A 72,089-nucleotide genomic window follows, 5' to 3' on the forward strand; every position below is an offset into this window, starting at 1 on the left:
CACTTCTTCTCAGAATGCAGACAATATCAAGACAATGTTCTAGTTTGTTTCTCTTCTAGACCAAGTCTGGAGGAAAAACAATCTGTCTTCTAAATCCTGAACAGAAAGAAAAGGCTTGAAGCAGCCTCATGTACTTGTTCATGATCTGAACATTATGTATATGCATGTACATACACCATATCAGTGGTATGTTCATAGTATTCTGCAGATGTGTGCATATAATTAACATCTGCATCCTTTCTAAGATATTCTGAGGCACAGTTTCATCTCAGAATATCTTACCTGCCTATAGTTGCAATTGTCTGTACACTGTGTTTCTTCTCTTACTTTTTCAAACCTGTTAATATCTTCCCAACAATCAGGGGAATTTTAAAGACATATTTTGCTAATTCAAAGGCAGCAGTATTTGCATGTATGAGAAGATGAGACGCTATAGTGATGATTTCTGAGTTAGCTACTGGGGTCTGGAAAAGACTAAATTGCTCAAGATTATTTCCTTGAAGAAAATTATTTTCTACAGATAGTGGGGCAATCTAAGTGTCTCCCTTTTGCATTTGCTCACTGCTCATCCCTTTAATCTCAGCCTGGGGTTCATGGGTGGCATTGCTTGCATGGCCTTTCATTGTGAGAGAAGGGCTTCAGCTAATGCTGGTGCTCACCAGACATCTTAGTCTGCTAGGAACGTAGTTTGGATCACCTCTTTGTGAGGTGAAATTAACAGCCCTTTTCAATGGGCAGTGGAACATTCTTGTGACAATATCAGTGTGCTCTTTCAAAGCTGGCTGCTGTGTCCTTCCCTTTTAGTCTCACTCTGCTCTGAATGCTTCAAGAGCTGCAGCAATTCTGTTTCTTGTTCAAGTAGAAATTCCTTCTATCTTTGCCTTGTTCTTAATGATTCATTTGTGATCAAAGCTTCCTGAGCAACAGAAAAAGGAAACTGAGTTCTGCCTATGGATAAGCAGCTCTGTCACTCCTGCACTGCAGTACATGTTAGAGGGTATTACTGTTGAGTCTTCAAGAAGCAAGGTAAGCCCTACAAAAAGCAGTGGTGCTTTTGCCGCTGGAATAAAAGACAGCTGCAGGCTGAATCTGCCTGCATAGCTGCACTGCCTGGGGTAGGAACAGCAGCTGAAAATATTCCCAAGCAATCTATAAGTTTAAGCAGCTTCTGTGGTTTTTTTTGTTCCTTTAGTCAAAAAAAGGCAATAATAACTATTATAACACTGTATAATGACGTGTCCACTGTATCACTGGTCTCAGTGTGACTACAAATTTTGCCCAACCTGCAAAGAGTATAGTCATTAAGGAGCTTCCTAGCCATTTTGAATTACTCCTGGTATCTTGTAAAACTACTGACCATAAAATGCTTTCATGACAGAATTTCACTTATAATATATTGTATATCCCATGTGGATTTCTACTTACTCTGTTGGGCTCTCATTTACAACGAGAGTACACACTTTTATTTGCTGTGCTCCAAATGCTTGTTCTGTTGTTTTCATCAACATCATGCTATCATTGATTCCTAGTATATTGTTCTCTTTGGTGAGATTTCTTCTAATCCCTGCAGCTCATTGCTAGTATTACAAACACCATATATCGCACTTCCAGAAATAGCTGTCTCTGGGATGCGACTGTTCAAAGCACAAACAATACACAGCAGCTTTTGGCTGTAATTCCACCTACCATGTTACTGAGTGCTTTCTTGGTCAGAAATCACCAAGCATACAATACTCAGAAGGAGCAGTGCAGACATAAAGGAGACATTGGTTTCCAACATGCCAAAGCAAGTTCTTTCCTATTTTAATCATAATTTAGAGCAGCGGTAGGAAAACACTTCAGCTGTTATAGTTCCTCACTTAGGACCTCTTCTGGGAGTTTCTTACCCCTCTTGGGATTCCAGGAGGTGCTAAAGGCACTCAGCAACTCTGTCATGAATTTGTCAAGAAAGACTAAAGAACTGAGAAGGAAATAGCACCCTGAGCTGCTGGTTTAGTCTTTCTTAGATAGTGGGGTTTTTTCTTTCTTTCTGCAAGCCTGTTGACTTACACAGTTTATTTCAAATCCCACAATGAAATCCTCTTATGGAATTTATGATGAAGTACCTACACTTTTTTTTTTCTTATCATAAAAGGTGGAAGGGGGAAATCTTCCCTCTTTTCAGTCAGGTTGCTGATGCCATTGAAGAATGCCATTTTAGCTTATGCTGGGGTAACATGAGAGGTTTCAAAGTTCAGGACAACTTTGATATAAATTCAGAGGTCTTTTGCTTTTTTCTGTGAGATGCAGATTGTTTTTTAAAAGAGATTATCTGAATTCCAAAACCAGTTGCACCTACTGCATGAAGGAAAAAATGAGAATACAGAGGCACTTGTTTTCTTCATTTGGTCCAAGATTTTAGGAAGTCATTGAAGAAATTACCTACCTTTTGTACCCCCTTCTTATTAAATTCTACCTGTTTATATTATTTTTCAGACTTAGAGGGGAAGAAGTAGACTTTGCTTCAAAAACTGTTGCTTGATGGGTGTATCAAGTTATCTCTGAGGATTGAAAACTACTCCAATTTCTAATATATTCTAAATTGTCCACATATAATAAACGTGCTAAAGTTGTCAAGGTACTGATGTCAGCTTTTTTTTTTGACAGCCGATGTGTTATTTGCTTTCCACAAAGATCATGAGTTGCTGAGATGGTAGTTCCAACATGTGTCATATTACAGAAACTCCATAGTTCCCTTGTGTCAAATTTCAAATTGATACTCTGGGTAACATAATAGGCCAGGGCCTGTTGGCAGCGTAGATATTATGGCTGCTTGTGACATTAGGTGTGAAAGATCTAGATAGAATATATTTTCATCCAATAAAAATATATGGTTTTATGACCAAATAATGTTAATGAGTATTTGTGCAGTTTGGGGATCTGCTATTGCCTTAGGTCAGCAGGAATTTTCACAACAAGGATTTTCTCCATCGCATCATTAGAATTCTGTCAGCTCATCTAATTGATCCCTCATGCTATGTGATATGCACTTAAGACATTAGCTCAGAGCAGTTTAAAGTAGAGAGAGAAAGATTCTTGGAATAAGAGATGTACACTAAATACAGCAACTAATTTTCATAGTAACATAAAATCCACAGGAAAACATCACTTTCAAAACAAGAATGATTTCTGTCCATTCTTACCTGCTTACCATACTTCTCATTTACTACGATCTCTGTTATATATATCTCTGTCATTTATGTAGATATATCATAAAGTGACATTAGAGAGAAGCTCTTGTCTGTTCTTCGTTTCCAAAGGTATTTCTATTCTCCTTTAATTAAATAGATCTTCTGTCCCTCTGCTTCTGTTATTAGTTCTCTGAGGGTGTTTCTAAAAGTCTTTCAATATCCATTTTGTGGTGCCACATTTTCTGTTGCATTCAATCAGGAGGACATGTAGCCTTTGCATGATTACTGTGGGCAGCCTGCATTTTCCAGCAATATTTTTCAAGATTTCGTGACCTTTTCCAATGAATTAAAAATAGAGCCTCAGATGACTATCTCCAGATCAGATATCTTTGAATACATCTTGGTGATATTCCTGTCTGGTCTCCATCTTACCTACAGCGATTAAAGTGGAAAATTATTTTTTTCTCTCCCTTATAAGAATCTGTGCTACAAAAAGTATATCCTAAAAATGTTTATGAGTTCAGTTGCTGTAGAGAATTTCCTTCAGTAATACACAATACACAGCAGTGTTTGCAATTTAAGGTACAGATAATTGTAAGCTTGCTAGAAGCACCCTGGAAGGCCATCAGTATTATGTATCACTGTTTTTTTCCTACATGTCTCTCAGTCTCACTGATGAGTTAGGGCCACTTCTCTGCTCAGTCCTTTTGCTCTCTCTGAAAAAATTCATGTATAAATTTAGTTATATTAGTAAGAGCATGTTTTTTACTGTAACTACTAATTTCTTTATATATGGACTTCTGCAACACTACAAGACAGGAGAAATAAAAAAAGAACTTTGCGGCAGGGACCCTCACAGTTAGTGCTAGTCACTACAAGCTTAGTAGTTTGATTTAGTAGTTTAGTGGGTAGGGATGGTGATAGGAGGATGGTTGGACTAGGTGATCTTGTAGGTCCTTTCCAACTTAATGTATCTATGAATCTAAGCTTTCTTTTTTACAGGAAGCATGAGGCAACATTGTCATCCTAGATCTAATTTTTTTTAGTGTAGTTACATATCAGCACAACTTACTTAAATACCATTTTTAGGGTTGCTATTAGTTTCAGTGTACATTTAATATTACCACTTGACTGAAACAAAGACTTCCATTGGTTAAAAGATTCTGATAGATTTAATCAGGTTAGTTTTCTCTGCTTTGAAAAAAAATAAATTCTAAAGGATAGAAAAAATCCCTTCCTCAGTTATACTAGGAGACTGTGATTTCAGCAGTGTGATATATTAAAATATCTTTTTCACTATTCTAAAAATTAGGAATATTACTATTAACCAATATAATTGCTATATGGAACCTTTTTTTTTTTCTTATTTAACTGTCTTACTGACACTGTAGATGTTGGAGATTAATTTAGTATGCTTTTCTGTATACCCTTTTCTGGGTCTGGCCAAGAAGTGAAGAGCTATGATTGAATTCTGATTGTATACCTCAAAGGAAAATTTTTCAGTGTTGCAGGATGAGTATTTGCCTGCAGGAATGTAAAAATGTCCAGCAAACAGCAAATTAGATATGATCTCAACATTTGGTGTAATTTCCTTTTCCAGGAGTAATAAATTTGTGTGATCCTGCTTGAACCAGATAGGTAGTCACTGAATTTTCCCTTATCACAAGTAAATAAAAAGAAGATCTCTGTTAACAATTCAAGATTCTTTGTTAGGAAAGAAAGAAAATGACTGACTTAGCAAGTAGTTAAGTTTATGTTGTGAACAATGGTAGCATTACCCAAGATTTGGGTGTTTTCCTAGTTATAATGGCAATTCTGGCCTCCCTGTGGAGGAGCACCAGCAGTGGTAGCAGTAGATGCTACTGAGCCCAATGTGCTACCCCAGCATCGTCCTGCTGGAGCAGGCATGTGGCATAGTGGGACATCCAGATCCTTTGCTGAAGTGCTGCAGGTTTCCACTGTGCTGCATGCAGGACTGAAGGTGTTCATGGATTTTAACTGGTCTTGTACAGGGAAGGTTAGGGAGAATCATAAGTAATGTGCAAAGAATGGACCAAAGGAAGCTTCAGGTCCACCTCAGAGAATTCTGCAGCTGAAAAGAAATGCTGCATGGCACCATGGGACTAGCAAAGCAAATTAATGTGAACAACAGACAAGTGTTTGTATTATTTTCTTCAGAAACAAAGGAAGTAAAATGGGACTGTAGTTTTATGTTTAGCTCTGTGGTTTTCTTTCAGCCAATAAGTTATGTCATTTCTGGTAAATATTACCTCAGCTTTTCATTATTTCCTTTCAACCTCATTCTGAATGGATTACACATATATAAAGAAGAACAAAAGTGTGTAACAGTAAGAAGTTAAATTGTATGTAACTAATAATCTCAATTTGGTTGATTCATTCAAAAGCAAAATACATTAACTACTTCATCCAGGAAGAGTGGTTATTTTTTCTTCAATTAGATGAAGTACTGAGATTGTATTTGTGTTATCTTTGACTCTTTCTCTTGCTATTAAGGTAATAGTTGTCCTTTGTGGAGAAGACATTTTCTATATTCTGTCAATAGAAAACAGTGCTTAAAAATTCTTGTGCAAACAATTCTTTTGTGCCAAAAAAATATTTGTGGCCCATTTACATTGCAGGAGAAAAATCATCACTAGACAAAATAAGATTCAGTACAGACAGTTTTCCAAAAATGACCTTTCAGTATGAAACATGAACCCTTACTTCTGCAGATGTGATATGGTACTTCGGTGCTATTGTGTAAAAAAATAAAATAAAATAAAAATAAATAAAAACAACCAAACAAAAAAACACTCAGAACATAATGAGTGCTGAAAACATTAGAAGTGATAATAAGAATCAAATACCTCTAAACACAAGAAAATGTGACCAAACTTGCTTCTAGCAAGCTACCAATGACGTCTCTTTCTAATGAGTTCTGAAGTTACGGTGCATCTCCTGTTCAGTGTTAAGTGGAACTTAGCACAGAAAGCTTGAATTTTCAATTTACTTTTTGACATGTACATTTTTTTCACACAGTCAGGCTTTAGAACCTAAAACAGCTGTGCTATGGGAATTCTTAACAATTTAATTATGTCCAGGTATCTAGGCATGAAATGAAGAAGTAAATAAGGAAAGTCAGAATGTAACAGTTTTTCCAATATAAAGCTTTCAAAAATTAAACTTTATACTCTTTTTAAAGAAGGAAAGATGTCATCATATTTTAGGGGGCATAAAGCCTTTAGTAAACTCCAACTTCTGCTCAGTATTATCTACACGAACCTGGACATCAGCAAAGATTGCTTTTGTGTGGAAATTCAGATCAATTCTATCTGCTTTTTTGCTACAGAGGCAAGTCAAGATATTAAAATGGGGATGTTATTTCTGACTCACCATTTAGAATTGCTATGATCTTCATGGTTTATGAAATACTTTCAGATCCACAGACAAGAATTCATTTATTCAAACAATTATCAATATGTACTGCCATATCGTGGGAAAAAAAGTCATGTTGAAGATTTAGTGAAACTCATGAAAAGAAAGCCCACTGTAAAGTTAAGGGGAAAAAAATAATCACTTTATTAATAGTCTGTTGCTCTGCAAGTGTACATGGAAATAAGACAAAGCCTGACAGCAGCTGGAAATTTAGCAGAGCAAAGTAGAATAGATTATCTCTACTAAATAGGATGGACGAACTCTCTAAAGGATAAAAGATGGAATGTGTGAATCTGAGATCAAACTCTAAAAACAAGTTATGGTTTAGCAGAGTATTCTAGACCATAAGTAATAGTACTGCAAAGGTAGATAGTAGAAAAACTCCCAGACAGGGCAACAGGACTTATGGCTGTATCCTGAGTCTGTAAGTCATATAGCAAGTAGCTGTACTGAGTTCATTGAGGAAACTGTAAAGTGCAGTATGACATATTTGCCATTATTGAACATTCTCTGATCTGCAAGAAGCATAGGCTGAAATAGGACATACTTATTACTATCATAGATCAGATAAAGGACTCGAAAATAAATGCAGAAGAATATTTAAGAGTTTCTCAAACCATACTACTTATGGAATATGTGTTGGAAGATTGACTATAGGGGCTATAAGAACAGGCAACAATTCTGTTGTTGACTTTTATTTGACACAGAATATGAACATTTAGTAGAGAATGTAAGAATGGAAAATTTGGGCTTCCTGTGTCCCAGACTGGTAAAAGAACATGGGACATGGAGAGAGGAAACATAACTGTACTTGTCAGGCTGCAATGTATACACTGCCAAAGGATATTATGAGAGGACTCCTTCAATAGCCAAGTTGTCCCAGAACACTAAGCAGGAATGATTACAGCATGATTTCTGGTAATGCTAAAAGCAATGTTTGTAGTACCTCAAATATGAGTATTTATCATGATTGTGTATTGTTTTTGTGCTTATATTTAACACACACATTAAAAATAAAAGGCCTTTAGTGAGACTTTTGACTTTACAGACTGAGGCATTGATTTTATGTCCCAACTGCTGACCAGACCCCTGAGGGAAAGCACTGGTTGTATCAACAGAGGTGCACTAGCAAAAGATTTAGCATAAATTTGTCATCACACAGGTTTGGGTGATTTTTTGGAGTGTAACATCTCTGTCCTATGATATTCACAGGTGTCAGAGAATGGGGGAAATTAATGCACAAATATGCATTATGAGACAGTTGTACCTTGTCTTATCACTAGAAAGAGTCCTCAGATTAAGATTATGCTTTGTAAATTTGTCATCCTAACTCATTCATAATTTACATGAATTTGAATGAGGAAGAAACGTCTCTTGTATCTAACAGAAAAGAGATTAATCTACCAGATTTAATACTAAAATTAAACAAGCAACTTCTAAGTGGTAATTCTATGAATGTTGACATTTATATGGTGTTTTTAATTATTTTCTGCTGATCATTATTTATTAATTTGAACAGAGCATAATCAATAATAAAAATAACAACTGTAGTCAGTCAGTCTATGTGATCATATATCCTTGTGTGTTTTGAGAAATCAGATTTTTTATCTCTGCATCAAAATATACCCCTTTTTTGACTACTAGAGTATATAACCTTTAAAAATATTTATTTTATATACTTTCAAATTTCAGGTCAGTAAACTATATAATATTTTGTGCTTGATGTCTATTGTTTTCAGAAATCCTTCTACCAGTGGAAAAAATGAGGCCTCAAAGAGAGACATAAGGCAGGTAGTATATGTCTTAATGCAATGTGGCTTCTCTTGAACAGGGAAATTACTGGATTTCATAAAACTTTGAGCTCATTCTAAGGCAATTTTTCAGAATAGAGTAGATAAGCTAGAAGAAGCTTAATGTGAAAGGTTGTTTTCTTTGTTTTTTTTTTTTTTGTTTTTTTTTTTTTAGTTTTGTTTTTTTTTACAGCTCTTACTTTCCAATGCAATTGTTTTCCGATTCATCACCCCTTAGCAAATTAACGCAGTAAGGAAGAAAAATAGGATTAAATATAATAATTTTTTTCTAATAATTTCTACTTTTCAAGTCATTGTTGGCTTACAATGTCCATTAGTATAATCTCTAAATTTTTAAAGTAAGTTATGCAGTCTAAATTCTTCTTCCTAAATTGTTTACAGCATAAATGTTTCCTGTCAAATGCTTTTGTGATCAAATAATGTGTCTAAGGCTAAATGAATAAAATTAAATGCAGTACAATACAAAGGCAGTAGCTATAAAAAGTAACCAAAGAATCTGCCATTGTATATACTCTCATGAAGATTGTAAAACTCATCTCAGTAAAATTAATTTCCTGTTTTTATGAATAAAAACCCAAACATCTCAGGAATTTGCTATTTGTGCACTTATAAATTAAACACATCTACAATTTAGTTTTATAGCTGAGGTGCTTCTAAGATTTATGGATTTCCTCTGTAGAAAATATAATCTCTCTCATGTTATGTAGAAGACAGAAACATTCACTCTGTCACTGTAGAGGCTACAAGACCAGTAGTATCTTATAGCATTTTCAGGCCTGCCCATCTAGTAGCTCATAGAATACACCATTAGTCCTTTATATTCAAATCTTCAAAAAGATATGGTAGTCCAGCTTCTCCAACTCTTAACACCAACAACCATCTCTAAATATAGCAAGTGGAATGAAGGTGGATTTGGAGAGTTCTGGAGCATAAGCCTTATGAAGTGCTGCTGAGGGAACTGGGATTGTTTGGTCTGTGGAAGAGGAGGCTCAACCAGAGACCTTACTGCTCTCTACAACTACCTGAAGAGAGACTGTGGCAAGGTAGGAGTTGGCCTCTTCCCCCATGTAACTAGTAAGGGACAAGAGGGAATGGTCTCAAGTTGTGCTATGGCAGATTCTGGTTGGAAGTTAGGAAAAACTCTGAAAGAGTGACCTGGCACTGGAACAGGCTGCCCTGGGATGTGGCGGATCCCTGGAGGTGTTCAAGAAACATTTAGATGTTGTACTGAGAAATGTGGTTTAGTAGGAATTATTTGTGTTAAGTAGATGTTTGGACTGGATGACCTTGGAGGTCTTTTCCAACCATGGTGATTCTATGAAAGTGGAGAAATTTTTTCTTTCTGTAGATTCAGATAAGGGAAATAGTGTAGCAAGAAACTTAAATTTATGAGGAGTATTTTTGCAAATCATGCTTTATGCAGCTGTAGGTATACTATTTAATAAAACAGTTATGCTATGCACAAAATAATTTAAAGGAGTATGGGCAAATGTAAAGAGAATGAAGGTTGTATACTAATGTGCCCTGTTGAAAAGCACTCTTCAGAACTGTGTGTGATATTTCCCAAAAGGAATATACTCAACGTGGAGTCTACAGTGCATTCAGACTAACCACTGACTAATTCTCTTCTGTTCCTTTTGGGGAAAATCTTCAAAAATAACAGTTGTATGTAGTGGTGGATGTGTCTGAACAATGATCCTCCTGGAAAGAACAAATGCTCTTCAACAGGTGAACTAGACTAGACCTTGATCCGTAACAGTTACCAAGTTTAATGTTAGTAATTTCCATGCAATTGATAACTGTATTTTCTTCTCACTTGCTCAGTATTGCTGGTGATCACCCATAGAAGAAGGAAAGATTTCAAATCCAAATGTCTACCAAATTTTCTGTGCTTACAACAAATCTATCTATAAAGAATGTGGAAATATACACATCAGCGTTCATGCTATAGTCAGCCATAGATTGAAAGGGTTCCAGTGACTAAACAGCAGAAACATACTATAAATGGATTTTTATTGGGTGAATTAGATAAACAGATTAATTTAAAAAAAAAATTATATTACAAACTGTTGCAGTACAATAAAATAGGGTTGCACATGTGGAGATGCCAATTTTTAACCTGCACAGCTTCTGCAGCGCTGTAGACCATTCTCATTGCAAGCTGTGCACTTGAGGGCTTTGAATGAGTCTGTAAAGCAGTTCCGAAACACAGACATCTTGCTCCCATGGCACACTGAGCACGGAAGGAAACCAAAGCCCCCACAGGAGGGGCACTCGTGAGGATGCTGGACTCTCTGCTCAAGGAAGAAAGTGAGAAAGATAAAAATGTTACTTCATCAACCATCATAAGCTCTTGGACAAAGAGGCCTCTGGGACAGCTTCTCAGAAACGTCTATTTGTTCCCATCTTGAGAAAATTCCACCTCCTTATCCTAAGGTATGCCACCACAGAAGAGCAGTGTGTCTGCCTTTCTCTTTGTAGAGACATGTATGGGAACTGCTGAATCACGGCCTGAACCACTGATTGGTCACCTGAGGTGAGCACTGAGTCAGCCATGGGGGCACAGGTGGAGGTGATATACCTGTGTGATTGGAAGGGGTGGAGCCTGGCTCCACCTCTCCCAAACCCCATTTAAGGGCTGACCACCACCAGGAAAGGATCTCTTCTTGGAGATCCCTCCTACGTGGGAGGGGAGTCTACTGCAAACCTTTGTCATCTTTAAGGTGAGCCATCTTCCTTTTTGTATTATGTGTACTATCTATATATAGACCTATTCAAATATACCATCATCTATACTATTTTTTGAGTATCATCTTTGAGATTACTCGTGTTACAAGACACACGTAGTAGCTAGAGAGGCTCACTAGAGATCTGTCAGTCTCATTATACCTCAGTAACCTGTGTTCATATTTGCCAAAATAGCTAGCAAAATGAAAGCTTGCATACATTAATCTGCTGTAGTCATAGATTAATTCTTTTAAGTACTGGAATTGATTGGTTTTATATCAATGTATGTTAAGATATTATGACTTTTATCATTTGCATGATTATGCTGAATACACTCCTATTACATTTAGATTTGATCATATCAAAAAAAGTAATTCATAGCTTCTGAGAAGTAGCGCTGTAGGAAATGTTGTGTATTCATATTTGTGTCTAGAACATGGAAGCTCTAGGTGGAAAAGAAGAAAATAATTTTTCACGTTGTATTAGAAGAAAACTGCTGCATGCAGGTCTTACATTTGCTCAAGTGACCTAATTGTTATACATTGTGAAAATACTGCTGATTTATGAAATGATTGCTTAGTGGTGATGTATTATTCTGCTCCAAACCCTTACTGCAATGTAGAAATATGTTCCTACTTACTTCACTTGCCAAAACTATTGATACAACAGTACTTTGGCTCATGCACAGCAGCTACTGTGCAAATTTATCTTAAGTGGCATATTTTGGTTTTAGTAGTTATGCAAAATACTTACATCATGTTTTCTTGCTATATGTTTTATTGGTCTGTTAGATTATCAATATAGGTAAGGAGAAGACATAGGAAGATTAATAGATTATGCAGTGCATACATCTTTCAAACAAAAATCAGAGTTGTGGGGAATCTGTATGGGGGACAAACCAACTAGAAATGCAGTAGAATAAGAATATCAGAAAGGTTACGTTGGTTGTTTTTTTTCCTCCATTCTTCTTTACTGGACAAACAACTCCTTTTAATCCAGAGGCAATGCTTAGAAAAATCTTAGTGTAAATCTGTCATTCACTTTTATCTCAGGAGTGTCCTTGTATTTTGTAATTTAAGATGGTAGTTTACATCATTGAATATTATTGCAGTTAATCTCAAAATTTTAATACAGTGCCATTATTTTACAAATTAAATTCATTTTTATTTGTTCAGTTTGTATGTAACAACCTTTCCACGTAGAAAGCTAAACAAAGAGAGAGAAAGAAAAACATTTTATTTTAGTGGCTCAAAAAATCACTTTTTCTCTCTGTAACAGATAGTTTCTATAACCACTCTCTGTATCTTCGCTAATGAAGAAACATGACTGCCCCTTATGTAATTGTAGCAAAACCATTTTTGTGATAAAACTCAGCAGGTAACTGCATTCAAAGTAGTTATTGTATTCAGTAAGCAGTTATCATAAGCTGCTGCAGCCTGGCATCTTTTGTCTTTTAAATGTACTTGCTGTGTGAATATTAAGACCTACATTGGGTTAGGTACTAATGTTATAGGGCCTCCCCAAATGCAGCATGTGGGGAAAATTATTCCAAACTAATGAAAAATGTTGGGGAGAGTTACCAGCTATTCTATCCCTCAGATAACAACTCTGCACATTTTAATTACATGTACACATTTGTTCAAGAGTTCCTGGTTAGCTATTCAATTTCAATTTGGAGTCATCAGTTCGCAACAGAAGAGAAGTTGAGAAAAGCATTCTCAATTGTAAATATTCAGTGTATGTTCCCTATGATTATTTGCAGAAATATAATTACCTCAATTTTGGTTAAGAGATCCTGCAGCTCCCCAGATTCGTTCATTAGCAAAATTTTCTCAGCACCCTATTAGTAAGAAGAAAAAAGAAGAAAAAAGGTCAGCATGAAAAGCCTGAGATGATTAGAAGGTTTGGTCTTGAAAATTTAAGCAAGCTGAGTACAGATTTAACTCGCATTAAGTATTTTGTAATTAGGTCAACCTTAGAAATGCTAGAAGGGGAGGAGTCGTAGTCGGAGAGGAGATGGTAGTTATGGTATAACTGTCTGAGGTTAGTTACAAAGTGTTGCTATTGCATTTCCCCTTCATAATAGGTGACACAGCTTGGAAATTCTGGTTGTGCTCACTTTATTTTATAGAGTATGGTTCCTGACAGAATAAAAAATGTCTAGTTACTATATAAAAATTATAGTTACACAAATACATAACACATCAGAGAATGCAGCTAAATGAGAGGAGAAAATTGTATTTCAAGTATTCTAGCAGTTGAGTATTGAATTAAGATGTAATACATGGAATGTATAACAGGAGAAGAAGTGTAATGAAAATACTGTAGTGACTTTAAATTCAGACACAACAATGAATAATAATAATTCAGTCTGAGTACACTGGGCCTCTGAGGGGCTCTGTGAATTGAACAAAGGCAGTGCTGAGGTAATTCTTTTTTCCTTCTGAAAGTAAATTATAAGTGATTATTGGAGAAAAAAATGGAAATGTTAAAGATGATGTAAATTTTTTTCCCTTTTATTTACGTAATTTAATTTCTTTCCCATCTGTAACTAGAGAGCTGTATTTGAATGTTTACATACCAGTTATGTAACCAAATATACTGAATTATGATTACTGCCAAGTGCATAGGGATTCTTTAAATCAGTGATTCACAAGAGACTGACAAAAGGTGAGGAAACTGAGGCATGAACAGAAGGGAATGGCACAGTCACAAAACCAGCTCACAGCAGAGCATGAACAAGGCCCAGGCTTCCACCTCTCCACCATCTTGCACTTACTCAAAGCTGAGGACAATTAGCCATGATTGGTGGGTTCTTGTAATTGCATTGCTCCACTTTCCCAGTCCCAGAATGCCCAGACTGCTGAAATTCATCTTTTGTGAATCTGTGAGCAGGGAGGTGCAAGGGGATGCTGGAGATTGGCAAGTCTGATCTGTCAGCCTGCAGCCTTTCCTTTGAGCTGACCATGGCTACTTCTTCCAAGGTGCAGAATAGGCAGGGAAGTGGCCAGCAGTTCTGAATTCAGCTGAGTACTACTATATACAGAACCACTTCAGAGTGTATCCCAAATGCCAACTAAGGGACAGAAAAACTTTGCAATGAAATTTACATGACAGCTTACAGAGGTTTGTTGAAAGACGTTTTGCTGTGGCTTTGCACAAAGAAATTAACTCCTGACTCTGTGTATGATGAACAGGTCTATTGCAGGCTCCTATACCATGTTCACCCTCTCTAATGCAGAAATGTTTGTAATCACAGAACTGCATTTCATTCTAGAAGCAAGATGTTAATGTTTTAGTTGATGTTAGTGAAACTTCTTGCAGTAAACACTAGTCTTTCAATGTTCTGATTCCAAAAGGATTTAAGAAAAACTACCTGCGAGGTAATTATTTGTGGTTAATTATGTGGAAGATGACAGGAGAACAGATCAGCTAGCATTGCTTACGCTGAATATGTCTCTACTGAGATCTATTACATACGGTACACACAGCGCATACGAGCTTCAACATATGCATCACAGCCCCCCAGCAGAGAAGCTTTTAGCAGCCTCCTTCACATTTGTCCTCTAATCTTTCTTTCTGTTTTCACAAAGAATGGGCAGCAGGAGCAACTGGCACAGCAAAGCCAGGGTTTGTCAAGAAGGCCCACAGAGCGTTGGCTAATGCTCAAACGTGCTGCAGTGGCTTGAGAGTTTGCACTTTCAAGTGCAAGTCAGAGACACTAAGGATTTGTAGCTTTACTGATGTAATTGCAGCACCGCAAATTCCCTAAACAGGTCAAACCCTTATTTGCCCTCATTTAGGAAGTTCTCTGCAGCAGCAGTTGGCAAAACTTATCATACCATTCTTATGACTTCTGCTCGGAGATACAATGGTACTGTGCAGCAATGATGACTGGATTTAGGAGGCCTGAAATTAAAAGTCTGACAGGTTTCTTATTATAGATTGATATTTCAAAGGATTTATATTTCAGGTGACATTCAGTCAGCCAGCTGTGTTATTCTCAAAGTGGAAAGTCTCATTACTATGTCTTTAAAATTAAAAACCACACTTCCAAATGACTATCAGCATTTTCAAGTGTTTAAATATGTCCTTTTGATTAACATTTGCCTCAAGTGAAATTTGAATAAAAGACACTTTGCAGAGGTTAATCTACCCTTTGAATCTGTGAAGCCTAATGTGCAGTGTCTGTAATTAATGGAGTAATTAAAGCAGCTGTTAAATTTAAGTCCAGTAGCTGCATTCTGATCAGAAAGTGATGCCTTTTTTTTCTCAGACTGTACTCAATCTACAATTGACCACAAAGGGATGTGACACAGGCAAGAGTCTGTCCATCTGAAGATGGACATTTAGAGTACAACTTGCAGGCACCATGACATTTAGCCAAAAGAGGAGAGCTTTCAGTTTTGTGAACCAGGGAAATGTTCCAAGCTCCAGCTTGCTAATGTCCAATCTGCTAGTGTAAATAGCTGTCTGTGTGATCTAGCCTAGGGGCTGCAGTGAGGTGTTTGCTACGTACAGAATTGGCTAAATTGATCAAAAGGTTGTCTACACTGGTTTTCTTTTTCAAACCACTTTCTCAGTTTTCTTTTGAGAACATGCAGTAATTAGCATCATATTTCAGGTATGGTCCCACTAATTGCAGAACTAGGACAAGCCCAGTAAATTACCTACTACCTCAGCTCTGTCTTGTCATTAAACCAGCGTGTTGCTCATCCATCATAAATGCAACCTGTTACCATTGCCATGATGTAATTCCTCATCACAGGATGCATCTCTATCTATGTGTCTGGGTTTGGCTGTACTAGAATGCCTGCTGACAAGGGGAAGTAGCCTTTCTTCTGCATCATTCCTTGCATACAGATTAAAACTAGCACAGCACAGAAATAGTAAATGAGGGTGGGCTGGAAGCCAATCTTGGCTGCTTTGTGGTTTGTAGGGAACAGCTGAATCCAAGTATCTTTTGTGAACATGTATGGAATGAGATTAAACACCTGGAAATCTGCCAATAAACAGAGAAAAGTGCAACTGCAGTGTGGTATAAGCACCAGAAATGTTATATTTGAAATATAGGGAGTGAACAGATTTCTTATGGAGAGGACATACAATCAAATCCTGCTGTTTCTGAAATTTTAAAGCGGAGGAAGCATTTAACTGAATGTAGCAGTCATATCATAGCTTTACTGCCACAGAGCCATTCACACCTACCCCACTAATGAAAAGTCAAGAAATATGTTTACTTAGTGAAAAATGAATGCAATTGAGAGGTACTAATCATAAATGGCACTGGAAAGAAGGAAGAAAGAAAATGTTACAGTTTGAATAACAAATTATACTTTATATATATGTATTTCCTGAAAACAATTAGAAAAATGGCTTCATCAGTCTTGGGAAATAGCAATAAATAATAAGTGAAAATATTTTTACTGCAGATCTCATACCATAGTAGATTTCAGCTGAGAAAACTAAATAGGAAGTTGTATCTTTGCAATAATAATAATCATAAATGTACATATTTGAAAATGTTTAGAGCACTTTTGAATGACAGCTGGCATTTAGTAATGTATTTAAAATGAAAAATAAATGAATTAATTGTGTTTTAAAATTGTAGTGAGTAAATATGTTTATTAGGGTTGATCCTGATTGGGTTTTATTTATTTATTATTTTATTGTCTCTTTTCATCCCTCTCCCAGCAGGAAGGGACTTTACATAATATAAATGTTTAGTGTGTTTGTGAAAGAGTAAATGAATGCTCCAGTGTTTTCTTGGTGATGCTTTCTGCATTCTGGAAATCATTTTTCTCTGCTTTGATACCCCAGCAGATGGCATAATTCTATTTCAGATGGAGACAGCCTCTGGTAAAGGGTGAGGGGGAACTGGATCAGATGGTAAAGAGCATGCTACAGGAAGAACCTGCTATTTCCCGAAACACTGATGTTTAGAAAGCATGTGTCAACATATGCAATGATTCAATGCTGAAAAAAATGAGATTAAAAAATCTGCTGTAATGCAGTACATAGGGCTTTCCTTGATAGAGGCTCAATATGGTTTTCCTTTTGCTTCTACTGAAGAAGCTGGGTCTTTTTGTTTCCCCTGTGCAGGCAATGATAAATTCTACAGCGCTGTGACGATTTATCCACACAGCTTGCAGTACTCTACAAGCCCATCAGGCTTTCTGAGCAATGCAAATACCATGTTCTTTTGTCACATGAACATACACTTTGTTCCAGTGCTTTTGTTACATTTATCTCATTAAAAATAATCTTGTCTCTTTTCAAAACTGTTCATATTTTAATGAGGGTGGTTTTTTATCCTTATGACTCATTGAAAGGTGCCTGGCTCAATATAGATCCTCTTTTGTATTACTACATACAATCTCCTTTGGGAAAGGATTTATTAGGAAATAAATATTCAAAATTAAAGAGAGAGAGAGGGACAAAAAATAATGCATGATTAATTTACAAGCACACTAGGCTACTGGATTTCTGTGTACATTTATATTTCAGAAGATAATAATCACAAAAGTTGATATTGAAATATCCACTGTTACCAACGTGACCAAATTGTGCATTAAGCTCTCGATTACGCTTTGCTGAAACATGAGCACAGCACAGTGCTGCCCTGCAAAAACCCACCCACAAGGCAGCAGATGGAATAATGGAATCATTAAATCTTTTGAATTGAAAGGGATCCTTAGAAACCATCTAGTCCAGTTCCCTTGCAATTAATGGGGACACCTACTGCTAGATCAGGGTGCTCAGAGCCCTCTCAGCCTGGCCTAGCTCAGGCGTGACTGCTTCCGTATCCTGGAAGAATGGGTAAATGTCAGTAACCTTCTCAATATGCTGACTAGCCCCCCAGTTTTTTTCTCTTTCTCAGTGATTTGATTCTGTCCTCTTTTTATTAGGTCAACAGATACATTTTCTATCTTTAAACAATATGAATAGAGTTTCCATGTTGTAATAGATGTTTGTAGGTCAGAATTCTTTCTTCATTTTTAATCTACTGGTGCAAGCAGGTAGTTTGACAGCTAGATGCCTCTCTGCTATAGACAGCTGGCTCCCTAATTTGCTTTCATTCATTTCTACATCTGCGTAAAATATCCCATAAAATACTTAGTTTTAATAAGATTATATTGCTTGCTACACTGTTGCTCTTCCATTAAAAAGCAAGTATCCCTTGATCTTCAAAACACTAAAATTAAATAAAAAGCAGTGAATTAATGGACCATTCGTCATATAAAATAACTGTAATCAGGCTGAACAAATAATTTATTCAGTGCTTTTCAGTATCTTAAGTGATGTCTTCTGACAAATGGATCATAGTGATATATTCTTGAACTTGGTCATAGCTCATGTGAATTTATTTATTTTTTTAACATGCCAGTTAGGTGAGTAAACCTTACTCCAAATCCTGATGAATTTTAAACTGCTTTTGAAAGAAGCAGTGCTGTTCCTGGTTGGCTGGAGAGCAGTCTGTCTCAGGGCCTTGAGAAAGCAGCCATTACTGTGAACTGAAATTCTCTGCCTGCTGATACCCACTTGCACATTGCCCATTCTGCGGGTTCTGCAGCAGTCTGGGTCTCAAGGAAAGGCAGAGTACAGAGAGTTTGGCAGAATTCCAGTCCCCCAGGAAAAGGCAGAAAGAGTGTTTTTTCGCATCTCCAACATCAATTATGTGCTGTTTGTTGATTGCCTTTTATTTCATTATTTGAATATTTTATAGTACCAGCAAACCAGCCCTGCTGTGTTTAAATACAGTTTACCTCCACAAATCATAGACTCGCTGTTGGTGCTAATTGCTACTTCTGTACTGCTTGAGACAAATACCTTTTCTAAGCTCTGTGCTATTTTGTTCATATCCCTTTACAGATTTTTTTTCTTTAAAACTCTGATTTTTTGAGATTCTGAAAGATGTTTCTGAAGAACAGGCCTGAACAAAATGGTAGTTTTCTTGCCCCAAAGTACAAATTTGAATTATAGTTTTCTACTCTTGCAGCAGAACGACCTTGGGAAGTTTTTCTCTTTTTACTGATTGATTTTAAGTGTTAATCAATTCTGTATTTTAAACAATGTTGAACTGATTACAATTGCTTGATATACCACATCGTGCATGCTTCAGCTCTTAAGCTGTATGCTCTTAGACAGGCTCATATTCAATGCAGATGTTACTAAATGAAAGATTCATGCTGTGTGTATTAATTTTGCTGTGTGTATTAATTTTCCTGAGTCAATCATGCGCACAGGTTCTCATGAAGAAAAAAAATCTATTTCTCTAGATTTTTGTGGTTTCAGCTACAAAAATTAGCTATTTTGTAAGAAACACAGGATGATTTAGATAGAATTACTACATTTTACCTCCTGAAAGCCTCTCCACAGCTCTGAGTTGTGTCCTTGCATGAAACTTACCAGTGTACAGTCCAACACTGCAATTTCACAAATAATGTAACAATTTTCATCTGTTCTTACAGACTTCATCGATTCATTACTTACCCCAAGGTAATGACCATCAATAAACACAACAGGCAGGGATGGAGCTTCACACACCCTCCTGCATCTCTCATCTAGTTCTTTTCCATAATCACTGTTCAGAGCAATATTTTTTTCTTCAAATTTAACTCTGTGGTTTTGAAATATCTTTCTAACCAGTTCGCATCTTTCAAAAGTGGTTCTCACCACACGAAGGCTGGTGGTATAAATTACTATGCGGCCAAATTCTGGCACTGTTGACACCTGGAAGAAAAAAAGAAATTAGTTCCCACTGCAGTTTATGAAATGTTTACAGTCATAGTTTGCAAATATTGAGCTATATCATTAAAAATATTATTTAAGAAAAAAATTAAAAGAAGCATTTTAGAACCTAAATCTGATATTGTGCTTTTCTCAAATGGAAAGATGGAGAAAGAGGAACTAATTATTTTAAATTATCAGCTTAGGGCAATTTAAACTGTTTATCAACGTAAGATGTTTTGGAAAAAAGTGGAGATAGTCAATCAAGCCCAGTATTTGCAAGGAACAGACATATTTTACATCCTGATGAGATTCCAAATGTTAATAAGTAATTGCCTTTTTGCTGTTGTAGCGTACACAGATTCACTCACATTCCCCAACCTGTACATTGCTTTGAGTTAGCTTCATTTCATTTCCAAAAGCACTAATTCTTTAAAGATGCAACAAAAACAGTTTTTAGAGCTGCTTGATTTTGTTAAAACTGTGTGTCCTGTTTGTTTGTACAGACTGGCAATGCCTATGTTAAGTCCAAGCTGCTAGTACAGGTGTTAACAGCCTCTTTTAGGCAAGGACAAGAGCTTAAAGGAGCTAGAAGCTTCATCACAAACTTGAGTCAGCACTGACCTATTTTAGCTCTCTCCTTGCTGAACTAGATCATGATTGCAATAGTGACAAATATATCCCTAATTTTTATTGAGATCTTCAGTCAAAACACGATAAAATCCAACCAGCACTAAAAAAAGTGCTTTTTATGAATATTCAGTGTTTACTTCTGTTGGGCATAGTAAGTTACAGTGCAGATTTAACTTTTTATCACTTATTTAAGGGTAAACATTTATAGTACATCTTTCCTTTCTCGAATGAAGCATTTGAGGAATGTAAATACTGGAGGAGTGAGTTTGTCCAAGAGAGAATGGTACATTTTCAAAAAGTCTGAGAAACTTTGCTCTAATAAAAGACATGTTCAAATGAGCTATGTCATGTAATAATTGCAAAGACAAAGCTGTGAATTTGAGTTGATGGCACTGGAGATCTTGACAAATAATCAGGTAATAATCTATTTTTCTATGTAGAAAATAATTTTAAAAAAATTGTAAAAAAACATGTTCTACTTAGAAAAATATTTTCAAGATTCAATGAACAGTGAAGAGTTCTCAGGAAAAAGATACGAGTTTTCCAGATCACTTAAAATCATTGGATTCATAATTGTAAACGTATGCAATTTAGTGGGTAATTTTGGTGAGAGGTGGACAGTTGTACAAGATATTCTTAGAGGTCTTTTCCACCCTCAATGATTCTATCTGCAATTTACCTATTTTCCATCTCCCATCTCAGAGAAGAGGCTTGTTGTGATAAGTCACCATTAATTTATTTTAGGAAATAGTTTATAAAAAGAGAAGTACTTTTCTCAATCCTATTTTCTAGCTAAAATCTGTTAGATCTTTCCTGCAGAATTGACTCTCTTCCAACATATTATTCACACATTTCAAGTTTAGAGTATTAGTTTGTCCTCTGCTTAAAAGACAAGTACTCCATATAGACATAGCCAAATATTTTAGTAAAGGTGCATGGGTCACAGGAGGAAGAGTTCATCCTTTTCAGAAGTAACCAAAAGGAGGTCTTACAATACTGTTTCAAAAGACAACTTCACACTCTTGTATTTTCACTCTAAAGAGAAAACAATATTTTGAAGTGCAAAGCTAGTCAATGGGATGGAAATTCACACTTCCTCATAGCAGTAATCTCTAATGCTGTTTGTTCCCAGACAACAGGGCTGGCAGGATAGATGCAGACTATCGTTATCTAGCAAACCATCAGAGCTGTGGTGTCCCTCCAGCATACAAATAAGCAGTTGAAGACACGGAAAAAATGGAAAGTTGTAAAGTGATCTGGAAAGATATCAAGTGGAAGGTGTGTACACAGAGTCACTTTTATGCTCATCCCTTTATTTTTCCCTGTTGTGGAACAGTGAATAAAAATCCGTTTTCACAGCAAAGAAATATCAATGGCATTGAATTATTTAGGGAAATTTTAATAAGCACCTTGTTTTCTTTGCTATAATCACACAAAACTTTTCCTTGGCAGGACTTCATGACATCAGGGAAAATCGTTCCTATCACCTGTACTGAACTGTGCTGATAAGCAAAAAGAGAGGTAAAGACAAATAGAGAGACTTACGAGTTATTTGCTTTATGAGAATCTATGTTCATTTGTATTTTGTTTTCCATTTCAGTAGCTGATGTTTTTAATATTTATTTGCTACAATATGGCATGTATTGGAAACAACTGAATAGAAAGCCACCTTAGAAAATGAACATTTACAGTGTAGTGTAAAAAAAAAAATAATAATAATCTCATGTGATACTTGCACAGAACATTTTAACTTTAATTAAACAGAAGATAATTCTCTAGTTAATTAGCATGACAACTTTTATTTAGGCTGTGGAAATTGGACAGATGCACAAACCTAAAGATTTGGAGTTACATACATTGACCATTTTCTTACACTTTAGCAATTCTCTCTGAAACCTGAAGACTGTGAAAATCATTGGGCCAGAGGGAGTGACTTTTGTGTCAAATTCAGAAATTTCCAAGCACATAGACCAAAGACTGTGTTCCAAAGATGGTATCCGTCTAGAAGCACTATCAAAGGATTGAAGAATTCAGAGGGAAACAAAATTATTTTATCAACAATGCTCTACATCATTTACAGCTCACAGGTTAACAAAACAGTGCTATCAACTTCCATGGAATCATTCAAAGGTACTGTCTGTTTTATTGCATCAATCAGAACAGCTTGTATTTTGCCTGGGACCATCAACAACAGCAGCATGACCTGCATGGCTTTCTGGCACAGATGCTACTACCAGTGACTTGAGAACAGCTGCCCTTTTTCTAAGAAAAGGAGAAGAGAATAGAAGAAGGGGGGAAGGGAAGGGAAGAAGAAAGGAGGGATATGGTTGACTGGAAAAGAATTTAAATGAAGAAATAACAAAAAACAAAAGAAAAACACAAACTGTCATAAGTAAGAACAATAAAACTAAATGAGTAAATAAAAATGGAAAAAAAAATAAAAGAAAGTGAGAAGAAAGGTAGTAAATAAACCTTTCTAATGCTCCCTCTGGACAGAAGGTATGAAAGCACGTTTTACTCTCATTGGTGTGAAAAGAATATCTATTTACATTCATACTCATAAATAATTAATTTCAATGGTGGTGTCACCTGAAAATTTGCACTTCTAATTTACTTGTTTCCAATAACAAATGAAAAGCAATCAGCAAACAAATGAGCAAACAAAAAACAATTCTGTATTTTGCATTATATGAGCACATGTATTCTAACACAAACAGAATCTTTTTGCTAGGATTAATGGGTACTATAATACTCCGACAAAAGCCAAATTTCAATGCCAGTCTTCAGCATATATGGGATTTCTAAAAGGCTTTTACTAGATTTGGGTATAGCATTCAACTAACTTTATTCATGCTGTAGTAGTGAATTCTTTCTTTGACCTAAATCAATGGCTAATATGCTCTTCTCTGCCTCAGAATATCATCTTTCAACATCTCAGAGTGTTCTACTGAAATATGCACCTCTTGGCTTTGTAATTAGATACTATCAGACAGGCAAAGTATCTTCTATCCAGTAAGTTAGCTGGGGAAGAATCCTAGAGTGCATTCTAAACCCTGCTCCAGAGATGCTTCAGTGAGTAAATGTGTTAAATTCAAGGTCTAAAGAAATCATTGTGCAAGAAAAAAGACGTGTATAAATGTTTATATATCTGCATGTATGTGCCTACTTACATATTTTTAACATATGCTTGCATATCTACAAGTTTTAAATTCAGCTGCTTGATTCATATTTGATATTGCTTAACTTGGCTTGTAGTATCGGTACCTGACTGGCAAGAAGAATTACAGGCTAACTAATTTTCTGATAATTATTTGGACATTTTGTTTTCATTTTACATTCAGAAATAGCAGGGTTGAAAAGACCTATGACTTTATTGTTGATGAAATTCTGCAGAAAAAAAAAATCAGTCTAAATTAATTCCTGCAGGACTGAAAAATCAACTAACTATTGATTTTTGAAACTTCTGAAAATGTACACTGGAAATATAATTTTAATTAAAAAAATTTTTTGTATTATATTTCATCAGAACATACATGTTTTCCGAAACGCGCAGTGTTTGATATGAAAAGCACACATTTCACTATGACACTGTCTAGGTGATAATGTGCAACATTCTTTAAATGAGCTGGCTGGAGACTGAAGGTCAGTGTTGCAGAGAAAATTATCCAATGTCACACAATGCTAATGGAGTGGTGAACTGATCTCTTTGGTCTGCTCTTTTTGGTTGCCTGTTTTGAATTAAGAATTTAATGGTATTTTTCAGAAAGAATTGGTTCCCAGACCAGAAGACCTCTTGCAATGAACAGAATTCATTTTCCAAAGTGACATAACTTTCCTTGACAGGTAAGGTTTGTTTACACATACAGAAAGAACTGCTAACTGCCACATTGTGTGCTCTCAGCACAGAATCACATTCTGTTCCTTTTCATTGTTTGTAGTTCAGACCCTCCATAGGCTCATACCAAGGCACAGAGTGTACTTAATTTTAAATTTAAGCACTCTCTAAAGTACTTTATTACATTAAAGCTGTTAGGCCTGTTTGCATTGCCTTGAAGGACCTGGCTTTATATCAACAACTGGGACAATTCAGAAGTTGAACTTCATTAAGTATAGAAATCCATGCATTGTAGTAGGTCACAATAGAATAAAGACTAATTTTCTTTTTCAGTGCTACTCACACACTTAAAGCATATACTTATCTTTTTTAAAATGCATCACTTTTCTTATCCAATTTGGTACTCTCGGGTACCATAAATATAGGACTTGGAGTCCATGAACCCCTTTCATTGTGACAGTGAAAGGATCTCTATGGTTATCACCCATAACCATCAGCGAGATGGTCTGTCAATACCAATTTACAAAATCTGTGAGGTCAACACACCTGTGAACTAGGTATATGAGATCCTGGGGCAGACCCAGGTTAAGACCATAGTTTTATCTCCAAGAAAGTTGTCAAATCTCAAGTTTTCTCAGCTTTTAAGATAGCACAAATACTTTCTCACCTTTTGTCTGCCTACTTTCTGGCCCTCCCAACCCCACAAACAGCAGACCTAGGAACAGAACTATTTCCAGAAGCTATATAAAAGAAAACCCATCTTCCACTTGGCTGAATGTTCCAATATAGGGCATGAATAGTTATTTCTGTTTCAGTTTCATGGGATGAGATAATGCTGAGGATCTGGTCACTGAGAAGGTCTGTGATCCAAAAAGAATACAAACTCTTTGCTTTCCTAGCTCTTCAGTAGCTTTTATCTCTCTTACCTATATATCCATCATATACTGCAGACTGTAAAATAGTACAGCTAGCATTTTTAAAATTGTTCATCAATTGTAAAGTGAAATAGATATAGGATTTCATTACACAGAAGGCACAGATATTGTTTCTTTATATACATATGTATTTCCCTTTTACTTCTGCAGCCATATGTTAATTTTGTGGATAGCTGATGAAAATAAATAGTAATGTTGTTACATATGATATTTATATTGTTCCTTTAATTCAAAAGAATTCCAGAATATTTTATGAAAAACTTAAAAATAAAAAATAAAGGTTTTTTATTAGCATTATTATCAGCATTCAAGTCACTTGACTAAGTACTAAGAACAAATATATATTTATGTATGTATCTATCTATCTATATGTGGTATATCTGGCTATCTTCTAACTCCTAGTATATGAGTTTTGTGACCCTTTCTGTTCCTGAAGTGATAGAACAGAACGCTGTGGTTCGTTTCTACCACTGCAAGCTTTCCCAAATAGTCTCCAGCACAGAATGCTGTTCAGGAGATCTCGAATTGTTTTCATTTGAAATCAGAAAAATTGCAATACCACAATGGAACACAGGACACAGCACTGTCAATCCGTGCTCTCTGGAATGCTTCAGATATTTGTGAAGTTTATGAAGGGTTCATGAAGGGCTCATGAAGTACAAAGACTGCATCTGAGCTCACCTCCTGATGTCCCTGTTACTATTCATCTTGCACACACCCATGCAGCCATGCTGGGCTGGTCTCGGTGACTCCACTTCAGATAAGAGTACAGGTTATGCCCTCAGGTTAGTGACATCTGCCTGACACTCTGCATGCATGGTGCTGCCTTGGGTCAGAGTGCAGTCCCTAGATAGGAAAGCACAGTAATGCTGGGGTAATCAACCAGGGCAAAGTATGTTGCAGTGTTCAGATTAGTAGGGAAAAATAAACAAACAAATGAATAAACATTAAATAAATAAACAAGCTTGTTGTTCCTGCTGCTGGAAGAAGAGGACTGAAGCCTATACAATGTTAGAATGCATAGGACAGATAGTAACAATATGTTAGAGCCAGTCATATGGCCCCACAAAGTAATCTTTTTACAGTTGGCCTGTAGAGACTTCGGCTACCAATAACTTTGTAACTTCCACAACCAGCAGAGAGAAAGTCTTCGCGGCTGCATCTGGCACATATATCATGGTGGTGCAATTCCTTTAACAGCAGTAGTAAGAAATCATGATTTCAGAAAATTTTCAGCTAGTGCAATCACCATGCAAAAATAATATGTAGTTACTGTTTAGGGATAAGGATTCAGTTCTTTGCCATTTTCAACCTAAAATTCCATGTTCAAGTCTAAGGCAGATGGCAGGCAACTTTCAGCAAGTTGCAGAAACACCCTTCTTTTTTTCAAAGTGTGCTTTGAAATCTTACACAGGAATGTATAATTGAAGCATAATACACTATCTGTCATCTTTATTATAATCTCATGTGCAAAATATGTCTCTAGAGCCAAGTATTTCCTGAGTTAAGTAGCACACAAATTCAAGATTTGGGTGTTGACCCTCTGCTTTAGATAGGAGTATATCAATCACTGAAAGTCACAGAAAAGATGATGCTAGGATGATTATTTTATATCAATCAGTTTAACCACATTTTGTAGTTTTTTAGATTAATTAATAGTGGATTTAATTTATATCAATTCATAAAAGTGAAACTGCAATATTTCCTAGAACATACTACATAAATGAAAATTATCTGTCACTGAGAAGGTTGATTGGAAGCAAATTTCATAGAATGATTTTCTCACTCATCAGTCATTTTCTTCAGCACTCATCCACGAAGATTCACCTGGATGAAGTTCAATGACAGTTTCTCAGTGTATTTATTTTACCAAATACAATGTTAGCTTGTTGAGATAGAAAAATGGCCTCAACACACATGAAAGGTACACTTGCTTTTTCTGATATTGATCTTCATCTTCACTGAGAGCTTCTCAGCCAACAATGGCAGGGACAGAGCAATTTCATCTCTATGTTCAATAACTGTAATGTTAGCTCTCAAAATCAACTGACTGGGGAACAGGAGACTAAAGAAAGTTCAAAATTGCTCTGATACTGCTCATCAAACAGCCTGTTCATCTGTTTTAGTTTTCCTTTACCCTCCCCTTCCCTGATCAGTTCATTCTGGAGTACCAAGATTTCCTATACAAGAGGAACAGTGCTAGGATTATTTTATTTTTATGGTATTTGCAAAATGGTTCTTTTAAGATACGAGCAGCACTTATCTCTCAGAGCTATTCCTTACAGAAAAATTAACTTTCAATAGGGACATACTGTTTCTGGAAAATATTTTTTTTACTTATCACTGATGTTTTACAGTGTACAGGAACTGTTGGATCGTGGTCTGAACCACTGATTGATCACCTGAGGTGAGCACTGAGTCAGCCACAGGAGCACAGGTGAAGGCATTGTACCTGTGTGACCGGAAGGGGTGGAGTCTGGCTCCACCTCTCCCAGACCCCATTTAAGGGCTGACCACCACTGGGGAAGGCTCTCTTGTTGGAGATCCCTCCCTTGTGGAGTTATTGGCAAGCCTCGAGCATCTGCAAAAGGTAAGCCTTTCTTTATTTACTGGTTGTGTTTTTACCACCCACATAAGCCAAGCAAAATATACCATCCTCCTCGTTATTTTCTGTGAATACTGTTCTTTCAGGTTATTCATCCTACATACAGTGTGTTTAACAAGGACATGTTTTATGACTATATTAACCTATGCAGAACATATGATGCAAACATCAGCGTATGTCTTAACAATAAACTTTCTTTGGCAGTGGGACATGTCATGTTCATCTATGTGCCTATTCTATGCTGAAAGATTTACTGCAGTATGCTATGAATCTAGCATACAAACAGGGAAACACTTGTTTTGTACAGATGCAATGGAAGAAAGAGAGCTACAAGCTAATTTTAGTAACATTTGATTATCTGCTGTTTGATAAATGGCTTTCAGCTGAACAGTCTGAGTGGCATTGTAAACAACTTCTCTTTCGTGTAATCACTGGATCAGGAAAATGACACCTATACAATAAAAATTGTGCTACAGCGTTACAGAAGGCAAACTCTCTAGTTTGCTTCTTGGATCTTTGCATATAAAAATATTACTTAGAACCACTTATTAAATTTGCATAGCTTATATTAAGAAGTAGACTGTGCCAGTTAGATACAAAGGAAAAGAAAATTCAGAATAAATGAAAGGTGAAAGATTTAAAAAATATGCAAAAACTCAAATTCTCTTGACATCTGGACTGAAGTACTAGTGATAAATTATGCTGGACTTTGTTCTTCAGGCTGCAATTAAATTAGGAAGGGAATTAATCATAGAGGTGGCTGAAACCTGGGTATGTTTAAGTTGTAATCCAAAGAATCAAAAGGTTTATTCTTTATGCTGGACACCAACAGATGTTGTTGCAGAACGATGTAAGAACACCTTATGTCCTTCCATTCATATCTCATTGCCATTGCCATTTCTGAGTTTAACCTATAATAGCAAACTTATGTTTCCCTGTTCTTTAACTTCGAAGAACTGATCATACAATGCTTCCCTTCTCCTCCAACAAGCATGATTTCTCTTCCACCCTCTTCCAGGTCAAAGCCATCTCTGAGAATTTTACCATTCCATTTTCTTCAGGCTTGCAGAAGAGTTTTGCACTTTCTTCAAGACTTCCAGTACAAAGAAACCTTCTTTTTCCTGTTTCTCACTTTCTGGTTTACTCTCTAGAGGCAGAATATCACTGCCACACTTGATATTTCTGGCAGCTAGTGAGGCAGTGATTTAAATTAAGTCCTTATCTTTACATAAGATTTGCATAAGGTCAAAATCACAAACCTATGCTGTAGGCAGGCTGAAATAATAACTGGCTACTAGAGTTTTCCCTGATGACAGCTCAGAAGTAGATAGTGCTTCCTGGTTACCCTTCAGCTAGAGCAAATGTTGAATTAGCCAAAGCATAACAGGAACCCGCTAGAGAACTCACAACAGGATAAATAGCAGAAGTACGTATCTGTCTTAGGACTTGTGCTGGTAACAAATTAGGCAGGCTCAGTTTCTTCAAATATCCCAGCAAGAATTTTTCCTCACACTCTCTAAAACAGAAGTCTTTCTAATTGTAGCAGAATCCATCTGTGAATGATCGCTTTGTCTTTCTGGTGCAAACCAGTGCCATACACTGGACTAGGGTGAGACAGAGTTAAAACCCTCAAAGATTTTTTTTATCAGTCATAATTCATTCCTGAAATGTGATGAAGTCAAGGCCTTGCTTCCTTCTCTGCCAGGTTTAAGGAATTCTCTGAATATAAGCAAACACATGCACCTAATCATCTTAGCTTGTGCTCTGCCAATATAGGGGTTTTAAAACTATTGTAAAGTACCTTCAAAGCCATCCCTGGAAAACTTCCAAACCCTCGCAAAGATTCCTCCCCTTTCTATTCCATATACTCCTTGTTGCAGATGTTGCATTACTACCACTTGAGATTTTTTACGAACTATTTGATTTATCTATCTGTGACAGCATACCAATGCTGATCTCCATCACCACCTTCCTTCCCCCAGCTTCCTCCTTTGACCTGACCTGACAGACAGGTCTTGCACAGGTTGACAGTGAGCAACACTACTGATAGCAATCTTTCTAAAACAAATTAACAACCACAAATCTCCCTTTGGGAGCTGAAGCTCCTGATAGGAGACACCTGTTTCAACAGCTGAGGACTGATGAAGCATGCAATACAATTGTCTTACTCCATAAATAGTGAGCAATCCAAGGCCTCCCCTTAGGCTCACTTGCATGGTAGGTGGCTGTGTATTAGGATCTTTCTGGGGCAGGGTTGCATCTTGAGGTTATGCCTACACAGAGATCCTGGACATCGAGATGCTGGACATCAAGATGCCTTGCTAATTCAGATACTTAGTAAGTGACGAATTGCTTGTTCTAGATTTTATTAGCTTCACTAAAATATCTTAGATTAGTTGTTTTAGGCTTTCTTAGCCATGCTAAGATCCCGGCTTAAATTGATTTTGCACATGTAAACATAAACTGTTGGCAAAGTCTGAGTCTAGAAAAGAATTCAGCTGCATCTGAACTCAATGTTTACAAAACAGTGCAATGTTATTTTGTTGTATGAACCATGTGACCTTTTATGGGTCTGAACTTTCCCTGTATTTAGACTCACTTTAGCTCCATGTCTGATCTATGCATAGCTTTTAAGTGATTCTTCTGAGAGTTTATGATTGTATTACTTTAATACAAAAGGAAAGGAAGAGATGTGAATTTTTACACTGACTATTTACCTGCTGTTCTGAGGACAGAATGTGACTGTGGCAGTTTATGCAATGTGCTTTTGATGTGAGAAAGCTATAGATGTTTTAAAATATCTGAGAAAATGGAAAGTCGAACATGATAGGCAAATGAAGATGACAGATACTCAGCATCTCCAAATCTGAGTCCACTAATGCATCAGAGAAGAGGCTAACTAGAAGATCTTTGCTACTTCTCCAAATTACCTTGCAAATATCTCTAACTAATTTGAGAGGGGAAAAAAAGTCTACTGCATGTTACTTGAAGAAATGTTGCCATCAGTTAATTAAAAATGTATGACCAGAGCTGCATAGCATCTGTCTTCCTAAAGCTGCTTCTGCACATAGTGTGGGATACCACAGAACTGAAACAATGGACCACAGATGGATAATGTAAATTGTTCAGACTTGTACATTTAATATTAACATTCTTTCCAAGTCCTGGACCTCTAAGAATGAGTTTTTATTGTTGGTGATATGTGCACAATTTAATTTTCTATAGCTTAACAGCTGAGTTACTACTTGGCAATCAAAGTTATATGTAGCTGTATGGAGAAGAACTATCATTCAACATTTGTTCAGTGTTTATTTCCTCCCTATCTCTTTAACATGGGGCAGCACTGAGAAACAGGTGAAAATGAGAGAGGATATTCAATAGAATAGAATGGATTTTCTCAAACAAGCCTTAATTCTATATACTTCTGGGCCTTCCTGTCTTCTGGTGCTAGCCTAAAGACCAAGGTGGGCTTCAAATAAAAGAAGAGAGCATGTAGGTCAGCTTGGAAGAGAGCTGACTAGCCCTCAGTGTCTGATCAGCTTCAAACTTGTCTAGACTTACTTGCTTATATTTGAATATATGTATGAAATACTTCATATATTACTAATTTCTTTTCTTGTGCTCTGTTACTATCAGTTCACATTTTAGGATTTCTTTTGGCTTTTGTTTCTATTGATGAGTCAGGTTTTTCAAATACATTTTCTTGTCTGGAGTGGAAGCCTTTTGACCTCCTACTTACTTGGACTGTAGTGGTAATCCTAAGATTGACTTGTATGCAACTTATAATGTTACACTGAATTACTTCAAAAAAGGCATAATACATTTGTCTTAAACAGTATGCTCAATGTCAGGGCTCAAGTCCTCTCTCATCTACCAAAAGACAGCTTTTACACTTGCTTATTATTGATCATGCTGTTTGAGATGTCTGAGTCTTGAGTTGCCCATCCGGGTAGGATTATTGGGAAGCTTGTGTCCTAATTGAGACCATCTTTTAAGGATGGTTTTAGCAAGAAGTGAAGTAGATCAGGGCTTGCTGTGGGCTGCCAGGTAAAGATGAAGCTGTTAGATATCTCAGAGCAAGTGAAAAAGTCAGCAAACAGCATGCCTCTGAGTGAGAGTTATTTGAGCATGCTGCTCCCATCTGCCTATAATCACTGCTGCTTCCCTCAGTGAAAATTTCATACTGCAGGATTGTGTTGATCAGCAGCATGTGGCTGCTGTGAATATTGTCTGCTCTGGCCCATTTCTTTTTAAACTGGCAGAAGCTATGGAAAACTGTTTATTTTCCTCTGCAGACACATGAATTTTAAAAGAAAAGGTAGCTATACCTTCCTACTTGGTCAGATTGATTTCTGTTTTAAGAAATAATTACTCTTTATATTTTCTCCTGTCTTTCACTAATGCTTCAGTCTAGAAGAAGCAGATGCTAAGAATAAATACATGGATCTCTGGAAATTATGTTACACTGTAACATAGTCAGTTGCAGTTAGCTTGTACAGTGATCCCCTATGCATTTGCCAAACATCAGCTACAGTTATATCAAGTTAAACGGTAATATTGGCCTATGTAAATGAACTCATCTGTTGAGCTGCTTACAGAAGGGATTCATCACACTGCTGACTGGAGAACAAACTGGTTGTTAGTTAGGATCCAATGCATGGTATGACATACCTCTGACTTTGACAAGATATGCTTCATATGATGAATGGATTTTCATTGCTTTACTGTGAAAAAACGTGTACAAAGCAACAGAACAGGCCAGGACCTCTGTCTTACTTGCACCAGTGCTGCAACTGGTGATTTTCCTAATTTAAAAATAATGCACAAGTACAATCTCTTATTAAAAAAAGCTCCTGTCAGTTGGATTTAATCAGCTGAGAATTCACATCATGACTTAATCACACCCTGGGGTTACTCTGTCTTACAAAACAGAACTACTTTTGCTCTCTCAGAGAGCAGCTGAAGAAAACAATAGCATAAATGGAATGAAGTACCAAACCTGAACTGAAGTTAGCAGTAGGAAAAACTCAATCATAATTCACTCTTTGTCAATTACCTTTCTTTTCAGTAAGACATTGAACTTTGTGCTTGAAGGTTTTTTCCAGCCTAAATTACTCTATGAAAATCAGAAAAGATTAAAATGAAGTCTAGCTTTGATTTGGGATGTGGTCTGGAGTTTTCATATCTGGCAAATAGCAAGCTTTCTGTCAGAAGTTATTGTTTTATTCCTATGAATGGCAACTAGAATGAGATCCACTGAGATCCTGAAACTCACAAGAAATACTGAGCAAAACTAGGGGAACATCATTCTCCTTGTGAGCTGCTTTTTTTTTTCCAAATGTCTGGTGCTTAAGTGGAACACGATACGCTTTTTAAGTTTTATGGAGTCATGGAAAATAATTTCTACTTGAGAATTCTAATAATCTGAGCTGAGATAAAAACAAGCTATCCTTTAACAAGTTGAAGTTGTTTTTTTTCTGCATGATTAAGAAAGATAGAATTTTTTAAGTGGTGGTGGAATGCTCTATGTGCAATAATGAGTGTTTTGTGAGACTCTGAGTCAAATAAAAAGCAAAGTTGAGCTGTCCAATGCCTGAGAAAAGCCCTAACAGTAGCACTGACTCCACCTTGCCCTGAAACAACGGGGCGCCATATCATTCAGTATATGGAAGTGGTGAAGAGGAAACTCTTCAAGATACAGTACTTAGTTTTGTATTAGTATTAAGTGATGAGGGACCTAAATTACTGAACATGATTGGAACTATGCTCTCAGCTATCTCCTCAATGCTTAATCATATCTAGAACTTTGATACTTCAAATTCTGAGCGGTTAATTGCTAGTTAACACTCCAACTTCATTAATTTAAAGATACACCTGCATTGAGAATGTATGGTGCTTTACTCTGTTTCTAATATGATAGATTCCAAAAGGAAAGGTAAGAAGCTGGAGACTTTTACGCAGGCAGAGGAGCATCTCCTAGGCAGCATACATAAACTGGTTCTGCCCTGGAGTAACCTGTACTTTCGTTGCCAGCTTTGATGTACAAAAATGGGCAGATGACTCATCCACCATTTCCATGTGAACAAAAAAGAATCATCTCAGTAGTGCACAATTATAGACACTGTTACTGGAAAAAACCTAAGCTGTAGGATTTTTTTGGCTTTTTTAACCAGATAGATAAAATATCTGAAAATCGGAATGTGATAGGCTGTGTGCTTCCTACCAGTTCTTCCACCTGTTAGGCAAAATATCTGCTGGTGTACTTATAATGTGAATATGTATCACATGGAGTAAATTTTTTAGCAGAGACAGTGTGAGCAGCTTAATGCTCCAGTCTGAAACGGGACTTGGGCTGTATGTACTTTTTTATAAATAAAATTGTTGTTATTCTTACTCAACTCCTATAGTAATATCCTTCAGTGATAAGTGTTGTGAACAAAGATATTAATGTAAATGCAGTTGCTGAGATAATTTAACTACCTGCTTTTCTTATGGAGTAACACTTTCACTTGGCAAAGATATTAATCAATCCCCTGCATCTGATATATTAATAATATAATATTTAAACATCTTATGCCTATATTTAAATCATCTCGTTACATATATATATATATATATATATATATATGTATGTATCAGTAGCAACGCTTATTCTAATGTCAGTGTCTGTTATTACTTCAAAAGCAACCTGCTGGTGCTGCTGTGGATGAAATTACCTGGTGGAAGAAGCTGTTCCTACTAAGTGGCAGCAAAAAAAAGTAAAAAAAAAGACAATGTCACCTGTGTGCAGCTGCAAATTTTCAGCTGAAAGAGTACCCTTTCAGTCCACAGGCTCTCCTGTGAAGATTTATGTGAACATTATGCACCAAGGAAGTTGTTAAATTCCAGATGGTCAAGCTTTTACAAAAACCATAACCACTGCTGTGAAATTTTGCAGGCATTTAAACAAATAATCAGTTTTCTGAACAAATAGTTTAGGAGCAGTGGTCTTAATCTTCACAAAAATCTGTTTATGACTTGGAGGGGCTGAGTAGGTGGTTATATTTTTGTACCGTGGTAGGATTTAGAAGAGCATTTGAACTTCTCCAATGAATGCTTGGATATAAGATTTAAAGCACTGGCCTTTAAAAGGGAGGTTCTCCAGGAGCAGATTAAAAACTGCTGTATCCGGAAGGAACTCTACCACTGATGTTTAAAACCTCTCGTTGCTGTTGCTATCAGTCTGTCTCTTGAGACATTTTGCACTTGAATTAACTTTGCAGCTGCCTGTATAGCCAGGTGGGAGAGTCCTTGTCATTTAGGGTGTGAGCAGGCAGGAAAAGAATTTCTTTATTGTAAAGGCTGTAACTGCAGCTGCAGAAATGGACTGCTTTCTTCACTGAAGAAGTTTCACATGGAACTAGATATTTATTAAGTAATATTGCATGATTCTTGTTTATTGTTAATATTTTTAAAACTAATACCAGATGCCAACCCCAAAAACTTTTCTTTGCCTTTGCACCAGCATTGAGTGATCTTTTTTTCCAGTGCAGGATAAAACATTGCTTTTAGCTTTACAGTTGTGGGAAAATCAGACAGTAACTTTTTCTGTATTTCTTGTGACAAGGTGAGAATGACCAAGTCTGCATGTGGTATTTCTGCGGTGTAGAAGACATACTGCTTTGATATTATTGATGGATGGTGTCTCTAGATGTGATTCCAAAGAAAAATAGTTCAAGGTTTGTTAAAATTATTTTCCAAAATTTGTATTAGAAATGCAGATGGCTTTTCTGTCATCTTTCTTGTCATGTGTGAACTGAGTCTCTACCTCGCTGACTCCAGCTGCTCATCTGTGACCATTTCTGCTGCTTTATATGATGAAGGGCATAAAGACATGCCAAGGCAGCCTCTCCAGAATATAACTATGCTGAGTAAAAGCACAAGTCTGCTTCTTTGGCTGGGAAGCTGCATTTTTTTCCTACCTGTTTTCCAAATCACCAGCCTGAGGTTGCTGTCCTAATTACTATTTACATTACAAAATTTAGAAGACTTTTAGTAAGGTTTTACTTTTGTGCTTTGTGCTACCTAGTATGGATGCTGTGGAAATGAAAATTTCATGCATGGAAGTCATACTCTTCTCTCTGACTGCAAATTACATTCTATTTTCACATTTTATTGAACTTACACTAAGAATTTATGGGTTGTCAAACATTGCTGTCACAGAATAAAACTCCAGGCAGAAAGAGCAGCGTCTCCTTAACCATTTAGTTGTTCCAGACTGTTAATGGTGTACCTTGTGCTGATGTAGTGTAAACTGTCAACAAAATGAGGCAAATGTCAGAGCGGGCTGCTGACATACTAGAACAGTACAGCAAATATTATCTGCAAATAATTCTCAACTTCATTTCCTCTCCCTTAAGGAAGGAGGTAGCACTTAATGACACCTATGTGACAACTGAATTGGAAGCAGGTGACTCCTGAATTGTGTTTTTGGGTGACTGCTAAAACACAGTTTTCTGGGTTCACTGTAACAGAGCACCTGTATGGCACATGTACATTTAGGTTTGTCTAGCTAGATTTTGCAAATGTCAATTTTGCAAGTCTTTAATGAAGCAATTCTGGGTTCTGTGAAGTACAGGGAACTGTAGCATAATTAATTTGCTAAGAAGTATAATGCTTTTGTGGCATGAAATGAAATCTTTAGTATGTGGCTTCAGAATCACCCCATCAAAGTAATTCCTTACTCTATGAATACAACATTTTTGGAAAAAATGATGTTCTATCCTCAATATTACCATTTTTTGCAGTTGCACAGCTGTGATTGTACAAACTAGTGAAAAATTGGGCTGATGTAGCAAAATATTTCCTTCCATGATGGCAAATGTAACTTAAAATATACCTCACCTGAGGCACTCAGGTGCAGTGAAGACCCTTAAATATCTGGTTGCAAGATAATCTATTTGCATGCAACCATCAACATTGAATGGACAAAACTGATAGTGGTAATTAAGCTTAATAAGATGGTTCACATTTGTAGATAATATTATTTCTGCTTTCAACTTAGTGTCCCTCAAACTGTCTAAATGCAGATTTTTTCAGAGACAAGAGGAAATAACAAGTGAGGTAGTAAGCATCCTGTTGTACCACAGCAAAGACAGAGTAAGAGTAAAAGCCTGAACTTTTCTTGATGTCCCAACTTTAAAGAATACTTTTAATTTAATCCTAATTGTTTTCCTGAGTTGTTGATTTGAGCTTCACAACTAGAAAAGAAATGAGTTATTGTGCTAGTTAATGATCAACACTAACCAGTTCATCTCCTTCATCTCTGTTGTAAGAAACAGAGTTCTTACTACTTGTATAAGTAGAATTTCTGCACTAGTGTCATAAGAATTCACTTGATTGGCTTTTTACTTAACATCATTCCTTTTCAGTCTTCAGTAAGTCCAGTTTAAAAGAAGACAAAGATTTTCCATGTTCATTCAAAAGCAGAGTACCCTACCTTTTCAACTATCTCCACAAAGTGCACCATGTAATAATAACAGAGAAGTACATGGGCTTGGCCCCAGTGTTCATCTAATATGCCAGGTCATCGACAAGGCATTATTAAAACTAATAAGATGGGAAGCATATATGGCATATTCCCCTTAACTATCTCAGCTTATGACTCTTCAACTTTGAGAATTTCTGAAGTCCAACATGCATAGTACAGCCAAGAAGCATCATGTTCTATTTGGCATTCATGTTCATTGCCAGAGAGCAAGCATACCGATTCATTCTTCCAAAAAGAAAGTATGCAGAGGAGTGGAAGAACGTTTTTTGCAATCTTTTGAATTGTATCTACCTGAATCTGGTCTCTCTGCTTCCTGTCCCTTGCAAGCAAGTTACAGGTTACAGGCTTTTCTAGCATGTTTCCATGTTAAAGCAGTTTCATCATGCTATAATGCTTAATTGTGAAGAATAAAGAAGCAGGAATCAAGCACAGTGCTTAAGTATGGTATTTAGGATGGCAAGTTGAAAGTCAGCATGCCTGTCCCCCACTCCTGCCTCAGTAACTTATTCATGCTGGCTTGTGACTGCCTCACTTGAAGCCCAACTCCCACCACTGCCTCCTGCAGACATATTCTGTAACAAGCAGCATCTGCTTATGTACATTTTGTGTAGGATCCGACCCACTGTGCATGCTCAGAGGACACCTACTGCATCAAGACCTGCAGGTGAGGCAGGCAAAGGAATGCTTGTATTCTGGTTCACACAGGATGTGTAGGAGGGAGCTGTCAGGCCCTGTCAGTGATGAGATGCAGAGGCACATGGCCAAGGCAGATTATTAGTCAAATTTTCATTTAAAAGACTTCTACTGCCTTTCAGAAAAGGTGGCTTGGAAAATCAGTTTTGGAGTGAGTCCTTCTTCAGAAGCCTATTGTTGTTGGTTTTTTTTTGTTTGTTTGCTTTTTGTTTTTGTTTTTTTAATCTATACTTGGAATGTTCATTTGCTCTAGTATTATGTATTTGTATTCCATCAGTAAATTTTCTACAGTAACAATAACTACAGTATAAGCTTGGCTTCTTTGCTCTCTCCTTTGTTATGCAAACAAAAACACTAGGGGATGAGGCTTATTAATAAATCACTCTGGGGAAGTAGTCACTTGGTATAGGCTTCACAGATGGAACAATGTAACTGTTCACCTTCACAGTCCCCAGCAATACCTCTGCTTTTTCCTTTGGGCTGCACAATCTGCTGGGACCATGAGCCCTCAAACTGGGGTCAGCCTGAGGCAACTCTGTTTAGTATTGGTCCATTGTTAGAAGGTGCTTTCTCATCAGCAATAAGAAAGAGAATGTGTAAAGTGCAAAACAATCTTCTTGCTGCTGTCTGCATCCTGCTCCTGGCAGAGCCTGGTTATGCTTGCGACTTAAATGTCAAGGTTGTTCATGGACCATGCTGGGGTGCATGTCATTTCAGCCTGTCTCAGAGAAGGATCAAGACACCTTAGAACAAGGGTGATTTTGAGGCTACACAGTGTGCTGGCAGGTTGGACTGTCATCCAGGATGTGCTAATCAGACTGCTAGCATAAAAGCCTAGCAATTTCTTTTTTTCAATTATTGATTCAGTCTTGAAGGAGTGATAAATATAACTATCACCTCTCAGTGCTGAGTATATTGGAAAAGTCAAGACTCCTCTTTCCTATATTTCTTTCTAAAAGGATAGCTTATTCTTTTTGGACTCCAAGCCTGTACATCATTTTCAGAGATTTAGATAGTTTAAAGTCTGATCACTCATCACTTCGAGTCTGGAGTCAAATTTGGATTTTTCAAGTCCAGTAATGGCAAATACTAATATATCATGAATAGCTTAATAATAGGCTTATCTGTGCTCAGTGATTTATTGTTGGTTTATAGCGGGACATGACAAAAATAAATACTAATGTTCTATACACTAACTAATTCATGACTCCAGTTAAAAGTGCACAGACTTTGACACCCAATAATGGCTTTAAGTTCTAGTTAAGTTCTAAGGGAGGTTCTAGTTGGATATTAGAGAAAATTTCTTCTCAGGAGGAGTAGTAATGAACTGTAACAGGCTACCCAGGAAGGTGAAGAAGATCACCTTCATCATCTTCAAGAAGCATGAAGATGTGGAACTGAAGGACAAGATTAGTGGGCATGCTTGAGATAGGTTGACAGTTGGACTAGATGATCTTAGTGGTCTATCCTAACCTTAGTTATTCTGTGATTCTATCTGACTTCTTTAAGGTAGTGGCTGTTCAGGAACCACTACCACAGTATTGACTTGCATGCTGAAAAACTTAAATGTTAGCTCAGCTTGAGATACTGCACTGGAAAATATCCAGTGCAAACTTAACCTGACTTCCAGTGCAACTTAACCAAACACTTTGTCTCTCTTCTCCCACATCCCTTTTGATGCAATGTTCACAAAGACTTAAGTCAGGTTTGTTAACCAGGCTAGCCCCTGCTTAGTAGATGTCAGCAGATCCAGCCTGAGCATGAGATCTGTAGCTAATCTAGCAGAAAGAGACCTTTCAGAGTACATTGGGAGGCTAGTGAAGTGTGTAAGCATGATATCAGAAGAGACCCATACTGAAATGTTTCACACAGGTCCCCCTCATTCTCACCTTTGGTTGAGCTGCTGCAGTGTGCACTGGGAGGGAAACCAGCTCTGAAATGAAATGATCATTGCTCTACTTAGTAGTGCCAGGCAGCTCTAGGATTTTTGCTTGGCATTTATTTCAAGGAAACAAGAATAATTTGTTGTACTTTTCTGTAAGATAGTACAGAATGCATCCATCATGCATCATTTTATAAGCACAGATTTAAGTTAAATATTAAAAAAATATACATTAGTGATGTGCTTAAGATGATGATTTTAGATATGAAGAGACAGGGTTTATGGGAGCAATTATCAGGTCAGTCCCCCAGCTCCAGAACTGTAAGAGCTGTCAGTTTTAATGTCTCAGCAATAAATAATTTCATCTATGTTGAGCATATGTGTGAGCAGGGAGTCCAAGAGCTCATGTTCCTTTCCATTATTCTCTTTTTTGAACCATGCTAGTTTCTCATTAGTAAAATACTTCCAACTGTTTAATCACTGCAACCTGTGAGAATGAGCTGCCCCTCAGGTCCCATATGAGGTGTCTGTGGAGGCCAAATGGGCATGATTGTTGGATGATATGGGCTGGACTTGGATGAGATAGGCTATATACTAGGGAGCCACAGTGGCCTCAGAAGGTGTCTGCTGGAGAAATGCTTTCCTTGTGGCATCTGCCCCTGCAATTAATAAGCTGGAAAGGTTACCACAGAAACTGTGCTTCCCAGAGGGTAATTTGGACTGATTTCTTCCCACATTTCTGCCCTTAATATGACCTGCCTTGGAACTGAGTTGACACCCCATATAAATGCTGATCTGCCTTATACATCTCACTGACAGGGATAGAAGACTGTTGATGGACAGACCAATGTGTTGAACGTAGTTTAGCTTCCTATGGAACAGCAGAAATCAGGTCTCTGGTTGTGCTGGAAATGGAACTGGGAGAAGCTTGTCTCATGGATAAGAGATTCCATATACATCTTAGCTATTTTTGCACATTAAGTGCTTCTTGCCCAAGTGAAATGTAACTGCAGATGGCCTCACATAATCAGGAAGTAAATTTAGGAAACTGGCCAGACCAATAGATTTTATTAATTTATGTCTTCTAACATAAATGTTTCTATCTTACTGAATCTTTGAATGCAGAACTTCTGTTGCTCTTTAAGTGATATTACAGCACAATTAATTGTCTGAAACATCCTTACAGAAAACTAGAAATTACAACATCATCCAATAAGTTTTTACTCATTTGTAATTAGCTGGAGTATGATCATGTTTCACATCAGGATCAAGCCATTCTCAATCAGTCCTAAAGACAACTGTGTTTTGCTCTCTGTGCTCATCATGTAGCACAGAATATTGGTTTATGTTAGGACTTAAAGATATGCAACTAGTCATTTTCAGCACACTTTAAACTTTATCTGTGGAGAAACAGGAACTTGTTTGTGTCAAAGCCTTAAGTCCTGATATTCTCTGCATCACTGAAAGTATCTCTTTGATCCAGCAGATGCTTGAGGTAAAATTAAGTCAGTTCTAGGGATCAGACATCTAGGTCTGCCTAAGCAAGAAGCTATTCTTCTCCCCACACATTTTTATCATCTGCTTTCAAAATCTTTATCTTTAGGCTTTTGCTGTTCCTGTAGTGTGGATTTCTAAAGTCTAATTGACAGTTGTATGAAGAACTGTTAATTTTCATCTAGGTTAATTTTCCCAGGATCTTATACTGGAAAATACTACAAATTAAAGATCCTTATCACCTTTTAAATTGTTTTAAAATTTATCAGTTCTAATGATAGCCTCATATGTTTCACTTAGCTATATATCATTTTCAGAAGTTATCAGATAGATATGACTACTCTTAAGCCTTCCTTTCTTCTGGCAAAACATTTCATAGAAATAGTGCTGATCTGCTAGGAATAAAACATTGCTATCCAAGTATATTAACTTCAATCCCTGAACTTTCCAGTCTAGAACAAGATAGAAACAGTAAGACAAGATATATGCTTCTTAAGGTGTAAATGTCTACAGATGGTTCCTTTTATTTTGCTGATTCAAGCTTCTTAGCTTGGCATCAATGATGCAGCAGAAGGAAGAATTTATGTGCCAATGAAGCTGGTGGTGAGGTAAGATAGTATACTCTGTAGCAAAGCAACATGGAATGGGATTTGGAATCATTAGAGAACAAAGATATTCCCCAGTTAAGACTTCCTAACTCATACCTAATTAGAGAAGTCCTCAGTGAGTTTGTGTGAAGTACAGCAGAGGAGTAAGTTCATATTCAGTAGCAAGAAAATGTCTGTCAGCAGCCATTCCTAAAGTATTGTGAAATTTCAATTTCAAAGTAGCAAAGAACTTACAGAATGCTTAATTTTAGTACAAAACAACAATCATTACTATTATCAAAATATTCATGTTTTAAAGCTGCATACTTTTTTGAAAATAATGCACTGAAGTAAACTGTAGGCAATTCAAATTGAGCAGCGTAATTCTGAGTTATAACAAACTTCAGTTTGTTTGCACACCTGTTCTTCTGTTCGAATATTAATGATTTAAAGACCTGAATATTAGATGTAGACAATTAATGCATATGAAGTAACATTTTCAGAACTTTATCTCAGTTTTTTCTGAGATCTGCCTTTCTCTAACTAAGGGGTTGATGTGGCATCTATTATTCCAAATACAGATATTCTGCTCCTTCTTTAAAGTGAATGGAAAACAGACATTAATAAAAGAGACCTCCAACTAAGATTTCATTCCTCTGAAATTTTCATGTGGGAAAACAGTCATTGCTGCCACCCTGCATCTAATTTGATCTACTTTGCAGATTAACCACAATGGAATTTACAATTGTACATATTTACATTGCGAACTCCTTAGAACTAATATAACAGGAGTGGAAACACTACGCATCCCCATACAGATCAACTGTATGGATCTCCGGTTAATCCTGTTTCTTTCCTGGTTCTGGCATCAGATGCACGACATGCACAGTGCTAGTCATCACTCTTTAGATCAATTTTGAAAGAAAAAAATCATGGAACAATGAACCTCTGCATGCAAGAGTAGCCAGTGGAATGCAAGGGGTATAAGGCAGAATTGAATTCAGAGTCAGAAATCACCAATGAAAGAGTCTGGACAAAGGAAAATAATAATGTGAGGAGCTGAAAGAGACAGACACTGGGCTTGCAGCCAGCTGAACTGCATCACTTACCTGAAATACTTTTGACAAGTTGTCAAAGAGGGCTTGACCAGCACTGACTTTGTGCTTGACACCTCTGACTGTGCCATTTTTGCTGAGAATGTTGACTCGCTTTGTACCAAAACCCTTCTCTTTTCTGGCTCGAACTAAAATGAGTAAGTCATCCTGCTCATTTTCATTTTCATCACACTCAGAGCCACCATGCCCGTTCTGCTGGCCCTCCACCTCACTCAGCCAGCTGGTCTGGTCAGTCTCCGAGCTGCTGGTGTATTCAGAGTCCAGTGAGTCAGTGGCCTCCCCATCGGCATAGACTTCCTTCAGCACCCGGCCGCTGTGTGAGGATGCCACGCGGAACCGCACTTTCCTTGACAGCCTCTCACTTTCTGTCTTCACCTCCTCACCCTTAAACATCCTCTCTTCCACTGATATAAGCAGTTTGCATTGTTCCAGGGTGGTACCCATCGGGTCTGCCAGTTTGTCACGCTTAACAACAATACCAGCGCTGTTTTCTTCTGATGAGGATTCTCATATTAAGCCAGAGAGGATTCCCAAGAACCTACGCTGCTATTCAGCGATTAATAATGAATGTAGTTGTGCTATGGTTACCTTTAAACTAAAACCTGTAAAATGATATCATCAATTAAATATTAAAGAGCCATTGTGTAGTTTTTAGCACTAAGGAAGAAAGCGAGAAATTATATTATTTGAATAAAAAGTCAGACCTGTGCATTATAAACCCAGTAACAGATTTTCCAGGAATTCATGTAAATGGCATTTTTGTTTGCTGAAAAAGGCAAAAAGGATGAAAGCATTTTTCACAAGATCTGTAGAGCCAAGGCTGTTAGTGCACATTACACCTGAGGTGAAAATTGTGATCCTCAGCACCAAAGATGAGTCTGTGATGGGAACATCTTTCATCACTGCACGCGATTCACCTACCAGCCATACCTCAGTCACCAAAGTTTCCTTTTTATGTAAGCTCACAGTGATTAGGACGTGAGCCATGACTTGGTGTTCTGAGATGCTCACTTTTCACAGACTAACAGAGCAGTAGAGAAGCAATTAGTCACAATTTGCTACAGAATAACACAGTGGTATTAAATGGAACTAAGCCACTGCTATTATCACACAGTTACCATGGCATCTCTTCTCTATTTTCTTGTTTTTTCAAAGGGCTGCACCAAGGGAACATGAATAAAGGAACAGGAGAAAACTAATTAATTGGGGCAGCAAGGGGCAAAGAAAGAAATGAAGAATTAGGTGGATTGCACAGTAAGGGAAGCAAATTCCCCCACCACGGCAAATCATAAGCAGAGCTTGACACCATATTGAGCACCCTACTGTAGTTATATCTATAGTATAAAAGGTATAGAAACTTCAGGTTTCTAGATGTCTATTCAATATAATGTAGTAAAACATTTGAACACAAAGCACAGTGATCCATACTTACAGTGCTTTACTTTTATTTTCTCAATTTGAAGTAAAATGCATATCATCACCTAGAGCAGCAGTAAGAAGCGCGTTCCTTTCCCATTTGCCTGGCAGATGTTCCCTATGGACTCTCTGTAGCTCCATTTTCTCTCTACACTCATGATTAATGAATGTCATCCTGAAGCCTGAACCCCTCAGACTCTTGCATAGGCAAGAAATGACTCCCTAGATGCTCTGCTATCCCAATATGATAACACATGAGCAGCTGCAGAGCTTCAGATATCTGAGGAGGCTTTCTAGACAAGATTTTGGAAAAATGAGCTCCAGTCGTTCAACAATTAGATTGCAGTTATTTCAGCTTTCTTTTGAACAAGAGGCATGAAATGCTGCACTTCAGCCTAAGATCACACTTCTTGTGAATAATTTATGAAACCACTTATTTTTCATCTGTAAAATGGGAACACAATTTATTAGTGGCACTTAGTAGTTGCCATATGTCTTTCAAAAAGAAAAGGTCAGTATATTGTAATCTATACCTATTTCACTGTATTATCAACTATACTAACAACTACATTAGTTTGCTACATTAACTAATACTATTAACAGAAAAAAAAAAGTACAAATAACAAGTTATTGGAGTTAAAATTAACGTTTATTCATCTTTCAGAGAATATAAATGGTCAGTACTAATAATGCATACAGACACCGAAAACTCATTTTAGGGGAATAAACTGATACTCATTGCAATATAGCTGCTTGCCCAAAGGAGATTTGATAGCAAATACTGTTCATTATTACTGAAAACTGACTTTGAATTATAAGTATTTTGTAGCAGAATGATTATTTTAAAATATCTTCTATGCAATTACCCGAATAGGGCCAGAAGGTACCTAAATAAAACATTGAGCTTGTTGCCTATCCCAAAATTGGCTGCATCATATATGACTACCTGAGTGATTCTCTCCTTGAAATCTGCTGCTATTATCTTCTTTTTACTACTCCTTTTTTTTTTTAATTAAATAGGAGTGCTTTGCAATGAATTGCCACAAATTAAGAAACCTGAGCTTCTATAATGTCAACATTTTGCAAAACATATTTGTAATATTTTTAATCTCCTCTAAATGATGCTATGTATTTTTTTTTTAACAGAAACCACTTTATTCTAATTGCAGGCAATGAAAAAGCAGAAGATTTGATGATATCTAAGTGATTTAAAAGTTAATGTAGCATTGAAGAAATGTAGAATTAATTTGTACAGTATTTTAAAAATTCTTCAAATACTGTTAATATCTTGTTCTCTGCTAGTAGGAAACTGGTTCATCACTTAGTTTCATGGCAATTCCATTATTCACTGGAAGGTACTTTTGTGACTGGTTATGAGAAAAAAAACACAACTGTATGCAGGATTTTCTCTAAAGCTGTAAAGTGCAGTGAAGTATGCCCCTTGACAAAGGCATCTACACCACAAGGTTTCATTTTGACATTCCAGCCATGTACCTTCTTTAAGGAAATATGACTTTTAGGGGCAAGCACACATAGCCAGCAGGAAACAGATTACAGACGCTAAATTGATAATATTCATGACATAAGACAACTGAGAGTTCAAAGAACTGAACTGCACATTTGTACCATCTGTGGGTATATGCTCTCAGCAAACATAGAAAGGATAGAATCTGACTAAGCATCTCTGTCCTCCTGTACAATTGTATTTGTTCTCTGCTGTAACGAATGCTGATACTGTCTGCTCATTCATTTTGATGATGTGCCCCGACAACTGATATATTTGTGCTTCTCATTTTCTAGCTTCTCTCAACAGTTATTTTCATTCAAAGAGTTATTTCTTTTTACAAAATTATGTGGCAAGATTAGTCACAAATGGATATTTCTTTCTTGTAACAATGAGTCTTGAAATGTTTGGCTATTGTTTTTCGTTTCTTCTTGGTTTGATCTTAATCTTCAGGCACTGAGACAGGGTGATTAGTAAACATAAAGACAAATCACTTGGAGAAAAAGTTGAGATTTCTCCAGAATAAAGAAGCGCTGTGTAGTGGAAATGGTGAGTCATGGTTTAAAGCAGTGCTTGAGCACCTGGTAGGAAGGCAAGGCCAATCCAGTGGACCTCAGGTGCATGCAGTGCACCTGAGTGACTGGAAGGGGTGCAGCCAGGATCCACCCCTTCCCAGATCTCATTTAAGGGTTGGCAGTAACATAGTTTCCAGTAAAAATCTCACCATTGCATACAGCTTTATTGATAAGTTGAAAGGAATGAAGAAGGTGGTACTTCTGTTAGTTACTGACATACTTCTTGGCATATAGTTCAGAAAACTGCTCTTGAGGAAGACTGGGGACAGGTGAAGCCTGAAAGACAGACATCTGCTCCTGGATAGACCTCTTTAATCGTTACAGGCAGCGTGCTGTTCACTGTGTCTTTCTTACCTGAGAGTAGTGAAACACTACTTACTAGCAAAGCCTAAATATGTATACTTTAGTTTTCTGTAATTAGGTCAGGTGAGCTAAATTATTTGAGAATGAATCACATTATGTATAAAGTAGGCTTATAATTGTATCAGAATGTAAGGAAAGAATAGAGGAGAGTCAAGGGAAACACTGGTCTCATGTATAATCCTGACAATTTCTTTAGTATGTAGATGACACCTAGCTGTTAGAGTTCATCATTTTTATACATCTATATTTGTATGTATGCTTTTATATCAGCATTTTATGCAAGCAAAGAAATTTTCTCAGGTACCTTGTTTCTGCAGATCTGGAGCACTACCAGCTGCACCTCAGGAAATGATCACATATCAATGAGAATTAACTGTAGTAAAATATTTGGAAGATAATCTAGCCACTTAATTAAGCATTCCTACATTTTGCAGAAGAAATATAGACCACAGACTGTACTATCTGAAACTGCTGTAAAAATGGACTGCATGACCGTCCTATTGATTGGAGATTAAATAGGAGGCCAAAGAATAAAGAATTGCCAGAGTGAGTAATATTAGTACACAAATTAAATTTAAAAATGAATCATGAAAATGAGACCTTCAGAAGAAAACTGAGGCCTTAAAATAAACTATACTAAAATCAGTAAATGCCTTCTTAATTTCCGAACAAGTGATATTTTCAGTAGACAAAAATGCTATGCTCTATTAATGCACAATTTAAATGAGACCATTTTGCTTTATGTTCTTGCATGTTACTAAGTATATATACCAAATCTGTAGGTTGTTTTGATACCATTCACATTGATGTTGTTCATCATTAGACAGACGGCATGAATTCACAGTGACGTCTTGTGATATTAATACTTATTCACTCTGCAAAGTCTGTTTGCAGCCACCTCTATTACACTGGTAGTAATCAGAAGCATATTGCTGTAATCTCTCATTATTAATGCCTAATTAGAAGAACAGTCATGGGGATACAAGTACTTGAAAACCTGGATTTCCCACCCACTCTTGGGAAGCAGGTAGTTTGGTCTGAAATTCTGAGCTTATTTATTCTATTTAAAAATAAAAGTCTTTTTTGTGAACTACAAGAATAACAAAGTGAATGATTTAGAGATTACAGAAGTAGCCTATTTGGATAATAAATGATAAGCATATTGTTAGCCTAGACAGGTTTACTGCAAAATAATATCTCCAGTTCAGAAGGACACACAGAGCAAATTGTAGATTTTGACTTCTGTTAAACAAGTAGAATGGCAGGGTTTCTGTGTCTGTATTTCTATTTGTGTTAGTGAGCTGGTTTGTTGCTTCTTTGATTTACGTAACGAAGGACTTAAACAAAGGAGGAAGTCAACACTGGTATCTAGGCCATGCAGGTGTACAAGGTGTATAAGGACACATGGGATCTCTCTGTTACTCTTTTGCCAGGATAGCTGAAAGTTGTCTTTTCTGAGCTCTTGAGGGAAACGTGCTGTCTTTAACTTGAAATTCACAGATGTTTCAACATAGTTACTTTATTTCTGCTTTCGTGGTGGTAAATTTCTGTAGGAGCCAGGCTGCTGTGCTAATTGCAGAAGTAGTGGTTCATGAAAACTTTCTATCTTTATAATGGAGATCAACTTATACTGAAGTATTATTGTATTTACTTGCTCTGGGCAGAGAAAGTCATTCTTAAATGTGCTACATATCCAAGCCATTCAAGAAACAGGCCAGCTTTCTCCTTTAGGAGAGCTTGTCAAATACTTCTAGTCTACTGACTGCAGTAAAGGAGCAATGGCTGGAAGCTTTGATCTATGTCATGTCTGATAACAGCCAATCATTTATTTCCTATCTCACGCAGCCAGTCTTGAAATTCATTGTTTATAGCTCCTTTTTTTTTTTTTTTCTGGTTGTGTAAATGGTCATCAGAGGATGTGTATAAATGTTAGCTGTCTTTCTAAAAGCTTTTGCTTGTAGATGGCTATGAAAGACTTTGGTGGGCACAAATTACAGAGATTGTTGATGTATTTTTTCCTGTGTTGAACAGGTAAAAACAGTGAGGACAGGCACTGATGTTTCAGAAGGCTATTTCTATAACAGTGGGGATAGCAGATATGATTCTTGTTTCAGGAAGATGAGGAACATTACAACAGCAATTTGTGGAGAAAAGAACAATTGTGTAATGAAAAAATATACACAAGGAAAATCTACATCAGTTTGAGAGATCAGAAACTTGTAAAAAGAGGTAATTGTTCTGTCAGGCTGTTCCCTGGTACACTGTGCCAGGGAATATATATATTATAATAATATATATGTAATATATATTATAAATAACCTCTTTGCTTGAAACAAATGAATTTATTTCTTTTCTCTTCTGGTAGAGACATGGACTTTCTGTGCTAGGCCTGTTGCAGAAAAAGGAATGTAACACAAGTATTGGGATTAAGAATCCAGCATTCAGTTATGTCAGGGTAAAATAAGAGGAAAGAACTAAAGCTGGTAAAATTCAGTTTAGAACTGCTTTTCCTCAAACTACAGTTTAAGCAGCCTAAGTAAGCTTTTATGGGTTTCATTGTTCACAAACAGCATTTCTCAGTAATATCAGCTAAATGAGATATATTTCTAGTACCCTTTAATGATCTTGTGACTCCTAAATACGTTTATGCATAGATACAAGACCATATAGTCCTTTTCGTAAAGTAGGGCTACTTGTTGCTTTCGGTGATCCTACAAATTCCAGCTAGATTGTTGCATTCTGCATCAATAATTTTCCCTGTGCTCCTAATTGGATGTCGTGGTCTTTCCCTCATGTTGTAATTTTTTTTAACAGCTGCTGAGTCCTACTGCTGAGCTGTCAACATTTCATTAGTGAGTGACCTTATTTAAACACTCTCTTAAAAGCTCCTTGGAGACAATAAAGATTTAATTACATAGTTTTACTGGGATTACTCTGAGATGCTTTTAAAGAAATGAAAGGAACTTACATGTACTGAGAGTAGGCCTCAGGTTTTTTTAATCTTTTTCTTACATTGTGAGAATGTTCTTCATATTGATTTTCAATTGATATTTAGGTTTGGACTTTTACCTTGGTGGGAATCAATGTTAACAACAGTGACCCTTTCTTAGCCAGATTTACTCTTCTGCAGTAATATATAGCACGTTATTGCTTGCAGACTATGAAAATTCTGCTGCTAAGCAGGCAAATATCTACCAAAATACTATATCTGACCTGAGGCATGGTTCTTGCTTACCTCTCTGTCTTTTCACCAGTGTTTGAGCCAGAAACATTACAACTATTAATTTAGAGTCTTTGTTTGTATCTCTGCCTTTCTCAGGAGAAAATCATCTTCAGTGTTTTCCTCCTATCACTTTTTTCTCCTTAGAAAATTACAACATTATTGTGATTGTAGGCATCAGATACAGCAGAGGCAATAATGTATAATAATGCGCTTAGCTTTTACTTCTCAAGTGGGAATAGCAGTGATGAAAATAAGATAAAGGACTTTCATTTAGGAATGTTATTACTAGCAACTGGTATCACTAGAGCCCTTCTATGGACTCCTTTTATTCAAAACTCTATAAATCCTTGTGTTGTTTGTTCTCTGTTTTTCCATATCATCAGTGATGGGGGGGAGGAGGGGGTTGGAAGATTCCAAAATCTTATGAAGTTGTGTGTTTTTTGTCTTCAGCTGCATACACTACTGTTCACATATGTAACAGCAGAGTGACTCCAGATGAGGAAGATGATCTGCCTGCTCTGTGATTTTTTTCCATCTGGCTTCTAGTCAGTAAGCTTAGTGCCTGGTTTGTTGTGGTGTTCTTAATTTAAGATATGGTCACTATCAATACTGGTGAAGGAAATATTTATGTATGTACATATGTATTGAAACCTGGATGGAAAACAAAGACTATTTCATATAATCTTCCACATTGCAGAAACATGTCAGCTTCATCTTGTTTAGTCCATAGGAGCTATTCACCATGAATTCCTAAAGACAATTCTCTATAAGGCAGAAGGACCAGACACAGAAGAGGTGGGACTGTTGTGATTTCTTTACCTCACTAACCGATGAATATATAGAGTGAGCAGAGAGGCTGCAGAGGTGGAGGGCAGAGGATGTGGGTATTGACTTGCTTAATGGCTGAGCTAATTATGAGAGGCATGAGTCGCTGAGTCATGCAGGCTCTGAAAATCTCATTTTACCCAATCTAACCCAGGTAAAAAGGAAATAACATCTTCAAGTGTTCCTCTGTGGTGACTAGTGAAATCATGCTATACAGAATGAAGTTGCTGCTTTACACTGGTAAACGTAGAGCTTAGCCTGTGTAAGTGAGGGAGTGGAGGTTTGCACATGGCCTCAGGCATGATGGGACGCTGTGAGACTAACATGGGCAGGGCTGGCAGAGAGCAGTCCACATACCGTAGGTATGTGGAGTACAGTCAGGGGCACTGTCAGAGGAAGGGGCCTTCTTCCCCTTTGTTCTAGCAGAGAAACGAGTACTTTTGGAAATGCAAAGGGGAAAAAAAAAGGTTGGGAGGACAGGTGACTTCAAAACTCCTTGCTAATAAACAATGCAATGCTGCCCAGTTGTTTCCCCACAGTTCAGTGCATTTCTGTTATCATAAATCCAGTTCATCATGACTCTACTTTGCAGTGTCTTCTTTGGGTTCCTCATTCAGTATTTAAAAAATATAATAGTCGAGGAAGAAAAACAACAAAACAAAAAAATGGTAAGTCAGCATCACCAAAGGGTATGCACATAAAATAGTCGGGTGGGGGGGAGGGAGGGATGCCCTCTTATTTACTTACCTTGAATCTCCTTAGAACCAGAAAACACTGACTATTGAGCTGAGCACCCAGCATTCTGTTATCTGAGCAATTTAAGCTGGTGGTTTGTAATGAATCACACATCTTCAGACACTTTTGTTATGTTATTATCGTTGCTTGTCTTTCTGCACTCCTCAGGAAACCAGTGGCACCAAGACAAGTATGCTATTCTAATCTTGTTTTCTTTTCACTTCAGATTTGAATTTCAGCGCTTAGATTAGGCTAATTCAATTTACAGGCTCATTAACCAGACTGCAAAGGAAAGGCGAAGACAGCGCATCTCCACAGGAATCCTCAAAGCCAGAACAGTCCTAGAGTTTTAGAACCTCAGGAGCTTCTGGTACTGTATCCATGTTTCTCTCACCTGAAATCCACGATAAGATCCAACAAGTAGAGATAGTGGCAAAGAAACCAGAAGCAAAGCCGTAATGTTTTCATCTCCAGTAAATATTAAATTGTATTAGAATTTATCTACAGGCTTCCTGGTGAAACTTCTCTAGAGGTCAGTATTTCATTTTACATGCTTTTTTATTTTATTTTAATTTTAGTTATTTGTAAATCAAAATAAACATTTCTATCTTGTCTAACGTTTATTTATATCTATCTCTGTCAGGGCTGTGGGGCAGTAACAGCATTCAATACTGTGGTAGCAGCAGGCATGCACGTCCAAGCAAGGGGATGGCCGGGCGCTGAGTGTGTCCACCAGCCCGCAACATTGTTATTAACTATGTGGCAGTGTCACTTTTTTTGTTGGAAGATTATTCAAGTGAATGTGAGATTCTTTAATCTGTAGTTTTCCTAATCAGAGTATCTTTTGATTTGATTAGATTTACTTAGCTGTCTGTTTTCTATTTCTTATTTCTTTCCTGCACAGAGTCGAGAAGAATGCTAAATCACAGCAGTTCCCAAGGGATGAATCCTTCAGCTGAAAGCTCGTATATAAATGACTTTTATTTCCTTTGTGGTATACATTCATCAGAGGTAAATTCAAATGCACACTCTATTGCATTCTTACATTTGAAAGATGTATTCATAAATGCAAGATTTCAAATTAAGTCTTGCTGAGGTTCAGTGACAGTCCAAATAAGCTCAGAGGATTTCAGACCAGACTGACATCAAGCCCAAGACACTGCATTGCTGCATATTTCATTTAGAAGTTCACCCACAGTCTCCAGTTAATAACACACACAGGAATACTCCTTTTTTGAACATAAATAGTGGCCTTTATGCCAGGCAACTAGATACCTAGTGACTAAATGTCACCTCTTTGAATGTAATGTTTCACTGTCCAGAACCATTCCTGGAACACTGAGCAGCATAATGATCCATGATAAAACAGGCACCTGGGATGGCTGATACCACAGTGAATTTTCATAGTCATGCACAAATTCTAGAATCCCATTTTAAAGTAATCTCCAAAGACTTGCATTTGCTGGATTCAAAATCTCTTTTTTACCATTCTGTTGTTGCTTCTGTTTCAGAACAGATGATTGTGATGCTTCCTCCCCAGTTTTCTCTGTATCTTATGCTTTAGGGGGTAGATTATTTTCTTTATTTTCAGCAACATAACCTGAGTAAGAGTGTTATCTGGGCAGGTGAGCTTTCCTTTTAAATAAATGGAGCATTTTAGTAGTTTAACTATAGCACGATATCAGATTATTATTATTTTTAATACATCTCAGAGAGTCACTTAGCTCTTAGTCACTAACTATACTTCCTAAATGTTCCAAAATTTGGATTGTGTCATTATTTTAGTATTTGAACATGTGTATAATTCTTTTCCTCTCCGATCTTGATCCTGTTATTGCACTCCTTTGATGTTTTCCAACCTTTTCCTGCATCAGCACGAAGAGGAATCTCATTTTTGTAGTAGCTGAGATCTTCACACAATCCTTCTATATCAGCAGTCGTTCTCAGGACCCTGTCCAGTCACATTTCAAATATTTGATACTCCACATTTTTTTTCACTCTTTTGCTGAAGAACACCAGTTAGTGTAACAATAATAAATTTGTGAGGATTGCTGATTCTGTCCCTCAGGGGGATTGCACCTAGGGGCGTACAGGCCATACTTGACATCCTTCTTGAGAATATTCAACTGCAGTACAGCTGCCTGTGCAAGCTTGTGACTAAATCTTTTACCAGTTTGTTACACATCAAAAGTTATGTACTTCACTAAGAAGAGACCCCAAGTTCTGGAATCTGATAATTCAGGAGCTACTTGCTTACAGGGATTTCTACTTGCAGTTTTCACTGTATTCCTATTACAGGAACATATGAGTATCTCAGTAATTTTTTTGGTAAAAAAAAAAACTTAATGTGTATGTGGGGTGAAAAACTGTTTTTCATCAGTCATCCACTTTGCTTACCCCTTGTGGAGTTACCAAACCCAGTCAAAAAGTCAGCACTTCAGGTGATCTTTACAAACACTGGACACAGCAGCACCTCTAGTCAGCAAGGTCTTAGGTATTTTAATGACAGTGATTTTATATTTCATCACAGACCACTTCAGTACAGGACATTCTCAGGATTCTCACACTTCCTGATACAGTGGCAGATGGGACTTATGAAGGTGGTTATAAATACTACTTGGGTGTCCACAGGCAAGACCCTCAGCAAAACAACTATATGTGCTGTGCCATGCCCCAGTCCTAATTTAACACTGAGGCACTTGATTCCTGCTGAGAGCAGTAAGTCTTGCTGATAGGAATCTGAGGGCATAAAATCCATTAGGTCTGGGATCACATACAGCATTGACTTGAAATTGTGCCTGCTGTTAGCTTTCATATCCCAAGTTTTCCCAGTGGAAGAAATTGAATAGGCCTCCTGCCAAATTTTATTTTCACTGTTTCAATCCTCTTCTCCTTTAAAAATATCAGCAGCCTACCAGGTTCAAGCACACGGACAAGGTCAGGTGGTAGAAGGAGACCTTTCCTACTCCCTCCCTTAGGCAGCTTGACACTGAAGTACACTACAGGCTGCAGCACAGAAGTGAATTACCATTCATGTGGACAGACAGGATAATGCTCATAGCAGGAATTCTAAGAGTGTTTTTCAAAGTTAATAAATTAATTTCTTACAAATATTTATCTGTCAGATCTGTAGCAAAAAAAAAAAAAGAGCACAGATGCTCAAAGAATGCTTTTCCAAGTTTTTACTAGCTCTACATTACCACCATAATCTGTCCACTTAATTCAGATTAATTATTTTTCTGAGCCCTAACCAGGATGTCACTTCTCTTGTAAACCTAACTCATTATTAAAGATGCTTCAAGGAAACACTGAAGTTGAAGAGAAGTTAGAAATCAGCATATCTCTGATTAAGTTTCTATTTCTTCAGTCAATATGTAATATAATGCACATGAAAATGGGCCACAATTAGTGTTTTCAAACTTAGGAAATTTTGAATATAGTAAATTGATATCGCTTATAAGAAACCATGATTGTAATACTGAAAATACATATGTACTGTAAAATTCAACAATGCCTGTGATCAGTTAGAGAATGTGAAATTAATATATTTCATGAGTAATCACAGGTTCTTTGGCATTTGTTCAAATATTTGACAAAATATTTGATTGTATGTAAGTGCTGCTTAGAATGATATTTACTGTCTTTGTACCTTTCTCTGTCAAACTTCACTTACCTTTAAAATTTCTACTAGGTTTTGGATAACACTGACTAGAAAATGAATGAGAAAGCTTAACTACATATGAAATCAAATGAAATTGTTATATGAGTGATTCAATTGGGAGAAAACATTTGTAATAACCAATTTTCTAAATGCCTTTTAATTCAATTCAATGTTGACAATAAATGGAGTAGTCAGAATGGAAACACTTTCATATTGAGAGAGGCTCCTTCAGTCCTGATTCTGATTTTCCCCATTGCTCTGAGGCACTGCTAGTTTTGCTTCCCATCCTTGTCTCCCCACTTTGCTCACTTTTCTTCTCTGCTCCTTCCTTCATGGAGTTTACAGTAGTTGTTCTTTTATAACAAAATAAAATTAATTAAATTGTCTAGCTTGCAAACTTTACGTGATAGTTATTTGTTTCAGTAAAGTTCTTGTTTATTAACCACATATACAAAGTACTGAGTTTCTCTGACTGGAACAAAATAGATCAAAGATGTATTATTTCCTAACATACTTTCAAATTATGCAATCTGCTGTTTCATGATCAGTGGATTGTGTAAAGCAAATAAGTGATTTCATACCTCTCTGATTCCTGTAATGATATAGTTTTATTATACCAGAATTATGTCCTCAAACTGACTGCACAGCTGAATGTGTTATCTTGGGAAACACAGATAATTCTACGGTGATTTTTCATATATTTAACAGTGTTTTCTTTCACAATTTGTTGACTGAAGAAAGCTTTCTGCCTTCAGTGCTTCCAAGATGCCAGTAGTTGCAGGAAAGAAGCATTGTATTTCATTTGATCTGGGATTTTTCACTGTTATTTCCTCTGCTGGAATTAAGAAGGAACCAAAATTAATCCACAGATAAAAAATTACAATTTTTTTTCAAATCATATTTTAAATGAAGTAATGACTGGAATTCATGCTGTTTAAATATTTAAAAGTGAAGTTAGTTTGATTGGCCTCAAAATGCACACAGGCATATTTGTACCTTGGCCAGACACTGAAGATACACAGTTGGCATTTATGTCTTCACTGATTTGTTTTCCTTTGGACATTGTTATTTCATAGGTATAATTCACACCCCTAGCCTGCAGGTCTGAAACATCATTGTTGTAAAACTGAAGCAATTAAGTATTTAATGATTTAGTAATACATTTCAAAGAAAACATTTACCTAGTTATTAATATAATTAATCTAATAAGCATTTTACTACTACTGATTTAGTTATATGATTTTGCATAGTTGTTGCATAAAGCTGTTAGTTATCAATCTTCCATTAAGTAGATTTCTATAGATTTCATACAATTGCTATTGATGTACAGCTTTATCATCTTTTCCTTCCCTGGGCTGCAAGTCCATCAGCCATTCCTTTTGGTCATAAATCTGAAAGTTGGATGTCTTGCCTGAGAACTCTGTTCAGCATCCCAGTGGGTAGATCAGTATCCAATTCCATCAGTCATCTTCACTACCATCTGTAGACATTTACATTACTTGTGTCAAAAGGTTCACACTTCATTGTGTAAACTGATTTTATTCCTTATTCTCAATTTATACTATTTCCGGATACTTCTTTTTGTCGTTCTTGCACCTTGTTTTCTCTGTCCAAACTTTTTCCTCTGAGCCAGAGATGGACCAGATAATTTGGTGGAAGGCACATCAGACTCCCCTTCAGTCTTTGAGGGCAGCGAACTTATTCTGTAGCTGTAAACCTTAGGCAGGGCTGGAGTGTTCCTCTTCGTGCCAGAAGTAACCAGCTTCCATTCTTCCCCTCTCCGTAGTTTGCACTTACCTTAACATCACATATGGGTATGTCTTGCTTCTCTGTTTCGCTTAGAGTTCCTGATTATCTTGGACCTTGTCCCTAGAAGGTCCACAAGCTCCTAAAGCAGAATGCATACTCTGCTGAGCAAGATGTCACCTCTATTCTCTGTCTCTGTTGATCTTGTAGGAGTACCCATAAGAGCAATTACTGAAACCCCTAGCGCTACCCAAAGGATTTTTCCTAGCACTAAAAACATCTGGTCTTGTAATTTTTTTTTCCCCAATGGTAAAATTATATTTTGTTAAAATTCACTAGAGAATATTGAAAACTGGAGTTGATCTATTTATTTTTCTCTTGGGCTGTATAACAGATTTTGCAGAAACCCGACTAACCTATTGATCTCTGAAAAGGAGAACAGCTACAGATTTACAAGAAAGACTTGTCTGTGAAATAGAATAGACCGAGACTTCACTGTGCTTAAGCTTTGCAGTTTTTTAACCCACATTATTTATGGAGTATCCTGTATATCAGACTTAAAGTCCTATGGTCATCAATGTTGTCTTCCTGTACAATGTCCCCATTATTCACAAAGCAGTGATTTTCAAGTGCAAAGTGTTGACAGTGCTTAAAATTTCACTTACAGCTTACTTGTAGTTCAGACAGGATCAGACATCTTTCTGTCCATTACATCTTTGGGTTAACTGTGATACAAAATAAAAGAATTACTGGTATAGAGCAGAAGTAGCATTTGCATTCAAAATGTCCAGCAGCAGAGTTTTTTTACATACTTCTGTTTGCAGTTCATTCATTAGGATCTTTGCACAGATGGGAGAGAATTAAACAATACTCTAAAGAATGTAAATATGCTGAGGGCAAATATAAACCTGAGGAGACATATAAAAGGAAATCACTGCATTCTCATTCTTCATTTTATCAGTGTTTTGTTTACTATGCAAACATAGGAGAGGCAGAGGTGATAGGGTATTTGCTCAGGAATTATTCATCACCATCTGGCATCTTGAGGTAATTAGTCTGTATCATACCTCCTTTGGAAACCATAGCAACTCCACAATAACTTAATTGCGTTCTCTGATTATGGCATAATAAGTAATAAGCACCACTGCTGTAATATACTAATTAATGCATTCCTAACTGCCCAACTACTGTATACAAATGTACTGTCTGTAATTGGTTTCTTGATAAGAAGTGTTTGCAAAACAGAAGAAGATTCAAAAACAGCATAATTTTGAGTTACATTAGCCCAGGATGAAATCAGGGAAAAGCTATTGCAAGATTGAATTAATTATAGATTGTAGGAATCTAATATCAGTCAATGTGGTTTTATGGGAAATAAGTAAATTTTGTCAAACAAGTCTAATTGCATCCTTTAAGAATGTAAGTTTTGTTAATTAAAATAACTAAGCAGATATAATTCCCACAATTCTTTAAGGTATTTTTTGCATACTGTAACGTGGCAAATGATGACCAGTAATCAGAACTACAGAATGTGAATAATACATAGTAAAAAGATTAAGAAACAGTTAACAAATCTTCTTAAAGCAACAAAACCAACCAAAAGATCTAAACCAAACAAACAATAAAAAAAACACAGCCTCAACATCACAGTTCAACGCAGCCAATGGTAGGTTTTCACATCTAGAAACAACAAATATGAGCTATTCACTCAGAGTAGATGAATTGGAAAAGAGCAAATCTGGAAAATATTTCCAAGTAGGCCTAGGTTCAGGAATTCATCTAATTTGCTGAAAAATTAATACAAGCTACAGAATGATAAGCCAAGCGTTAAAGAATGATAATAAAATTCAGGTGAAAGCTTGCCTGCAGGGAAAGAACTGATTGAAGACAGGACGAAATGCACTACAGCAGATAAATGTGGATAAGCTGCAGCTCTGACCATGATACCAGTTAGTGTTTGCTAAGCTAGTACTAGAAAGTCATACAGCTCCACAGTACAAAACAAACCCAGCTGAGAGGCAAGGATTATTTTCTTCCTGTGTCTTCCTACTCATGGCTTGTGCAAGAAATTCAACAGAAGATTGCCCTACAACATGAGCACGTGCCAGCTTGCTCAGAGATAGCCCAGAGAGCACTAACCAGGTGCAGCATCACAATATTTTGACTTTACAGTACTCTGCTGAAAATAAGATGGGGAGGTAACTTACTGAAAAACACCATAGGATATGGGAAACACAAGCCAAATGGTCATTTAGGTTGTAAAATGAAGATGGAGACCTCTCAGGAGGGATTGGTCTCAATCCAGAAGGAGATAAAAGAAACATAATGGCCTGAACAGCCTGTGATGCATGTCAAAAGAGATGAATCCAAACAGAGAAGATGGACCTATGATTTCATAAAATCTTAGTCACTTCACTCCCAGTCTGTGATTACTACCATTATACTCTCATTCTGTGGAAAAACAGGGCAGTGTGGTCAGTGAGTCTGGAATAGCACAAAAACTAAAATTGTAAAGTATGAATTTAAGATTTTCAGACATATTTAAAAATCTCGTATCAGTTAGTAATGTTGTAAATACCAAAATCTGAATTCTTCAATAATGGCAAACCAAATTCTGAAATTTATAGAGTAAGTAGGTGAAATTTATCCAGCAGAATAGTATTTCTTGAGAGTAAAATGAGAATGACATTTCTATGCTCTAAAAATGCCAAGACAAACCTTTCTTCACTGACAGCTATATTATTTGTAAAGCAACAGTGCAAAGCATAGTGTTTATACATCTACTATCCTTTCCAGGCCTGCTGACCATGTTATTTTTCACCCACCATTTTTTCCTAATTCAAATATGACTGCATTGTTTTCCCAACACCCTTAGAAGGAATGCACTTGTAGAATCCAGTGCAAGTAAATATTCAAAGTGGTGGCTGAAATCATTTGTAACCTTGTCATTATAACATTCCCATGCTTGCTGAGGCCCAAGCTGGCCCTCAGTCCCTCACAACAGCTCTAGCACCCTTCTCAGGCAGTAAGAGTGTTACAAACAGATTTAGAACAAAGGTATTAAAAATACTAGCATATCCACTAAAGAAAAAAAAAGATTTGTGGTTCAAAAATACAATGACAGATAAAAATGTATTGACCAATAAAAAATTTAAAAAAAATGAAAAAATAAAAAGCCAAATATATACATAGGGCTCTCAGAGAGAGACAATAATTATGTTCAAAATAATCAGTCATGCTTGTGTCCATCATGATTCATATTTGACTCATGTGGTAAGTAAAATTAATTTGAGTCACAGGCATAAGCACAGATACTGTTTTCCTATGGGAAGCTATAATTTGTTTTGACTGAGCATTAGCACTGTACCAGATGATGGTTCCCAAAAACCTGGGGAAAAGGAATAATCCATAAGGCCTAATTCCATACTGAATTCAACTCCATTTATACTCACTGAAAGAAACAGGAAAGTTATCGAGCAATTTCTTGCTTTTCTTTGGTAGCCAATTCTTCCTGTAAATATCTGTCAGAGCATTTCTGTGCTATTTAATTTAGCTTTGAAATTGACACGGGTTCTCTTGCAGCTTTCTCGGCCTCTGCCTTTTGTTAGTGGTGCAATACATATCGTCTGCCACAGGAGGGTATGCATCCCAGTAGATACACATGCAGGAGCGGCCACTCCACCACACCCTCTCTTCATCCACTCTTCTTGTTAGGGTGTGCATGATAGAACAAAAATCCTGGAGTACTACATTAAAGCAGCAGTATTAGAGCCCACCCAGCTCTGTTAGCATACATAGACACAACGCAGCACTGGAGATCTTAGGTTAAAACAGTTTCTTGTTTTGACACTGTGACTGTGATTACTTGATAGCCTTGAGCAAATGTAGAGCCCATAGCTCTGTATTTACTTTCAAGAAAAGCAGTTTGATGCAAATGCAATCATTTCATGAAATCAAGTCAGAAGAAATGTGCTAAAATGATATTTAACTTTGCAAATATTGAACATGCTAAAGGGCTGATATTACCTGCAGTTCAACCAGCTTGAGTCCATAATAAAGGAACTCACTTCCCAACTAGAGCTACAGATCTGTGTATCTAACAGTAGAACCCAATAATGTATGTATTTTTCAGCAGTTCCCTTGTATAAGCATTCTCCATTCTATAGAAGACCATCAAGACAAAATAATTTTCAGATATACTGGGAGCTAAGACAAAAATAACAGTAGCTGTGTCTATGTAATGTGGAGTGGGAGGAAAAGGGGGATTTCAAAACAATTCCAGAATTAATAACAGTGTGCTATTTTAAGCACTGCTATTTTACACTGATTTCAGAGAAAGTTCAGAATTTTTTAAATACTGTGTCAGACGAACAACACTAACTGCAGAAAGTAGCTCATGTTCTTTACAGAAGAAGGAAGGACATTGCTCCATTTCCCTTTCTTCCCCCTTCTTTCCCAGCTCTCTCCCTTCCTTCCTCCTTCTCCCATTTCTATGACTTGCATTGTTATGCGGGTGGTACAAGCTCAGTAGTATTCAGCCAGCATTCTAGTAATCACCTGAGCAGCCAACTGTGACTTGGTTCTTACGAAACATTTCTGGTTATGTGGCAACTACTGCAAGTTTGTTCCAGATTATGTCCAGCCTAAACAGCTCAGTGGATCTCACCGCTATGTATCCTAAGTGAGAAACTTCAGCAGTTTGACTTAGCAGCCATCATCACAGAAATTATAGAAACTATTTGAGATCATTTACTGCTTAGATTGAGGCCTCCTGTAATGACTCCAGTTAATCAACAGCATCATTTAGGTAAATTTAGCCTCATGTCCAAGAACAGATAGGTGCTAGTTGTCCTGGCTCAGATATTTATAGGCAGCTTGTAAACAGATTTAGAATATCTAAAAGAACCATTTTACTGGGATATCTCCTACCAAAGATGCAGCTATAAGAGACCATCAGGACAGAATAAGGAGTTAGACCTTATACTTCACTGCAGAAATTCACTTCTGTAAGATGCTACATTCCCAGCCTGCTTTCATTCCTTCTGTCTTTCTGACCTAGACAAAACGCATCAACAAGCCAACCCTATTTGTTTCTTTATGGTGTGACACAATAGGTATCGTAGCAAGTGCCATTGGGAAATGTTGTCTAAAATGTGCAAAAGAGGGCTTCAGATTGCCTTTCTTTTGGCCTAAAGTAAACTGGGAACTGCAGCTACCACCATGAACAAGAAAGTGACAGCATATCAATGATTTAATTTCTAGTTGTCAGCATGTCTCTTTTCCTCTATTTCAAGTTAAAGCACATTGCCAAAGAGAAAGGCCTTAAGCTTTGTTTACACATTACGCAAATTCTGTGTCCTCTCAGCAATCTGACAGTAAAGGGTTGAATATATAATGTGGACAGTATCTTTTCTATTAATTACCTATTTAAAAGTAATGAGCCTGTAATTCCTATGACATATGGAGCTGTGTAGCTGTCACAATCTGATTTTCTCTGTGTCATTTGTTAATCACTGACTCTTCATGAGTTGTAGCCACAATACCATATAGCTGACAATGACAGAGGCAGTACATGGCAGAGTAAACACCTGTTTTGAGCAAGCTTAGTTTTGTCCCACCATGTTTCAGATATTTCTGAAATATTTCAGATATTCCTCTGAAATAGAGAAACTCAACTCTGAAATAAGTGGTTCATTTTAAAAATTAAATAGAAATTCTAAGGAACACCTTATCCTGTCTTCCTCAGCTTTCAGTCTTACATCATACTTGCTGAGGTCCTGCCACAGCCACAGTGAGAATGTGCTGTATCTCTCACAGCCTCATCTGGTGCCTTGTACTCCTGTGCAGAGCCAGGCATTGTGCAGTCTTCTGGTTGCCCTAATGTAGGCCATCGAGAACATTCTGCCAGAGCACATTTCGGGGCTTCTCTCTAATCCCTGATTTTGCTAGACTAAAATCACAAGCAATTTTCATAGCCCCATTAGGCAAGGTATTTCAGAAAGCACTGATAACCTGTGCTGAAATAATGAGGTCTTTCATCAGGAAAGTCTATGAATAATTAATTCTAATTAAGTAGCTGGTATACACAGTAAATCATTCGTTAGTACTTAAGTCCTACACATTACAGACTGCAGTAATTTTTGTTAGTGTAAATGCTGAGCAAGAGAGTTCAATCAATGAAAACATTAATAAAGGTTTGAATCACTGCTAGGAAACAAATTGGAAAATTTCTTCTCTGCCCTTGTTTTCTTTACTTGCACTTACAATATTAGGCGGTAGTTGTCCTTGGCCAATGACTCACTCTGCTGCAGCATTAGCTGAAAAATAGGGATGAGGCAGTAGGTACTAAAGTAAAAAACGTAAAACAAAGAGGAAAAATGATGGGCTATAATCAGGAAGTGACTGGCTTTCTGTTAAGAAAAAGGAAGAGAAGAAAAATGGAAATTCTAAGCCAAAGAAAATGAACTCAGAAAGCTTATTTGGAGAGCTTTACATTTCATGGACTATCACATCTGCTGTATACCATTTGAAACTTTAGATATATAAAGAGGTACGTTGCCTAATTCTGGGATTAGGTATCCCTGAGTTGTTCAAGTTCTATTGTTAAGTTCTGTAAAATGTCATATAGATTTGGAAATTAATGTCAAAATCATTGTAATAAATATGGTTGTGATTACATACAGAAACACAATGCAAGAAATTGTATAAATTCACATAGAATTCATGCTGACTCAAAGCCTGAACATATGGTATCTATGTCAAATGGACAGAGTTCTCCTTCGTGCCAAACACTCACACTCTGCAGAAGAGAGGGAATCATGCAAATGCTGGCACAAATTAGATATGAGATTTTCTGTGGAGAAGCAGTGAATGGACCCCATCTCTTTATGAACACCAAGCCATTAGACAGGCTGACTTATAATTCATGCATAAAAGCACTGTTGAAGGTTTTGTCTTTGAGTTCTGGTGTTTTTGTAGTACTCCACATAATTTTTCTCCTGAAAGAGAATCACAACCTAACAGGAAGGAAATCTCTATTGAGATTCTCTACGTGTTCTGAAGCTCCACATAAAGCCATGAGAGACAGCAAACTTTTGCAGTAGCTCAGCCCTTTAGAATTCAATTAAGGATCCAAGTTTTTATGTGCCTGGGATATGAGATAATAAAAAGAATCATTTAGTGTCACAATCAGTGTGAATGAAATGGAGAAAATATGCTCGGCTGTCCAATATTGTTTGTAGAGAAAAGACGTAATTACAAAAGGCAATAGAAGCAAAAGTAAGAGGTAATGAAAAAATCAAGAACACTAACGATTTTAAAGAATTTAAATTGCCAAGTCTGCAAAGAAATGTAAGAAAAAAAACAACGATGCCTGTAAAGAAAAGAAATATATGAATGGTCTAGGGCAAATATAAAAGTATATTCTCAAAAAATTTCCTAACTTTTTGCATTTTCAGGTTTTTATGATAGCAGTAAAAATGCAGTAATTTTTGTGGATGCCTAGCAAGAAGCCAGAATTTTAAGAACAGGAACTGCAATGAAACAAAAAAGCCCTATAAACAAAGGCTCTGATTTAATGGCATTGTTCCTCCAGGATCCCCACTGATGTTGTGCTTCTGCAGCACTGCATTATCCAGTGCCACAGGAGACAGTGAACATTCCGTAGTTACATTTTTCCACAACTGTCAATTGTACAAATTGTCAGACATAAAAATTCTTATTTGGAGAAGGAAATAAAAACCTAAATCACATGCAAGAGTCTGCTTGCTCAGACCTGTATAAGCACAGCTTTGGTCATTATGGGGAGTCCTGTCCAATGCAAGAGATACTATAATCTATCTTTGTAGAATCAAGGCTGAAAGTTGCTATTGATGTGGAATAAAACAGATTTCTGTAGCAGCTGGAAGAAATGATAAAGCCTGCAGCATGTTTCTCTGGAGTAAAATTGCAATAAACAACAGTACTTTCCTTTCCTTCCCTTTCACTGTGTATACATTTTGCGCTCACAAATTATAAACCATCACAAATTTCAAGATACTTATTTAATTTTCAAATGTGCTCGTACAGGCTATTAGTTATCTGCAATACCCAGGCATAGCTCAAGGTGGAACTCTTTTATTTTCCTTCCTCTTGACAGAAAAAAATGACAATGATATATTTTTGGTATTATTAACAAAAATATTGATGTCCATCTATTTTTTGAATTCCTCAATAATATTTTCTTAAACTACAAATCAATGTATTTTGCAAGAGGCAGAAATGAAGCCCAGGGGAAATGGATAAAGTACCATTTCAATACTTCTCTGTCTTTCTTAATAAAAACAGTTTTATCTGTTTTGAGAACAAGTAGAATGATCCAGAAGGAAAAAAAAAAAAAAGAAAAAGATTGGAAAACTCTGATTCCAATCCACAGCAATGCATGGAAATTGTCTTACCGATGCACTGAGTATTGAATTACATTATCTTAATGTGTGAGCCAGAGTAACCTTAGTTTAGTTCTCTTGACATCAGCTTGCTGGCTAAAATGTATTATTTTCCCCTTGAGAGATTCTGCAATATTTTCTTTAGGTCTTATTAATAGAAGGCAGAATGATGTCAGTATGATGGAGCTGAAGAAGCTGCATGTGCCCACTTGCATTCCAGTAAGACCACACTCTTCTCACCTTGTCATGGAAAAAAAGATACCCATACTAACAAAATCCAAGCTACAGTCTACCTGGTAGTCTGTAGAGAGAATTCTTCCACCATAAATATGCTGCATAAAGGGAAACTTGCATAAAATGCATAAAGGGAACCTTTCCCCTTAGGATACCAAGTCCATCATGACATTATTCACATGGGAGAGCAAGAGGGATCTTGGTTGCATGTTCCTAGCTACTAGACCATTTCTGCAAGAGAGGATCGTCAAATTTTTGTTGACATTAAATGGTGAAATACGGCAAACTACTTGGGCAAGTTTTCTTAGAATTAGTACTGGGTTATAAAGAAATAATTTTACAGAGAAACAGAAAAACTCCTCATATTGAAGATAATGATCTGATTAATTCCTCAGACATATTCTCAAACATAGGTTCTTATTTTCCAAAATAAAGTACGAGTGTTAACATATGTTCTGGAGATCTATCCAAAGTGGATGTATTTATTTATGAAATCAAATATATTTATTTATCTATTTATTATCTGGACCCACATTTAGAAGATATAAATGCTACTGACACACATTCAGGAAAAAAAAAATTAAGTCTGATAGCTTCTTCCACGGCAACATTCCCGAGTTCCTGACATTCTAAGTTTCAACCAGTAGAAATAAAGTCAGTGTATTGGAAATAAATTCGTAACATCAAAAATCTCTCCTATTTTCTTTCCTTCTGAATAATATGGTGAGAATTGTTTGTTGTACAAGGCAATTCTACTTACTATCTGTTTCAGTCACAGTGGGCAGTCAATGTTTCTTGCTGCTTTGTAATAGTGAAAGTGAAGGTTTTGTATTTCTTTCCTGTGGAAAGTGTCTTGCTTTATAAAGCAAAAAATTAGAAAATTCCTGAAGAATACTTCATCATTACAATTAGGAAGAAAGAAAGGCATAGAGTCAATATGGAAATGGTAGGAATATACAAGGAGACCCACATCAGTTGAACCTATAGGTATCCATATGCCAAATCTGTGGGAGAGTGGTTTTGCCCCATTCACCTAGACCTTTTTCCCACATTCTCCTTGCTGACAAGAAATGCGTAAAAATTTTTCTTGGTGCATCATTCTCAAGCTGGAATGTTTATTCTTTCTGATGTATTGTTTTGATTACCACCAATTAAATCTTCAGATACATCTCTCACTGCAGGTCTGAGACCTAAGGAAATGGCTTATACAAATTTCTCACAGTAAAGGTTGATGGTAGAAAGTAGCCAGCAAGAATTAAATAAGTGATTAAATCTTGGTGCAGTCAAGAAAGACACCACTGTAACTTCATATTTGAACACATCAAGCTACAGCTTTTGGTTGTGTATCCTTCTGCTGAAGACTAGGTTGTTTTTGGCCACTCTTCCATTTCCTCCTCACTAATATTAAAATATTTTTATTATTGTCTTTTATGCCTCTGGTTTAATACAGTTTATCAATATAGATAAAACAGTAACAGGAAGAAGTTACAAACTATTAAACACATCAAAACTTTCTAAAGCAGTTTAATGAATTTTACTGAACTAAAATCACATCTGTAGTTATGAAAGTAAGATTTTTAATGAACAAAGACAAAATCTTCCAAAATTCTAAGCAGCATGACAGCCAATACACAGAGTAAAAAAAACCTTTGTCTTGCGTGAATCTGTAGTTCTACGCGGTACATCCAATACATCTCATAAAATCTCCATGAATACACGAATGAAAATGGACTAGAATACTCTAGCAGAAATGCTAATTCACAGCCTTAACCAGTGGTTGAGCACCTGATAGGAAGGCAGGAGCAACCCAGGGGAGCCCAGGTGCATTCAATGCACCTTCCCAGACCTTATTTAAGGGTTGGCAGTGGGAGCAAAGGTATCTTGCTGGAAATTCCTGTGTACTAGAGACCTTCCAAAGGTAAGTAAATGTTCTTCCTTTGTTTCTCTGTCCATAGCTGCTGTATTTGGGCTTGTCCTCATTCGCTGCAGCCACAGGCTGCCACCCCACTATTATTGCTATACTTTCCCTCACATTGTAGTACTACAGGTATTCAGAGTAAATCGTGTGTAGGCAGTGTCCTCTATTTGGCTGCAGTTCGCATACAATTTATGGGAGTTAAACTAAAATAATGTGACATTTCCTTCTTGCTTTAATGATCAGGTGGTCTCCTGTTTCTTGAAAATAAACCCTTTCTAATCACTTAACTCAAACCTTCATAATTCAGAATTTTAATTGGATGGTTTTTGTTGTGCTGATAGACTGCAGAATGGAAAATGGAGCTCAGAGGCAATTTCTGATTTTATGAGCAAAACCACTACAGAATATAGGGCTATAATGTTTTATTGATTTTTTTTTACTGTGTGTCATTCAATACTTGCTTAGCTCTGGGTCCACAAGTAACTGGGTATATTTTCCAGGTTAAATTCATATTCCATATATTAAAGTGGACAATGTGATTGTTACTTTTAAATTAAAGATGTGTTTCTAACTTACAAACCATAAATCACCTCCTCATGGAACCTGTTTGCGATTCCTGTTTAATGCTTTCACATTTTAAGGTGAAATCACAATTAATCAAAACTGCAGTAGTAGTTTGTTGCAAATACCAGTGCTGCCAATATACTAACAACTCTGTAAAAAATAAATAAACCAATCAATGCTAATTTTGCTTAATCTCACCAGGTTCAGAAACTCTTGAGACACAGTTATTTCACTTCAATTGTTTCCCTTCTCCAGATGTTAGAAGAATGTTTCAGTACTTTTGCAATCAAGAGGAAGAAAGTCAATAGTAACACATGATGAAATTGTTCATTCCTCTTGCAATCAAATTTACATGGTAATAAGTAGCTGTCGAGCATATGACATAGCAGAAGAAAGTGTTTCAGAGGAACTTGAGAATATAGGCACCATTATCTTTACTGTAAGAGAGTAAATGACACTCCATAAAAAGTATCCATCTATTTTATAGCAGAAGTTCATAAGCTTATAACCTGCTCTGCTTTATATTGGAGCACAAAGATACCTCTCAAGTATTTCCATATTGAAATGTTAGTTATTTCCTAGAGAAATGAAGTTATGGTCAAGCACTAAAAATGGAGGCCCAGGGATGTTCTTTTGCAATTCCCTCCAGAATCTAATAAGTACAAAGAAATTATTTATGGAGTAAGAATTTAGCTTTTTGTATTTCCTTACTGTTATAATGAACTCTGTGAACATCAGTACCTTATTCAGTGATAAATGTAGACTTTAAATATAAGGAAGTTTGTGAAAGTTGTCCTCTTAAGGAAATTTTTAGCATGCTATTATATCTGTAAGTACAACTCTCTAATTAAGCAGATAATCAAAGTGGGTGTGAAATTTCATATTCAGTTTCACAGTAGGTAGTAACATGAAATTCCCATATATGTATGGTCAGGTCACTGAATGTATTTGACACATTTTTCTGAGGTAATGCATTAAAAAACACAAGTTTTATGTGATGTGATGAAAATATGTGAACGCTATTATGACATCAACAACATAAAATGTTTTGGAATATAGTTCTTATTTATTCTCTTACTAGATTTTTTTTTTTTATTTTTTGTAAGGAACATACAGCAATGTTTACCATAAAAGACCAAATAAATGGGGGGGGCGGGTATACAGATTACTCCTGTCTGACAGTATCCTGTGATATTTAATCTCCATTATGATGGTTCAAAAAATTGCAAATGTCTTTGACACTCTTAACACAATGCAGATCCATGCTTTCTCCTATCTGTAATAGGATTTCTGTATAAGTCAAACTTAAGCCTATTGCTTGCATATCTCTGGCTTGAGTTTTGTAGTAAAGTTGATACTTTACCATGAAGTAATTGGGAACATAGTCCACAGATAATCTTAGCATGCATTTGGAGGGGTGACAGAAGCAAAGGTGAGGTCCTGATGGTTTTTTTTGTTTTTGTTTTGCTTAAATTGAAGTAGAATTCTGAGTAAAATCCTTTGAGGTTTTCAAAACAGATAAACTTGATTCCTACTGAGAATAAGGGCAGGATATTAAAAACTGTGATAATGTGGAAATAGAAGTGGTCACAGTAAGATGTTCTATATATTCTCACAATTACGTGTTTTTATTGAGTTTGCTGAATTATTACTACAAAATGAAAGTGTAATAACGGTGCTTTGAGCAAACTGAAGTTTTGTATCAAGATCTTTGTATCAAGATTGGTCATGTTGACATGTTAATTTCTGATTGCTATCCAAGAGATGGTATGGTGATTAAAAATTGAGTTTGCAGTGTAAACAGAACTGTAGATACAGAAATGAAAAGAATTCCATTGCTATCTTGAACAGAATCTGAATGCTACCTTCACAACTCCTTTCATTCTAGCAGTGAGACCTTCAGGACAGAAAGTTTCCCCTCCATTGGAGAAATCAGTATAATTGTCAAGGTGAAGAGGTAAGTAATGCATCTGTCCATATAATAAATAAAAACAAATGTTAACAATAAAAGCATGTGTTCCTCAAGGAAGTACAAAATGAAAGATGATCTCCATCTGTACTACTTAACATAATCAGGAGAAAAGTTATTTGGTCATCTTCTACTGTTACTGTTTGGAGGATGTTCTGGAGATGAGTTCTGTGTTTGAAAACAATGCGAAATTCAAAAACAATCATGGTGTGATTTTTTTTCTTTCAAGTCTTTGATGTAAGGCTGATAGACAAAGCTTTGTCCTGCTACCAAATTAAGAGAATCTTTCATGATAATAATCAGAGAAGGCAAGGATGAATCTAAGGCTTAAATTCAGAGAGGTGACTTCTCATAACTATAACCTATCAGTTCCTCAGCTGCTGCTCTCTCTGGGCACTGTGAAGAAAGATCTGTGAGGTTTTCCTTCAAGAAAACAATTACTTAATCATATAACTTAAGAACTTTGTTTCTGCACTTTTTCTAGGCAGTGACCTACGGTGACTTCTTTTCTAAAGGTTAAGATATGTTCTTAAGTATGGAATGGGACATACTGCAACAACAATTTGTGCTTGTAGCTGATACATACATTTTATTTTATCATCTATTTCATGAAAAAGACTTGTAGCACTTTTAACTTGGTTCTGTTTTCTTTGCCAGCAGTGTTGCACTTAATTTTCACTTGAACACAGCTTTCAGCTTCCTATTAGAAGCTCAAGGATAGCGTGTATTACAAATAAACTCCTTTTGAGGCAATAACCTATTAATCTATGGCTGCTTCAGTTCCATTGACTCTCCCTTTGGAGTCAATCCTCCCAACAATATTCTCAGGCTCAGTGATGCTCTATCATTCACCTCAGTTGTATCATCACCGGTAAGGTCTCAGCTATCATGCTTTAGCAATAAGTGCTGCAAGTGACACAATATTTGTACATGCTTTCTCATTTTGTTTCTCCTGCCTTTTTAGTATGTGCCCTGTGTTCCAGATCAGTGTGTCCACTGCAGGACACTGAGGGCCACAGCATGTTGGAGATTGGAGGCTAGAGTTCCTCGTCCCTTAAAGTATGCTATGAACTGGTTTTGCAGCCACTCTACCTGCTCATCATGGCTGTTTGGACAGGATATAAGACTGTGACACATGACCAAATGGCACTTACCTTGGGGGGATATGTTTCTTCTCCTTCACTGGGAAAATGGAGCAGTGTTGCTTGTTCCTTCCTGACCATTCCACAGCAGAGGAATTAATGAGTTTTCTCTGTCCATTACTGTTGCCCATCCCACTGTCCTTGTAAAGTGCTCCCTTGGACAGTGGGTTGTAACAGAAGGCAGCTACTATTGCCCCTGCCATACTGTGCACCTTACATGCAGCAGCGGGTTCAGAGCCAGCCTATCTGTTGTGCCTGGCAGCATACGTATCTCAGAGAGCCTCCTCCAGGCACGATCATCTACAGCAACTCAGAACTCAGTGAGTCAGGCAGCTCAGTACTGGCTCTGCAAGAATGCAGTGGTGACATGAGTGAGCAGACATATACTAAAGCAGGACCTACACAAACAAAACAAGGACATCCTTTTGTCTTCAGTTGTCTCCTGATGCTGAAGATCCTGGCTGTAAGACTACCAAAGGCAAACCAGAAACACAGGCCTCACAATGCTGCAGGCACAAAGGTAACATAGTGGCTGCCCTGGAAAGAATCTCAGCTAACTTCTGGTCACTATTCATGGTTCTGGAGCCATGAATAATATCAGTGATGCTGG

General features: G+C 36.8%; 1 protein-coding gene across 1 annotated transcript; it reads right to left on the reverse strand.

Annotated features, from left to right (window-relative positions):
* Positions 1 to 10,530: 10,530 nt before the first annotated feature.
* On the reverse strand, positions 10,531 to 43,625 carry GRXCR1 (glutaredoxin and cysteine rich domain containing 1). The gene is made up of 4 exons (XM_065736129.1): positions 43,176 to 43,625; positions 19,637 to 19,876; positions 12,918 to 12,983; positions 10,531 to 10,710 (listed from the first exon to the last, which is right to left on the reverse strand). The coding sequence occupies exons 1-4, from the start codon at positions 43,623 to 43,625 to the stop codon at positions 10,531 to 10,533; spliced, it is 936 nt and encodes a 311-aa protein (XP_065592201.1).
* Positions 43,626 to 72,089: the final 28,464 nt, after the last annotated feature.

This window comes from Cyrtonyx montezumae, unplaced genomic scaffold (assembly GCF_038088225.1).
Source record: "Cyrtonyx montezumae isolate F1298 unplaced genomic scaffold, pur_monq_1.0 scaffold_2, whole genome shotgun sequence".
Classification (NCBI taxonomy): domain Eukaryota; kingdom Metazoa; phylum Chordata; class Aves; order Galliformes; family Odontophoridae; genus Cyrtonyx; species Cyrtonyx montezumae.

What these genes read in the sequence shown, in the direction of transcription:
- GRXCR1 (XM_065736129.1), bottom strand. Translation starts at nt 43,625, where the DNA reads ATGGGTACCACCCTGGAACAATGCAAACTGCTTATATCAGTGGAAGAG. An exon ending in TTGATGGTCATTACCTTGGG is followed by an intron (nt 12,984 to 19,636) that starts GTAAGTAATGAA and finishes TCTTACTAATAG; the next exon opens with GGTGCTGAGAAAATTTTGCT. An exon ending in ATCTCTTAACCAAAATTGAG is followed by an intron (nt 10,711 to 12,917) that starts GTAATTATATTT and finishes TTCCTTGAGCAG; the next exon opens with AGAGTCCAGCATCCTCACGA.